Genomic DNA, 70234 nt, shown 5'->3' with positions numbered 1-70234 from the left:
CTGCGGCTGTCCTCCTGCATTTCTCGGGCGTGCCTGTTGTTGGGTTGGTTCTCCGGCGTACGACTGCTGGGGTGTTTGGACGATGATGGTGGGAGGCGGCGGTGGGATAGCGTTGGCTGGCAGCCGGAGTAATGCGTTTCCCGTTGTGTCCGTTAAACGCATTGCCGCCTCCCACCCATGGGCCTGGACGATGGCGAGGACCCTGATACGATTATAAATGATGTGCCGGCTCGTCTCAGGCAACGTCGGCCAGTCAGCCGCCAAATCTAACATCGCGTCCAAGTCATGAAGGCCGCGTTTAGTTAAACGCTGAGAGACCCGTGCTGCCTTTACCTGATGGCAGAGTTGCATCACCCCCTGATCGTCCGCCGGCGGGGCGATCCACGTGGGTGGACCCGGCTGGCGGAGGGCCGCAAAGGTAAGCTCGTCGGGGGCTGGCGTTCCGGGTCTTGCCTGACTTTGGCCTTGGGGTAACCGCCATTCTTGAGTGGCTTGTTGCAGTGGCTTGTTGCTCCTTCATACAACCAGAACCAACTAGAAGAGTTAACTGGAAACTATTTAAAGAAAACTGCTTGGCCATTAACCTTGTCCCATCTCCTGCTAGCACTCCAGAGAGCATTGGGACAGCGGCTCAAGGTTTTACAAGCACCTTAACCAAAATCATTCATCGCTCTTGCTACCCTCCTTCTCCGGCCTCCATCGCTGGTGCCACACTACCTCCGGATATTTTGCACTTAATTTCACTTAGAAACACGGCCAGAGCCCTCATGGCAACGCACTCATATCCGCCAAGATAAAATCGGCTTCTGTGCACTTCAAAAATTTGTAACATACAAAAGTAGAACATACTGGGAAAAAACATGGCAAGAGAAAATAAGTTCACTCTCACATAACCACAATTCGGTATGGACCCTAGCCCACTGTCTGCGAAGGAAAAAGGTACCCATCCCGCCAATACCACATAATGGGAGAGCACTATACAATGACTGCGACAAAGCAAATACCTCTGCCAACTCCCTCCATTGCATTTTAAAAAACCATAATACATCATCGTTGGATTCAGAAGCGTTGAAAAGGGTCTCTTGCCTGTCACTTTGCCCATTCCACATATTCCCGGAAATTAGTCCTCATGGACTTAACTCCATTTGTTGCGTGGAAATAGTAGGGTTGGGTTCGTGGAATTAAAGAGGGGCTTTCATTGCAATACATTTATTGGACTTACTACACAAGGAGTCCAGCCCGGAAGGAAAGAGGAAGCGTAGAGACAACAGCAGGTTCGGCCTCCGTAAGAGATTTCCACAACCTTTATTGTCTTCAGCCACTGCTCTGCTTTGCTTATAGAGCAGTTTCTTGCAAGGGCTCTTGCGTAGCCCTTACACTGCGCCTTTCCAGCCTCCAAGGCTACTAAGGCGGGAAGAATTCTTCAGCGTTTTCATTCGTTGGATTTATTCCCGCTCAGAGCAGCCTTGGCTTCTTCTTTGCCGGAAGGGTGTCTTGTTCGTCTTGGCATGCTATGGGGCGCTTGTAGCGGTCCCATGGCCAGACCCTTATGTCGCCAACCCGGAGAATTACTTTTACTTCCGCTTCTGCCGCTTTTATGAAGAATTTTCCAGATATTCTAGGCAGAAGGACGTCCAGGGTTTCCAGCTTTCCGTAATCGTGCATCTCGGAAACGCGGGCGTAAGCACCGCGTGCCATGATGTCACGAAGAGCAGAATTCTGCACCACCTGAATTTGAGCGAGACTCGTTCGCGACACTCCTGACCGTACCGGAACAGCGTACGTGATGACAGGCAGCACGCACGCTTGGTACAGTCTACGCTTCCTGTCCATACTCAGGACCAGCGCTTACTACAAGAAGCGCTTGGGCGTTCCTAAGGAGTTTCCGGTCCATCAGCACTCCGAGGTAGGTAACTTCGGATTCCCACGGTAGGGCGACTCCATTCACTGTTAGGTTCACTCCTGGCGGCCGACCATTTCCTGGATGGAAGATGATCGCCTTCGTCTTCTGTGCGTTAACAGCAAAGCGCCATCGGCGGTACCATTCAAGGAGATCCGCCACAGCGCCCTTCAGTCTTCGCACCGCGGTCACCTTCTGCCAGGAGCAGCACAGGAGGGCCGTATCGTCGGCATAGAGAGACAGGATCTCGAGGTTCCCACGTGGAGTTGGAATGTCGTGGGAGTAGATATTGTAAAGCATTGGTCCGAGGACTGATCCCTGGGGCACGCCGGCGGAGATCCGACGCACCCCTGAATTCGCCCCGAGCCATTGCACGGTGAATGTCCTGTCTCTCATATAGGAGTGAACCATCCGAACAATCAAAGTTGGGAAATGGAGTCGTCTCATCTTCAACAAGAGAGCCGGATGCCAGACGCGATCGAACGCCTTACTGACTTCGAAGATGGCCCCAGCAACCGCTCTATTCCTGTTGCAGCTGTCCGTGATGAATTCCGCCGCTCGCACCAGCCGATGGACTGTGGATGGCTGCGCACGGAAACCAAACTGCTCCTCCGGGAGGATGTCATTCTCCCGGACGAAATCAGTCAGCGGCCGTTACAGCAGTCGCTCGAATATCTTACCGAAGCCGTCGAGCAAGGAGATAGGCCGGAATTCTCCGGGACCCACCTCCAATTTCTGCAACTTCGGCAGGCAGACGATTCTCCCTCTTTTCCAAGTGGTCGGGAAGTAGAAAATCCTGACACAGCCATGTAGGAATTTTGTCAGGGACCTCTCCGCCGCCTTTGGAAGCTCCCGAATGACCACATTGGGAATGTTGTCGCTTCCGGGGGCCTTCCTCGTGCGTAGGTGACGTATTGATTCTTTGACGTCCTTCTCGTCGAATCTTGGAATTTCCGAGGCGTCTTTCAGATCGGCGTCTCCGGGTCTTTCAAACGCCTCGATTCCTTCTTCAATCTCGGAAGAAGCGGGATTCCCAGGATTGGGTGAAAAGCTGCAGACCAAGTGATCAGCGAGCAGTTCCGCCTTCTCCAAGGGAGATCGTGCCTCTCTGTCTCCGTCGGTAATAATCGGGTCAAGTCTTTGAGGGGCCCGCAGCCTCCGGCATATCTTCCACACCGACGGCAGGTCCTCGTTACCGTCTTCCGATAGGAGCTCATCCAGCAGGTGCGCCTCCCAGTGGCCCGATCGGACCTCCCGGAGGGCATCCTGTACCGACGCGTTGAGCTCTGAGAGCTGCCTTCTCACATCCGCTGTACGATATTTCTGCCATTGGCGCCGCACGTTGTTTTGCCGCGAAATGAGGCCTCTAACCCCCGCTGGAAGTGGAACCCGAAGATACGAGTTTCGTTGTTCCTATAGCGGTATCGAGGCCTTCATTGCGCCGTCTATTGCAGAGGTGAGGTGGCTGACCATTTGATCGGCCATCTCCGGTGAAGTCGGCTCCATGGCTCTCTTGGCAGCTCCTCAGCGATGACGTTGCGGAAACTGCTCAAGTCGGCCGACGACAGATCCAATCGCCGGGTGGAAGACAGCACTGGGATTCGGCTCCCCACTGCCAGGATGATTGGGTTGTGGTCCGACGACAGTTCCACGCATGTGTACAAACTCAGGGACGTCCTTACATTGTGAGCAATCGCAATGCCTAAAACGTCTCCTTGTTCGTGCGTGGGTATCCCCGGTCCTAAGATGGTTAGGCCTTTTGCATCTGCTAGCTGACGCAGGGATTCTCCTCTCGGGTTCGAGGACCGTGAATTCCAAGTAGGATGCTTGGCATTCAGGTCATCCAAGATGACCGATGGTCCGCTGTCCCCCGCAAGGTACTGGATGAGATCCGGATCCCAAGGTTTCCCGGGTGGGAAATACAGAGATGAGACCCGGAGCCCTCCTCCTCTTGTCCGTACGTCCACCGAAACAGACTCCGCATGCGGGTGAGAAATCTCTCTACATGCTCGGTGCTCGATGGACCTGTGGACGAGGATGGCCGCACCTCCTGATGTTTTAAGTCGTTGTCGCCTGGGATCCCTGTCCGCCCTATAGATGGTCCAGCCAGGTAACCTCCAGGCGTCCGTTGGCCGAAGGTTCGTCTCATTGACAGCGACGACTATGGCTCCCTTCTCCTGGAGGAACGCCCGTAATTCCTCGCGTCGGCGAAGAATTCCGTTGGCGTTCCATTGCGCAAGCAGGACGGGTCGTTCAGCCATGGTTGGTTAAATTTCCGATCCTGCTGCGCTCCAGCTCTTCCAGGAGTGAGAGGAGAAGTTTGCCCTGCGTCGAGGTGACGAGTTTCTTCAAGGTGCATGCAATAACGGCAAGGGTCTGCCATAATTCCTGGTCCTCTCTGTCTGGTGTCAGCGAGGACTCTGCGGAAACCGGAGACTTATCAGTTGATGTCCCCTCTCTCCGTTTTTCCTGTTTCTGGCTTGGTTTTTCGCCTTCTTCACTTGCCGTTCGGAGGGTGTTCCCAAGCGCCCTCTGGGTTGGCTTCGTAATGGCTTTTCCTTCTTTCTCGGTGGTGATCGGGGATTTCACCTTCTGCTTCTTTTTCTTCTTCTTCCTTTCGGAAGAAAAAGGAAGGGTCGCTTCCTTCGGAGGGAGGCTGTCGGGGGGTGACAAGTTCCCCTTGGTGGCCTCTACTACGGCTGGCGCTGGTGGTGGTTCTCGGACTGCCTTAGCATCCTTGGGTGGATCTGTGATATCCACCTCCATGTTCCCCTCTCCTCCGGAGAGAGCCTGAACCTTGTCCTGAGAAGGGCCCTTCAGGATTGCTCCGTAGGTTGTAGCGTGATCGACTTGTCGGAATGGTTTTTTTCCCGGTTCCGCTGCCGGTTTCTTGGGCGCCTGCTTCCCTGGTGCTGGCTTGCGTGCGTTGGCGTGTTGTCGCCGCTCAGCCTCCTGAAAGGCGGGACACCGGCGAGAGACGGCCGCATGAGGTCCTCCGCAGTTCGCACAGATGGCATCATCTCCCCTTCCTCGGGAGCATTCCTTGACTGCGTGTGCTCCTGCACAGCGCATGCAGCGTTTCGCACACCAGCAAGCTATGCCGATGTGTCCAAACCGCACGCACTTGCTGCACTGGAGTGGACCTCTGTCTCCACGGTAATGCTCCACAGTGACGTAGCGGTGGCAGAGCTGGCGGATGTCCCCGGGGGCGATGGCCGATGGAGTCTTTACCGCGTTCGCTACGTGGCGATCAATGGGGACCGTTTTTCCGTCCTCCGTGACCGTAAGGCGACGTACGCTACGAATTTCGTATCCGAGGGATCTGTCCCTCGGATACCTTTTCGACTGCTATCCATCGTAAGATACCCTTGATGAACAGCTTCATCCCTGGCACTCTTTCAATGGGCTGCGAGTGGTGTTGGATTTTCTTCCTCTGCAGCAAGGAGAGTGCCTTTTCATGCCCCTCTCTGTTGGAGGTGATGATCCGGATTCAAGCTCTTCGAACTTCCAAGCCGAAAGCATCACCTTTGTAGCCCGACAGCTGGTCAATCAGTCCCTGGACGTCGGTGACCTCATAGACGACGATAGGCGGTGGTCGCAGCGTCTTAGGTGCCGGTGCCGGTAGAGGTGTGGCTTCCGGGACGGCTGCGTCGTTCGTCAGAAGCGGTTTCCTTTTCTTCCTCTTGGAAGAAACCAAGGTAAATCCGCCGTCGCCTTCCCCCTCCTCTGTGCTCAGCGCACGCTCCGCCCTATCGTCTCCTTGAAGATTCGGCATCCGCGTAACCGCGGAATCTTCTTGCTTCTGGTTCCTTACAGATGCCTTCTTTCGCTTGACGCCGCCTGCGGTGTCCTTCACCACCTGGCCCTGTAAAGGGCCAGGTGTTGAAGGCCTGCTAAGGGCCCTGTAAAGGGCCAAGGTCTGCTGTTGCCTCTGTTGTCCCGCTTCGGGTCTTCGTCTCCTCCAAGCACTGCGACGGGCTGAGAGCCAAGGCTTCAACACCTGATGATGAATTTGCCGAAGGCTTAGATACCCCGGCAAAACAGCTGGAGGTTCGTTGCCTTGCGGACGATTATTCCCACGCTGTGTAATTCCCTTCGTGGCCATGAAATCTCCGAAGGAGTTGGCACGACGGTGAATCTTCCTCCCTACCTGGACCACCGGAAAAGCAGAGTTGCTAGATGAAATCCGAAGAAAGTAGTAGGCTCTCGTCTGATGTCTCCTATATTCTGGCAATCAAGTTGGGGGGCTCGGGGTTTATATATGAATTCCCGGGTACAAAGACCGGGCGCCGAATTCCGTGTCATTAGCGAAAGGGGAGAGAGTAGGTTAACCTCGGTAGTGGGTGACTGTGTCCAGGCACTGTTCACCAAAATTTGCTATCGCGGATTCGGCGAAAAGGACACAAGCTCGCATGAGTCCTTCTAGTTGTCCAAGCATCATGTCCCCGCGACATTGTGTATTGAGACTGCCATCTACTTGGCTTTTCCGAAACATCAGAACTAGCATCATGTCCCCGCGACATCACCCCGGCTTTGAAATCAAACTGTTAGCCCCTTAGAAGTCAACCTTGCTTTCTCCGCTGTGGTCTCTACGCTTCCTCTTTCCTTCCGGGCCGGACTCCTTGTGTAGTAAGTCCAATAAATGTATAGCAATGAAAGCCCCTCTTTGATTCCACGAACCCAACCCTACTATGTCCACGCGACATATTGGTGTCAGGTGTGGGGTGGCGGAGTCTTGGAGCGGCTTATTTAAATGCAACTTCCGTTCCGTTCATCATGCTTCATTCGTTTGATTGAATTTCGATTTAAGAAGTAGTTACGCGTAATGCCAAAAGGAAACTAACCCCATTTTTTTATTAACGATAATCGGTTATATTGCTAACATATGGCGAATGAATTTTTTCCTAGCCGTATTGTCTTTAATTCATAATGGATTTCGGTGGCAAGGGCACGTATGGGCGCTTTGGCGAATCTCTGCCTTGGGAGCGTGATTTATCACCAAACAATACGAACTTAATTGATTTTACTTCCGCTGTTTATATGATAGAAAGCGCCCCTGTTTCCCTCCAACTATGCAACAAACATTTTCAGGACATCACATTCATTTAATTCCGAGTTTTAACGGTGATGGGGACACGAGCATCGAGGATTTTTTGAACATTCTTAAGTTAGTGAGTCATCTTAGCGGGTGGAGTGAGAATCAGACATTAAGCGTAGCACGGCTGCGTCTGAGTGGTACTGCTGCCGAATTCATTAAGTCAAATCCTCACGTTATTGAGTCTTATGAACTTTTTTCTTAACTAATGAAAAAGCGCTTCATTCCCAAAATTTCACTGGTCTCTGTTGAAAAAATGTTCACACGCTGTTTCCAACGACCCTTGGAAAGCGTGAACGAGTATTCTTCCCGTCTCAGGGAATTGGGACGAAAACTAAGAGTTGCTTTTCTAGACCCAGACTCACAAGCGACAGGAATTCTGCTCGAAAACCGCCTGCTCTCACAGTTCTTGGTCGGACTTAGGGAAAAATTGGGCGATTCGTGCTAGTGCGCAATCCAAGAACCATGCAAGAGGCTGAGGAATTTGCTAACCTAGAGGATGCTCGTAATCACTCAGACGTTAGAAAAGTAAACTTCTTGCAGAACCATGACTTTGGTATGCCCGTGCGCAGTCCTAACGTGAAGACACCGACAAACTTTCCGTACAGTGACCCGACACGATATTTCACAAGGAGTCATGTTCAACCCCATCTCGAGCCAATCTTAAACCCCACTGTGAGCCCTAGTCTTGCGGATCAAGTGCACGCAATTCTGACAAATGTAAACACGAAGCCTTCACAGTCTACACTGTCGGTGGGTGGAGGGAACGTATCTAATGCGGCTCGGACTTGTAATTACTGTAAAAAGGTGGGACACATCGCGCACTATAGCCGTACAAAACCCCGCGCATGTTATAACTGTGGGGAAGGGAGCCATGTCAGTAAAGATTGCCCTCTGATGATTTTCGGCGTGTGCAAGCAAGCGGGCCATTGCCCGATAGATTGTCCAACCCCCACCCAAAAGCGAGATCAGGGAAACGCGGCCACCCCGGCCGGCAGGTCGGGGACGAATTAGTGCTCGTCGTAGCACCAGAAGTCGGCTTAACGGTCTCGGTTACAGTACTAGGTAGAGTGTATTCCTTTTTAGTGGATACCTGTGCCGCTGTGAGTATTATGCAGAGTACAAGTTTCCCTTTTGAAAGCCTAAAAATTGACGACTATTCCTCCCCTGTGAGAAGTGCCTCCGGCCATGTGCTCGCCACAGTAGGGCAATGCAACATAACTTTCATTATCGATGGAGAAGTTTATCCTCACGATACATTGAGTGCAAATCTAGGGAAAGTACCGTATGACGGTACTTTCCCTAGATTTGCCGGTTGGGAGATCTGGAGATACGTCCGCCCTGACCTCGAAATCTCGATCGACTGTCCGTTTCAGGCTTCATCCCACCTATATACCAGCCCGGACCCCGAATCCGAGGCCGAGCGGGCATAGGGAGGTAGCACGGTCCGAGACGGACGGTCGGCCGGATTCTGGTCCGAGGGGATGTACCTCCAGGTCACATTGCGTGACAAATCCTTTATTAAGAGCATAAATAATCTTACAACATCAGGGTAGGTCAACAGGACCCCCTCGACTTTGATTAAAGAATACATAACTGCCATATTATCTGTGTAAACATTTATTAGTGTATCCGGTTCCGTGACACTGATGGCGTGGTGTGCTGCCATCAAGGCCGCCAGCCCCTCCGCTTCCAATATGGGCCGCTCTTGCCCTAGCGCCCAAATCTCAGTCGTCCGGAGCATTGGGATGGTCCACGCCGTCTGCCATGGTGTGGCATCGGCGTATACATCCATGACGTAGTGGAAATTTGTAAATTCCCTTGGTGCGTGCCAGACTCCGTCATCCCATAAGCGGGCCAACCAGGTGGTGTCGCGTTGCGCCGTCTGGGTAATCAGGAACAACGGGAGTCGGAGGACATAAACACACCATGAAATGAATCCCGCTGCTTTCGGGATGTCGCGGTTTCTAATGCGCTTGATTACTTTAATAATATACGCGATTCTACGCAGGGAGTATCTGGTAAGACTGAGGGTCATGGCTATTGTATCTATTTTAACTCCCAGGTATTTGATTCTGGTTGCCGGGACCAAGCGGATTTTCTTATCGTTAATTTGAATTTGTAGTTCCTGGCGTAGGAAGTCTACCACCTCTAGGATCAAGTGTTCCGTAGAGTCGTCAAACAACAGCAACCAGTCGTCTAAATATGCAATCATAACTATTTTGAATTTCCGATGGACTTCGTTTATCACCGCCCATGCCCACCTCTGCATGATTGCAGGCGCTAGCGCGTGGCTAATTGGCAGGCGTGTCCAAGTATATGTCGTGCCCCGGTGATAAACACCGTAATTATGCCGATGCGACGGCTCGATCGGCACTTGCCAAAAGGCATCTTTTAGGTCAATCTTAATTAGAAGGGAACCTGGGGGGATTGACTCTAGGGCTTGGGCCGCGGATTTTAATGTGAACCGTGGTGTGCGGATGAACCTCGTCCAAGCCGATAGATCCTGGATTATCCTGACGCCGCCTCCCGCCTTCGGGATGGCAATTAGGGGAACGCATTGGTTGCCCGTCCTATGGTCAGGATGCCTCGATTGACTAACTTGTGTATATATTGATCGATTAATACCGTTGGACGTGTTGGGATGAATACATGTGGTGCCTGCTCCAGCATGGGCAGATTGGCGCCATACCAAATGGTGTCCCGGGTGGATTGGCATTGGTAGTAAAATTTCCTTGCCGTGGGGAAGTAATCGTCCTCCTCTGCCACGTCCTCTGGCTCCTGCGCATCCTCGGGGGCATCCGGGTCATCGCCGGGCTGCACCTCCTCCTCCGGGTCGTAAGTAATGGGGTCGACATGTTCCGGGCCGTCCGCCGTTCCCAACGGTCCGGGAATCCGCCATGCACTGGGTTCTATATCGTCGTTATTATCACTGTCACTGTCACTGCACTGTGGGTTTTCCTGTTCGGATCCTGGTTCGCTTGGGGAATCTGTGGCGTCACTCACCGATTCGGAGTCCGTTTGCCACTCGTCTGGATTGTCCGGTTCCGCGCTGTCACGAAAGAGCAGGAATTCTCCCAGCTGCTGCAGTGTCGGCTTGTGGCCGTTAGGGCTGCCCTCAACCGCAGGTGGTGTCGGCTGGGAAACTTGCATGCTTTCAATTGTTGTATCTGTCGGAGGACCCACGGCTGCCGCCTCGGCGAACACGGCCGCGAAAGGGCTGCTGCGGCTGTCCTCTTGCATTTCTCGGGCGTGCCTGTTGTTGGGTTGGTTCTCCGGCGTACCACTGCTGGGGTGTTTGGACGATGATGGTGGGAGGCGGCGGTGGGATAGCGTTGGCTGGCAGCCGGAGTAATGCGTTTCCCGTTGTGTCCGTTAAACGCATTGCCGCCTCCCACCCATGGGCCTGGACGATGGCGAGGACCCTGATACGATTATAAATGATGTGCCGGCTCGTCTCAGGCAACGTCGGCCAGTCAGCCGCCAAATCTAACATCGCGTCCAAGTCATGAAGGTCGCGTTTAGTTAAACGCTGAGAGCCCCGTGCTGCCTTTACCTGATGGCAGAGTTGCATCACCCCCTGATCGTCCGCCGGCGGGGCGATCCACGTGGGTGGACCCGGCTGGCGGAGGGCCGCAAAGGTAAGCTCGTCGGGGGCTGGCGTTCCGGGTCTTGCCTGACATTGGCTTTGGGGTAACCGCCATTCTTGAGTGGCTTGTTGCAGTGGCTTGTTGCTCCTTCATACAACCAGAACCAACTAGAAGAGTTAACTGGAAACTATTTAAAGAAAACTGCTTGGCCATTAACCTTGTCCCATCTCCTGCTAGCACTCCAGACAGCATTGGGACAGCGGCTCAAGGTTTTACAAGCACCTTAACCAAAATCATTCATCGCTCTTGCTACCCTCCTTCTCCGGCCTCCATCGCTGGTGCCACACTACCTCCGGATATTTTGCACTTAATTTCACTTAGAAACAAGGCCAGAGCCCTCATGGCAACGCATTCATATCCGCCAAGATAAAATCGGCTTCTGTGCACTTCAAAAATTTGTAACATACAAAAGTAGAACATACTGGGAAAAAACTTGACAAGAGGAAATAAGTTCACTCTCACATAACGACAATTCGGTATGGAGCCTAGCCCACTGTCTGCGAAGGAAAAAGGTACCCATCCCGCCAATACCACATGATGGGAGAGCACTATACAATGACTGCGACAAAGCAAATACCTCTGCCAACTCCCTCCATTGCATTTTAAAAAACCATAATACATCATCGTTGGATTCAGAAGCGTTGAACAGCGTCTCTTGCCTGTCACTTTGCCCATTCCACATATTCCCGGAAATTACTCCTCATGGACTTAACTCCATTTGTTGCGTGGAAATAGTAGGGTTGGGTTCGTGGAATCAAAGAGGGGCTTTCATTGCAATACATTTATTGGACTTACTACACAAGGAGTCCAGCCCGGAAGGAAAGAGGAAGCGTAGAGACAACAGCAGGTTCGGCCTCCGTAAGAGATTTCCACAACCTTTAGTGTCTTCAGTCACTGCTCTGCTTTGCTTATAGAGCAGTTTCCTGCAAGGGCTCTTGCGTAGCCCTTACACTGCGCCTTTCCAGCCTCCAAGACTACTAAGGCGGGAAGAATTCTTCAGCGTTTTAAGTCGTTGGATTTATTCCCACTCAGCGCAGCCTTGGCTTCTTTTTTGCCGGAAGGGTGTCTTGTTCGTCTTGGCATGCTATGGGGCGCTTGTAGCGGTCCCATGGCCAGACCCTTATGTCGCCAACCCGGAGATTTACTTTTACTTCCGCTTCCGCCGCTTTTATGAAGAATTTTCCAGATATTCTAGGCAGAAGGACGTCCAGGGTTTCCAGCTTTCCGTCCTCGTGCACCTCGGAAACGCGGGCGTAAGCACCGCGTGACATGATGTCACGAAGAGCAGAATTCTGCACCACCTGAATTGAGCGAGACTCGTTCGCGACACTCCTGACCCTACCGGAGCAGCGTACGTGATGACAGGCAGCACGCACGCTTGGTACAGTCTACGCTTCCTGTCCATACTCAGGACCAGCGCTTACTACACGAAGCGCTTCGGCGTTCCTAAGGAGTTTCCGATCCATCAGCACTCCGAGGTAGGTAACTTCGGATTCCCACGGTAGGGCGACTCCATTCACTGTTAGGTTCACTCCTGGCGGCCGACCATTTCCTGGATGGAAGATGATCGCCTTCGTCTTCTGTGCGTTAACAGCAAAGCGCCATCGGCGGTACCATTCAAGGAGATCCGCCACAGCGCTCTTCAGTCTTCGCACCGCGGTCACCTTCTGCCAGGAGCAGCACAGGAGGGCCGTATCGTCGGCATAGAGAGACAGGATCTCGAGGTTCCCACGTGGAGTTGGAATGTCGTGGGAGTAGATATTGTAAAGCATTGGTCCGAGGACTGATCCCTGGGGCACGCCGGCGGAGATCCGACGCACCCCTGAATTTGCCCCGAGCCATTGCACGGTGAATGTCCTGTCTCTCAAATAGGAGTGAACCATCCGAACAATCAAAGGTGGGAAATGCTAGTCGTCTCATCTTCAACAAGAGAGCCGGATGCCAGACGCGATCGAACGCCTTACTGACGTCGAAGAAGGCCCCAGCAACCATCCTATTCCTGTTGAAGCTGTCCGTGATGAAATCCGCCGCTCGCACCAGCCGATGAACTATGGAAGGCTGCGCACGGAAACCAAACTGCTCCTCCGGGAGGATGTCATTCTCCCGGACGAAATCAGTCAGCGGCCGTTGCAGCAGTCGCTCGAATATCTTACCGAAGCCGTCGAGCAAGGAGATAGGCCGGAATTCTCCGGGACCCATCTCCAATTTCTGCGACTTCGGCAGGCAGACGATTCTCGCTCTTCTCCAAGTGGTCGGGAAGTAGAAAATCCTGACACAGCCATTTAGGAATTTTGTCAGGGACCTCTCCGCCGCCTTTGGAAGCTCCCGAATGACCACATTGGGAATGTTGTCGCTTCCGGGGGCCTTCCTCGTGCGTAGGTGACGTATTGATTCTTTGACGTCCTTCTCGTCGAATCTTGGAATTTCCGAGGCGTCTTTCAGATCGGCGTCTCCGGCTCTTTCAAACGCCTCGATTTCTTCTTCAATCTCGGCAGAAGCGGGATTCCCAGGATTGGGTGAAAAGCTGCAGACTAAGTGATCAGCGAGCAGTTCCGCCTTCTCCATGGGAGATCGTGCCTCTCTGTCTCCGTCGGTAATAATCGGGTCAAGTCTTTGATGGGCCCGCAGCCTCCGGCATATCTTCCACACCGACGGCAGGTCCTCGTTGCCGTCTTCCGATAGGAGCTCATCCAGCAGGTGCGCCTCCCAGTGGCCCGATCGGACCTCCCGGAGGGCATCCTGTACCGACGCGTTGAGCTCTGAGAGCTGCCTTCTCACATCCGCTGTACGATATTTCTGCCATTGGCGCCGCACCTAATTTTGCCGCGAAATGAGGCCTCTAACCCCCGCTGGAAGTGGAACCCGAAGATACGAGTTTCGTTGTTCCTATAGCGGTATCGAGGCCTTCATTGCGCCGTCTATTGCAGAGGTGAGGTGGCTGACCATTTGATCGGCCATCTCCGGTGAAGTCGGCTCCAGTGGCTCTCTTGGCAGCTCCTCAGCGATGACGTTGCGGAAACTGCTCCAGTCGGCCGACGACAGATCCAATCGCCGGGTGGAAGACAGCACTGGGATTCGGCTCCCCACTGCCAGGATGATCGGGTTGTGGTCCGACGACAGTTCCACGCATGTGTACAAACTCAGGGACGTCCTTACATTGTGAGCAATCGCAATGCCTAAAACGTCTCCTTGTTCGTGCGTGGGTATCCCCGGTCCTAAGATGGTTAGGCCTTTTGCATCTGCTAGCTGACGCAGGGATTCTCCTCTCGGGTTCGAGGACCGTGAATTCCAAGTAGGATGCTTGGCATTCAGGTCCCCCAAGATGACCGATGGTCCGCTGTCCCCCGCAAGGTACTGGATGAGATCCGGATCCCAAGGTTTCCCGGGTGGGAAATACAGAGATGAGACCCGGAGCCCTCCTCCTCTTGTCCGTACGTCCACCGAAACAGCCTCCGCGAGCGAGTGAGAAATCTCTCTACATGCTCGGTGCTCGATGGACCTGTGGACGAGGATGGTCACACCTCCTGATGTTTTAAGTCGTTGTCGCCTGGGATCCCTGTCCGCCCTATAGATGGTCCAGCCAGGTAACCTCCAGGCGTCCGTTGGCCGAAGGTTCGTCTCATTCACAGCGACGACTATGGCTCCCTTCTCCTGGAGGAACACCCGTAATTCCTCGCGTCGGCGAAGAATTCCGTTGGCGTTCCATTGCGCAAGCAGGACGGGTCGTTCAGCCATGGTTGGTTAAATTTCCGATCCTGCTGCGCACCAGCTCTTCCAGGAGTGAGAGGAGAAGTTTGCCCTGCGTCGAGGTGACGAGTTTCTTCAAGGTGTATGCAATAACGGCAATGGTCTGCCATAATTCCTGGTCCTCTCTGTCTGGTGTCAGCGAGGACTCTGCAGAAACCGGAGACTTATCAGTTGATGTCCCCTCTCTCCGTTTTTCCTGTTTCTGGCTTGGTTTTTCGCCTTCTTCACTTGCCGTTCGGAGGGTGTTCCCAAGCGCCCTCTGGGTTGGCTTCGTAATGGCTTTTCCTTCTTTCTCGGTGGTGATCGGGGATTTCACCTTCTGCTTCTTTTTCTTCTTCTTCCTTTCGGAAGAAAAAGAAAGGGTCGCTTCCTTCGGAGGGAGGCTGTCGGGGGGTGACAAGTTCCCTTTGGTGGCCTCTACTACGGCTGGCGCTGGTGGTGGTTCTCGGACCGCCTTAGCATCCTTGGGTGGATCTGTGATATCCACCTCCATGTTCCCCTCTCCTCCGGAGAGAGCCTGAACCTTGTCCTGAGAAGGGCCCTTCAGGATTGCTCCGTAGGTTGTAGCGTGATCGACTTGTCGGAATGGTTTTTGACCCGGTTCCGCTGCCGGTGTCTTGGGCGCCTGCTTCCCTGGTGCTGGCTTGCGTGCGTTGGCGTGTTGTCGCCGCTCAGCCTCCTGAAAGGCGGGACACCGGCGAGAGACGGCCGCATGAGGTCCTCCGCAGTTCGCACAGATGGCATCATCTCCCCTTCCTCGGGAGCATTCCTTGACTGCGTGTGCTCCTGCACAGCGCATGCAGCGTTTCGCATACCAGCAAGCTATGCCGATGTGTCCAAACCGCATGCAGTTGCTGCACTGGAGTGGACCTCTGTCTCCACGGTAACGCTCCACAGTGACGTAGCGGTGGCAGAGCTGGCGGATGTCCCCGGGGGAGATGGCCGATGGAGTGTTTACCGCGTTCGCTATGTAGCGATCAATGGGGACCGGTTTTCCGTCCTCCGTGACCGTAAGGCGACGTACGCTACGAATTTCGTATCCGAGGGATCTGTCCTTCGGATACCTTTTCGACTGCTATCCATCGAGAGATACCCTTGATGAACAGCTTCATCCCTGGCACCCTTTCAATGGGCTGCGAGTGGTGTTGGATTTTCTTCCTCTGCAGCAAGGAGAGTGCCTTTTCATGCCCCTCTCTGTTGGAGGTGATGATCCGGATTCAAGCTCTTCGAACTTCCAAGCCGAAAGCATCACCTTTGTAGCCCGACAGCTGGTCAATCAGTCCCTGGACGTCGGTGACCCCATAGACGACGATAGTCGGTGGTCGCAGCGTCTTAGGTGCCGGTGCCGGTAGAGGTGTGGCTTCCGGGACGGCTGCGTCGTTCGTCAGAAGCGGTTTCCTTTTCTTCCTCTTGGAAGAAACCAAGGTAAATCCGCCGTCGCCTTCCCCCTCCTCTGTGCTCAGCGCACGCTCCGCCCTATCGTCTCCTTGAAGATTCGGCATCCGCGTAACCGCGGAATCTTCTTCCTTCTGGTTCCTTACAGATGCCTTCTTTCGCTTGACGCCGCCTGCGGTGTCCTTCACCACCTGGCCCTGAAAAGGGCCAAGGTCTGCTGTTGCCTCCGTTGTCCCGCTTCGGGTCTTCGTCTCCTCCAAGCACTGCGACGGGCTGAGAGCCAAGGCTTCAACACCTGATGATGAATTTGCCGAAGGCTTAGATACCCCCGGCAAAACAGCTGGAGGTTCGTTGCCTTGCGGACGATTATTCCCACGCTGTATAATTCCCTTCGTGGACATGAAGTCTCCGAAGGAGTTGGCACGACGGTGTATCTTCCTCCTTACCTGGACCACCGGAAAAGCAGAGTTGCTAGATGAAATCCGAATAAAGTAGTAGGCTCTCGTCTGATGTCTCCTATATTCTGGCAATCAAGTTGGGGGGCTCGGGGTTTATATATGAATTCCCGGGTACAAAGACCGGGCGCCGAATTCCGTGTCATTAGCGAAAGGGGAGAGAGCAGGTTAACCTCGGTAGTGGGTGACTGTGTCCAGCCACTGTTCACCAAATTTGCTATCGCGGATTCGGCGAAAAGGACACAAGCTCGCATGAGTCCTTCTAGTTGTCCAAGCATCATGTCCCCGCGACATTGTGTATTGAGACTGCCATCTACTTGGCTTTTCCGAAACATCAGAACTAGCATCATGTCCCCGCGACATCACCCCGACTTTGAAATCAAACGGTTAGCCCCTTAGAAGTCAACCTTGCTTTCTCCGCTGTTGTCTCTACGCTTCCTCTTTCCTTCCGGGCCGGACTCCTTGTGTAGTAAGTCCAATAAATGTATAGCAATGAAAGCCCCTCTTTGATTCCACGAACCCAACCCTACTATGTCCACGCGACATATTGGTGTCAGGTGTGGGGTGGCGGAGTCTTGGAGCGGCTTATTTAAATGCAACTTCCGTTCCGTTCATCATGCTTCATTCGTTTGATTGAATTTCGATTTAAGAAGTAGTTACGCGTAATGCCAAAAGGAAACTAACCCCATTTTTTTATTAACGATAATCGGTTATATTGCTAACATATGGCGCATGAATTTTTTCCTAGCCGTATTGTCTTTAATTCATAATGGATTTCGGTGGCAAGGGCACGTATGGGCGCTTTGGCGAATCTCTGCCTTGGGAGCGTGATTTATCACCAAACAATACGAACTTAATTGATTTTACTTCCACTGTTTATATGATAGAAAGCGCCCCTGTTTCCCTCCAACTATGCAACAAACATTTTCAGGACATCACATTCATTTAATTCCGAGTTTTAACGGTGATGGGGACACAAGCATCGAGGATTTTTTGAACAGTCTTAAGTTAGTGAGTCATCTTAGCGGGTGGAGTGAGAATCAGACCTTAAGCGTAGCACGGCTGCGTCTGAGCGGTACTGCTGCCGAATTCATTAAGTCAAATCCTCACGTTATTCAGTCTTATGAACTTTTTTCTTAACTAATGAAAAAGCGCTTCATTCCCAAAATTTCACTGGTCTCTGTTGAAAGAATGTTCACACGCTGTTTGCAACGACCCTTGGAAAGCGTGAACGAGTATTCTTCCCGTCTCAGGGAATTGGGACGAAAACTAAGAGATGCTTTTCTAGACCCAGACTCACAAGCGACAGGAATTATGCTCGAAAACCGCCTCCTCTCACAGTTCTTGGTCGGACTTAAAGAAAAATTATGCGATTCGTGCTAGTGCGCAATCCAAGAACCATGCAAGAGGCTGAGGAATTTGCTAACCTAGAGGATGCTCGTAATCACTCAGACGTTAGAAAAGTAAACTTCTTGCAGAACCATGACTTTGGTATGCCCGTGCGCAGTTCTAACGTGAAGACACCGACAAACTTTCCGTACAGTGACCCGACACGATATTTCACAAGGAGTCATGTTCAACCCCATCTCGAGCCAATCTTAAACCCCACTGTGAGCCCTAGTCTTGCGGATCAAGTGCACGCAATCCTGACAAATGTAAACACGAAGCCTTCACAGTCTACACTGTCGGTGGGTGGAGGGAACGTATCTAATGCGCCTCGGACTTGTAATTACTGTAAAAAGGTGGGACACATCGCGCACTATAGCCGTACAAAACCCCGCGCATGTTATAACTGTGGGGAAGGGAGCCATGTCAGTAAAGATTGCCCTCTGATGATTTTCGGCGTGTGCAAGCAAGCGGGCCATCGCCCGATAGATTGTCCAACCCCCACCCAAAAGCGAGATCAGGGAAACGCGGCCACCCCGGCCGGCAGGTCGGGGACGAATTAGTGCTCGTCGTAGCACCAGAAGTCGGCTTAACGGTCTCGGTTACAGTACTAGGTAGAGTGTATTCCTTTTTAGTGGATACCTGTGCCGCTGTGAGTATTATGCAGAGTACAAGTTTCCCTTTTGAAAGCCTAAAAATTGACGACTATTCCTCCCCTGTGAGAAGTGCCTCCGGCCATGCGCTCGCCACAGTAGGGCAATGCAACATAACTTTCATTATCGATGGAGAAGTTTATCCTCACGATACATTGAGTGCAAATCTAGGGAAAGTACCGTATGACGGTACTTTCCCTAGATTTGCCGGTTGGGAGATCTGGAGATACGTCCGCCCTGACCTCGAAATCTCGATCGACTGTCCGTTAAAGGCTTCATCCCACCTATATACCAGCCCGGACCCCGAATCCGAGGCCGAGCGGGCATAGGGACTAACACGGTCCGAGACGGACGGTCGACCGGATTCTGGTCCGAGGGGATGTACCTCCCGGTCACATTGCGTGACAAATCCTTTATTAAGAGCATAAATAATCTTACAACATCAGGGTAGGTCAACAGGACCCCCCTGACTTTGATTAAAGAATACATAACTGCCATATTATCTGTGTAAACATTTATTAGTGTATCCGGTTCCGTGACACTGATGGCGTGGTGTGCTGCCATCAAGGCCGCCAGCCCCTCCGCTTCCAATATGGGCCGCTCTTGCCCTAGCGCCCAAATCTCAGTCGTCCGGAGCATGGGGATGGTCCACGCCGTCTGCCATGGTGTGGCATCGGCGTATACATCCATGACGTAGTGGAAATTTGTAAATTCCCTTGGTGCGTGCCAGACTCCGTCATCCCATAAGCGGGCCAACCAGGTGGTGTAGCGTTGCGCCGTCTGGGTAATCAGGAACAACGGGAGTCGGAGGACATAAACACACCATGAAATGAATCCCGCTGCTTTCGGGATGTCGCGGTTTCTAATGCGCTTGATTACTTTAATAATATACGCGATTCTACGCATGGAGTATCTGGTAAGACTGAGGGTCATGGTTATTGTATCTATTTTAACTCCCAGGTATTTGATTCTGGTTGCCGGGACCAAGCGGCTTTTCTTATCGTTAATTTGAATTTGTAGTTCCTGGCGTAGGAAGTCTACCACTTCTAGGATCAAGTGTTCCGTAGAGTCGTCAAACAACAGCAACCAGTCGTCTAAATATGCAATCATAACTATTTTGAATTTCCGATGGACTTACTTTATCACCGCCCGCGCCCACCTCTGCATGATTGCAGGCGCTAGCGCGTGGCCCATTGGCAGGCGTGTCCAAGTATATGTCGTGCCCCTGTGATAAACTCCGTAATTATGCCGATGCGACGGCTCGATCGGCACTTGCCAAAAGGCATCTTTTAGGTCAATCTTAATTAGAAGGGAACCTGGGGGGATTGACTCTAGGGCTTGGGCCGCGGATTTTAATGTGATCCGTGGTGTGCGGATGAACCTCGTCCAAGCCGATAGATCCTGGATTACCCTGACGCCGCCTCCCGCCATCGGGATGGCAATTAGGGGAACGCATTGGTTGCCCGTCCTATGGTCAGGATGCCTCGATTGAGTAACTTGTGTATATATTGATCGATTAATACCGTTGGACGTGTTGGGATGAATACATGTGGTGCCTGCTCCGGCATGGCCAGATTGGCGCCATACCAAATGGTGTCCCGGATGGATTGGCATTGGTAGTAAAATTCCCCGCCGTGGGGAAGTAATCGTCCTCCTCTGCCACGTCCTCTGGCTCCTGCGCATCCTCGGGGGAATCCGGGTCATCGCCGGGCTGCACTTCCTCCTCCGGGTCGTAAGTAATGGGGTCGACGGGTTTAGGGGCGTCCGCCGTTCCCAACGGTCCGGGAATCCGCCATGCGCTGGGTTCTATATCGTCCTTATTATCACTGTCACTGTCACTGCACTGTGGATTTTCCTGTTCGGATCCTGGTTCGCTTGGGGAATCTGTGGCGTCACTCACCGATTCGGAGTCCGTTTGCCACTCGTCTGGATTGTCCTGTTCCGCGATGTCACGAAAGAGCAGGAATTCTCCCAGCTGCTGCAGTGTCGGCTTGTGGCCGTTAGGGCTGCCCTCAACCGCAGGTGGTGTCGGCTGGGGCACGTGCACGCTTTCAATTGTTGTATCTGGCGGAGGACCCACGGCCGCCGCCTCGGCGACCACGGCCGCGAAAGGGCTGCTGCGGCTGTCCTCCTGCATTTCTCGGGCGTGCCTGTTGTTGGGTTGGTTCTCCGGCGTACGACTGCTGGGGTGTTTGGACGATGATGGTGGGAGGCGGCGGTGGGATAGCGTTGGCTGGCAGCCGGAGTAATGCGTTTCCCGTTGTGTCCGTTAAACGCATTGCCGCCTCCCACCCATGGGCCTGGACGATGGCGAGGACCCTGATACGATTATAAATGATGTGCCGGCTCGTCTCAGGCAACGTCGGCCAGTCAGCCGCCAAATCTAACATCGCGTCCAAGTCATGAAGGTCGCGTTTAGTTAAACGCTGAGAGCCCCGTGCTGCCTTTACCTGATGGCAGAGTTGCATCACCCCCTGATCGTCCGCCGGCGGGGCGATCCACGTGGGTGGACCCGGCTGGCGGAGGGCCGCAAAGGTAAGCTCGTCGGGGGCTGGCGTTCCGGGTCTTGCCTGACTTTGATCTTGGGGTAACCGCTATTCTTGAGTGGCTTGTTGCAGTGGCTTGTTGCTCCGTCATACAACCAGAACCAACTAGAAGAGTTAACTGGAAACTATTTAAAGAAAACTGCTTGGCCATTAACCTTGTCCCATCTCCTGCTAGCACTCCAGACAGCATTGGGACAGCGGCTCAAGATTTTACAAGCACCTTAACCAAAATCATTCATCGCTCTTGCTACCCTCCTTCTCCGGCCTCCATCGCTGGTGCCACACTACCTACGGATATTTTGCACTTAATTTCACTTAGAAACAAGGCCATAGCCCCCATGGCAACGCACTCATATCCGCCAAGATAAAATCGGCTTCTGTGCACTTCAAAATTTTGTAACATACAAAAGTAGAACATACTGGGAAAAAACTTGGCAAGAGAAAATAAGTTCACTCTCACATAACGACAATTCGGTATGGAGCCTAGCCCACTGTCTGCGAAGGAAAAAGGTACCCATCCCGCCAATACCACATGATGGGAGAGCACTATACAATGACTGCGACAAAGCAAATACCTCTGCCAACTCCCTCCATTGCATTTTAAAAAACCATAATACATCATCGTTGGATTCAGAAGCGTTGAAAAGGGTCTCTTGCCTGTCACTTTGCCCATTCCACATATTCCCGGAAATTACTCCTCATGGACTTAACTCCATTTGTTGCGTGGAAATAGTAGGGTTGGGTTCGTGGAATCAAAGAGGGGCTTTCATTGCAATACATTTATTGGACTTACTACACAAGGAGTCCAGCCCGGAAGGAAAGAGGAAGCGTAGAGACAACAGCAGGTTCGGCCTCCGTAAGAGATTTCCACAACCTTTAGTGTCTTCAGTCACTGCTCTGCTTTGATTATAGAGCAGTTTCTTGCAAGGGCTCTTGCGTAGCCCTTACACTGCGCCTTTCCAGCCTCCAAGACTACTAAGGCGGGAAGAATTCTTCAGCGTTTTCAGTCGTTGGATTTATTCCCACTCAGAGCAGCCTTGGCTTCTACTTTGCCGGAAGGGTGTCTTGCTCGTCTTGGCATGCTATGGGGCGCTTGTAGCGGTCCCATGGCCAGACCCTTATGTCGCCAACCCGGAGATTTACTTTTACTTCCGCTTCTGCCGCTTTTATGAAGAATTTTCCAGATATTCTAGGCAGAAGGACGTCCAGGGTTTCCAGCTTTCCGTCCTCGTGCATCTCGGAAACGCGGGCGTAAGCACCGCGTGCCATGATGTCACGAAGAGCAGAATTCTGCACCACCTGAATTGAGCGAGACTCGTTCGCGACACTCCTGACCGTACCGGAGCAGCGTACGTGATGACAGGCAGCACGCACGCTTGGTACAGTCTACGCTTCCTGTCCATACTCAGGACCAGCGCTTACTACACGAAGCGCTTGGGCGTTCCTAAGGAGTTTCCGATCCATCAGCACTCCGAGGTAGGTAACTTCGGATTCCCACGGTAGGGCGACTCCATTCACTGTTAGGTTCACTCCTGGCGGCCGACCATTTCCTGGATGGAAGATGATCGCCTTCGTCTTCTGTGCGTTAACAGCAAAGCGCCATCGGCGGTATCATTCAAGGAGATCCGCCCCAGCGCTCTTCAGTCTTCGCACCGCGGTCACCTTCTGCCAGGAGCAGCACAGGAGGGCCGTATCGTCGGCATAGAGAGACAGGATCTCGAGGTTCCCACGTGGAGTTGGAATGTCGTGGGAGTAGATATTGTAAAGCATTGGTCCGAGGACTGATCCCTGGGGCACGCCGGCGGAGATCCGACGCACCCCTGAATTCGCCCCGAGCCATTCCACGGTGAATGTCCTGTCTCTCAAATAGGAATGAACCATCCGAACAATCAAAGGTGGGAAATGGAGTCGTCTCATCTTCAACAAGAGAGCCGGATGCCAGACGCGATCGAACGCCTTACTGACGTCGAAGATGGCCCCAGCAACCGCCCTATTCCTGTTGAAGCTGTCCGTGATGAAATCCGCCGCTCGCACCAGCCGATGGACTGTGGAAGGCTACGCACGGAAACCAAACTGCTCCTCCGGGAGGATGTCATTCTCCCGGACGAAATCAGTCAGCGGCCGTTGCAGCAGTCGCTCGAATATCTTACCGAAGCCGTCGAGCAAGGAGATAGGCCGGAATTCTCCGGGACCCACCTCCAATTTCTGCGACTTCGGCAGGCAGATGATTCTCGCTCTTTTCCAAGTGGTCGGGAAGTAGAAAATCCTGACACAGCCATTTAGGAATTTTGTCAGGGACCTCTCCGCCGCCTTTGGAAGCTCCCGAATGACCACATTGGGAATGTTGTCGCTTCCAGGGGCCTTCCTCGTGCGTAGGTGACGTATTGATTCTTTGACGTCCTTCTCGTCGAATCTTGGAATTTCCGAGGCGTCTTTCAGATCGGCGTCTCCGGCTCTTTCAAACGCCTCGATTTCTTCTTCAATCTCGGCAGAAGCGGGAATCCCAGGATTGGTTGAAAAGCTGCAGACCAAGTGATCAGCGAGCAGTTCCGCCTTCTCCATGGGAGATCGTGCCTCTCTGTCTCCGTCGGTAATAATCGGGTCAAGTCTTTGAGGGGCCCGCAGCCTCCGGCATATCTTCCACACCGACGGCAGGTCCTCGTTGCCGTCTTCCGATAGGAGCTCATCCAGCAGGTGCGCCTCCCAGTGGCCCGATCGGACCTCCCGGAGGGCATCCTGTACCGACGCGTTGAGCTCTGAGAGCTGCCTTCTCACATCCGCTGTACGATATTTCTACCATTGGCGCCGCACGTTGTTTTGCCGCGAAATGAGGCCTCTAACCCCCGCTGGAAGTGGAACCCGAAGATACGAGTTTCGTTGTTCCTATAGCGGTATCGAGGCCTTCATTGCGCCGTCTATTGCAGAGGTGAGGTGGCTGACCATTTGATCGGCCATCTCCGGTGAAGTCGGCTCCAGTGGCTCTCTTGGCAGCTCCTCAGCGATGACGTTGCGGAAACTGCTCCAGTCGGCCGACGACAGATCCAATCGCCGGGTGGAAGACAGCACTGGGATTCGGCTCCCCACTGCCAGGATGATCGGGTTGTGGTCCGACGACAGTTCCACGCATGTGTACAAACTCAGGGACGTCCTTACATTGTGAGCAATCGCAATGCCTAAAACGTCTCCTTGTTCGTGCGTGGGTATCGCCGGTCCTATGATGGTTAGGCCTTTTGCATCTGCTAGCTGACGCAGGGATTCTCCTCTCGGGTTCGAGGACGGTGAATTCCAAGTAGGATGCTTGGCATTCAGGTCATCCAAGATGACCGATGGTCCGCTGTCCCCCGCAAGGTACTGGATGAGATCCGGATCCCAAGGTTTCCCGGGTGGGAAATACAGAGATGAGACCCGGAGCCCTCCTCCTCTTGTCCGTACGTCCACCGAAACAGACTCCGCATGCGGGTGAGAAATCTCTCTACATGCTCGGTGCTCGATGGACCTGTGGACGAGGATGGCCGCACCTCCTGATGTTTTAAGTCGTTGTCGCCTGGGATCCCTGTCCGCCCTATAGATGGTCCAGCCAGGTAACCTCCAGGCGTCCGTTAGCCGAAGGTTCGTTTCATTGACAGCGACGACTATGGCTCCCTTCTCCTGGAGGAACGCCCGTAATTCCTCGCGCCGGCGAAGAATTCCGTTGGCGTTCCATTTCGCAAGCAGGACGGGTCGTTCAGCCATGGTTGGTTAAATTTCCGATCCTGCTGCGCACCAGCTCTTCCAGGAGTGAGAGGAGAAGTTAGCCCTGCGTCGAGGTGACGAGTTTCTTCAAGGTGCATGCAATAACGGCAATGGTCTGCAATAATTCCTGGTCCTCTCTGTCTGGTGTCAGCGAGGACTCTGCGGAAACTGGAGACTTATCAGTTGATGTCCCCTCTCTCCGTTTTTCCTGTTTCTGGCTTGGTTTTTCGCCTTCTTCACTTGCCGTTCGGAGGGTGTTCCCAAGCGCCCTCTGGGTTGGCTTCGTAATGGCTTTTCCTTCTTTCTCGGTGGTGATCGGGGATTTCACCTTCTGCTTCTTTTTCTTCTTCTTCCTTTCGGAAGAAAAAGGATGGGTCGCTTACTTCGGAGGGAGGCTGTCGGGGGGTGACAAGTTCCCCTTGGTGGCCTCTACTACGGCTGGCGCTGGTGGTGGTTCTCGGACCGCCTTAGCATCCTTGGGTGGATCTGTGATATCCACCTCCATGTTCCCCTCTCCTCCGGAGAGAGCCTGAACCTTGTCCTGAGAAGGGCCCTTCAGGATTGTTCCGTAGGTTGTAGCGTGATCGACTTGTCGGAATGGTTTTTGTCCCGGTTCCGCTGCCGGTTTCTTGGGCGCCTGCTTCCCTGGTTCTGGCTTGCGTGCGTTGGCGTGTTGTCGCCGCTCAGCCTCCTGAAAGGCGGGACACCGGCGAGAGACGGCCGCATGAGGTCCTCCGCAGTTCGCACAGATGGCATCATCTCCCCTTCCTCGGGAGCATTCCTTGACTGCGTGTGCTCCTGCACAGCGCATGCAGCGTTTCGCACACCAGCAAGCTATGCCGATGTGTCCAAACCGCATGCAGTTGCTGCACTGGAGTGGACCTCTGTCTCCACGGTAACGCTCCACAGTGACGTAGCGGTGGCAGAGCTGGCGGATGTCCCCGGGGGCGATGGCCGATGGAGTCTTTACCGCGTTCGCTACGTGGCGATCAATGGGAACCGTTTTTCCGTCCTCCGTGACCGTAAGGCGACGTACGCTACGAATTTCGTATCCGAGGGATCTGTCCCTCGGATACCTTTTCGACTGCTATCCACCGAGAGATACCCTTGATGAACAGCTTCATCCCTGGCACCCTTTCAATGGGCTGCGAGTGGTGTTGGATTTTCTTCCTCTGCAGCTAGGAGAGTGCCTTTTCATGCCCCTCTCTGTTGGAGGTGATGATCCGGATTCAAGCTCTTCGAACTTCCAAGCCGAAAGCATCACTTTTGTAGCCCGACAGCTGGTCAATCAGTCCCTGGACGTCGGTGACCCAATAGACGACGATAGGCGGTGGTCGCAGCGTCTTAGATGCCGGTGCCAGTAGAGGTGTGGCTTCCGGGACGGCTGCGTCGTTCGTCAGAAGCGGTTTCCTTTTCTTCCTCTTGGAAGAAACCAAGGTAAATCCGCCGTCGCCTTCCCCCTCCTCTGTGCTCAGCGCACGCTCCGCCCTATCGTCTCCTTGAAGATTCGGCATCCGCGTAACCGCGGAATCTTCTTGCTTCTGGTGTCTTACAGATGCCTTCTTTCGCTTGACGCCACCTGCGGTGTCCTTCACCACCTAGCCCTGTAAAGGGCCAAGGTCTGCTGTTGCCTCCGTTGTCCCGCTTCGGGTCTTCGTCTCCTCCAAGCACTGCGACGGGCTGAGAGCCAAGGCTTCAACACCTGATGATGAATTTGCCGAAGCCTTAGATACCCCCGGCAAAACAGCTGGAGGTTCGTTGCCTTGCGGACGATTATTCCCACGCTGTGTAATTCCCTTCGTGGACATGAAGTCTCCGAAGGAGTTGGCACGACGGTGTATCTTCCTCCTTACCTGGACCACCGGAAAAGCAGAGTTGCTAGATGAAATCCGAATAAAGTAGTAGGCTCTCGTCTGATGTCTCCTATATTCTGGCAATCAAGTTGGGGGGCTCGGGGTTTATATATGAATTCCCAGGTACAAAGACCGGGCGCCGAATTCCGTGTCATTAGCGAAAGGGGAGAGAGTAGGTTAACGTCGGTAGTGGGTGACTGTGTCCAGCCACTGTTCACCAAATTTGCTATCGTGGATTCGGCGAAAAGGACACTAGCTCGCATGAGTCCTTCTAGTTGTCCAAGCATCATGTCCCCGCGACATTGTGTATTGAGACTGCCATCTACTTGGCTTTTCCGAAACATCAGAACTAGCATCATGTCCCCGCGACATCACCCCGGCTTTGAAATCAAACTGTTAGCCCCTTAGAAGTCAACCTTGCTTTCTCCGCTGTTGTCTCTACGCTTCCTCTTTCCTTCCGGGCCGGACTCCTTGTGTAGTAAGTCCAATAAATGTATAGCAATGAAAGCCCCTCTTTGATTCCACGAACCCAACCCTACTATGTCCACGCGACATATTGGTGTCAGGTGTGGGGTGGCGGAGTCTTGGAGCGGCTTATTTAAATGCAACTTCCGTTCCGTTCATCATGCTTCATTCGTTTGATTGAATTTCGATTTAAGAAGTAGTTACGCGTAATGCCAAAAGGAAACTAACCCCATTTTTTTATTAACGATAATCGGTTATATTGCTAACATATGGCGAATGAATTTTTTCCTAGCCGTATTGTCTTTAATTCATAATGGATTTCGGTGGCAAGGGCACGTATGGGCGCTTTGGCAAATCTCTGCCTTGGGAGCGTGATTTATCACCAAACAATACGAACCTAGTTGATTTTACTTCCGCTGTTTATATGATAGAAAGCGCCCCTGTTTCCCTCCAACTATGCAACAAACATTTTCAGGACATCACATTCATTTAATTCCGAGTTTTAACGGTGATGGGGACACAAGCATCGAGGATTTTTTGAACAGTCTTAAGTTAGTGAGTCATCTTAGCGGGTGGAGTGAGAATCAGACCTTAAGCGTAGCACGGCTGCGTCTGAGCGGTACTGCTGCCGAATTCATTAAGTCAAATCCTCACGTTATTCAGTCTTATGATCTTTTTTCTTAACTAATGAAAAAGCGCTTCATTCCCAAAATTTCACTGGTCTCTGTTGAAAGAATGTTCACACGCTGTTTCCAACGACCCTTGGAAAGCGTGAACGAGTATTCTTCCCGTCTCAGGGAATTGGGACGAAAACTAAGAGATGCTTTTCTAGACCCAGACTCACAAGCGACAGGAATTATGCTCGAAAACCGCCTCCTCTCACAGTTCTTGGTCGGACTTAGGGAAAAATTGGGCGATTCGTGCTAGTGCGCAATCCAAGAACCATGCAAGAGGCTGAGGAATTTTTCTAACCTAGAGGATGCTCGTAATCACTCAGACGTTAGAAAAGTAAACTTCTTGCAGAACCATGACTTTGGTATGCCCGTGCGCAGTCCTAACGTGAAGACACCGACAAACTTTCCGTACAGTGACCCGACACGATATTTTACAAGGAGTCATGTTCAACCCCATCTCGAGCCAATCTTAAACCCCACTGTGAGCCCTAGTCTTTTCGGATCAAGTGCACGCAATCCTGACAAATGTAAACACGAAGCCTTCACAGTCTACACTGTCGGTGGGTGGAGGGAACGTATCTAATGCGCCTCGGACTTGTATTTACTGTAAAAAGGTGGGACACATCGCGCACTATAGCCGTACAAAACCCCGCGCATGTTATAACTGTGGGGAAGGGAGCCATGTCAGTAAAGATTGCCCTCTGATGATTTTCGGCGTGTGCAAGCAAGCGGGCCATCGCCCGATAGATTGTCCAACCCCCACCCAAAAGCGAGATCAGGGAAACGCGGCCACCCCGGCCGGCAGGTCGGGGACGAATTAGTGCTCGTCGTAGCACCAGAAGTCGGCTTAACGGTCTCGGTTACAGTACTAGGTAGAGTGTATTCCTTTTTAGTGGATACCTGTGCCGCTGTGAGTATTATGCAGAGTACAAGTTTCCCTTTTGAAAGCCTAAAAATTGACGACTATTCCTCCCCTGTGAGAAGTGCCTCCGGCCACGCGCTCGCCACAGTAGGGCAATGCAACATAACTTTCATTATCGATGGAGAAGTTTATCCTCACGATACATTGAGTGCAAATCTAGGGAAATTACCGTATGACGGTACTTTCCCTAGATTTGCCGGTTGGGAGATCTGGAGATACGTCCGCCCTGACCTCGAAATCTCGATCGACTGTCCGTTACAGGCTTCATCCCACCTATATACCAGCCCGGACCCCGAATCCGAGGCCGAGCGGGCATAGGGAGGTAGCACGGTCCGAGACGGACGGTCGGCCGGATTCTGGTCCGAGGGGATGTACCTCCAGGTCACATTGCGTGACAAATCCTTTATTAATAGCATAAATAATCTTACAACATCAGGGTAGGTCAACAGGACCCCCCTGACTTTGAATAAAGAATACATAACTGCCATATTATCTGTGTAAACATTTATTAGTGTATCCGGTTCCGTGACACTGATGGCGTGGTGTGCTGCCATCAAGGCCGCTAGCCCCTCCGCTTCCAATATGGGCCGCTCTTGCTCTAGCGCCCAAATCTCAGTCGTCCGGAGCATGGGGATGGTCCACGCCGTCTGCCATGGTGTGGCATCGGCGTATACATCCATGACGTAGTGGAAATTTGTAAATTCCCTTGGTGCGTGCCGGACTCCGTCATCCCATAAGCGGGCCAACCAGGTGGTGTAGCGTTGCGCCGTCTGGGTAATCAGGAACAACGGAAGTCGGAGGACATAAACACACCATGAAATGAATCCCGCTGCTTTCGGGATGTCGCGGTTTCTAATGCGCTTGATTACTTTAATAATATACGCGATTCTACACAGGGAGTATCTGGTAAGACTGAGGGTCATGGCTATTGTATCTATTTTAACTCCCAGGTATTTGATTCTGGTTGCCGGGACCAAGCGGCTTTTCTTATCGTTAATTTGAATTTGTAGTTCCTGGCTTAGGAAGTCTACCACCTCTAGGATCAAGTGTTCCGTAGAGTCGTCAAACAACAGCAACCAGTCGTCTAAATATGCAATCATAACTATTTTGAATTTCCGATGGACTTCGTTTATCACCGCCCGCGCCCACCTCTGCATGATTGCAGGCGCTAGCGCGTGGCCCATTGGCAGGCGTGTCCAAGTATATGTCGTGCCCCGGTGATAAACTTATGCCGATGCGACGGCTCGATCGGCACTTGCCAAAAGGCATCTTTTAGGTCAATCTTAATTAGAAGGGAACCTGGGGGGATTGACCCTAGGGCTTGTGCCGCGGATTTTAATGTGAACCGTGGTGTGCGGATGAACCTCGTCCAAGCCGATAGATCCTGGATTACCCTGACGCCGCCTCCCGCCTTCGGGATGGCAATTAGGGGAACGCATTGGTTGCCCGTCCTATGGTCAGGATGCCTCGATTGTCTAACTTGTGTATATATTGATCGATTAATACCGTTGGACATGTTGGGATGAATACATGTGGTGCCTGCTCCAGCATGGGCAGATTGGCGCCATACCAAATGGTGTCCCGGGTGGATTGGCATTGGTAGTAAAATTTCCCCGCCTAGGGGAAGTAATCGTCCTCCTCTGCCACGTCCTCTGGCTCTTGCGCATCCTCGGGGGCATCCGGGTCATCGCCGGATTGCACCGCCTCCTCCGGGTCGTAAGTAATGGGGTCGACGGGTTCCGGGGCGTCCGCCGTTCCCAACGGTCCGGGAATCCGCCATGCGCTGGGTTCTATATCGTCGTTATTATCACTGTCACTGTCACTGCACTGTGGGTTTTCCTGTTCGGATCCTGGTTCGCTTGGGGAATCTGTGGCGTCACTCACCGATTCGGAGTCCGTTTGCCACTCGTCTGGATTGTCCGGTTCCGCGCTGTCACGACAGAGCAGGAATTCTCCCAGCTGCTGCAGTGTCGGCTTGTGGCCGTTAGGGCTGCCCTCAACCGCAGCGGGTGTCGGCTGGGGCACGTGCACGCTTTCAATTGTTGTATCTGGCGGAGGACCCACGGCCGCCGCCTCGGCGACCACGGCCGCGAAAGGGCTGCTGCGGCTGTCCTCCTGCATTTCTCGGGCGTGCCTGTTGTTGGGTTGGTTCTCCGGCGTACCACTGCTGGGGTGTTTGGACGATGATGGTGGGAGGGGGCTGTGGGATAGCGTTGGCTGGCAGCCGGAGTAATGCGTTTCCCGTTGTGTCCGTTAAACGCATTGCCGCCTCCCACCCATGGGCCTGGACGATGGCGAGGACCCTGATACGATTATAAATGATGTGCCGGCTCGTCTCAGGCAACGTCGGCCAGTCAGCCGCCAATTCTAACATCGCGTCCAAGTCATGAAGGTCGCGTTTAGTTAAACGCTGAGAGCCCCGTGCTGCCTTTACCTGATGGCAGAGTTGCATCACCCCCTGATCGTCCGCCGGCGGGGCGATCCACGTGGGTGGACCCGGCTGGCGGAGGGCCGCAAAGGTAAGCTCGTCGGGGGCTGGCGTTCCGGGTCTTGCCTGACTTTGATCTTGGGGTAACTGCCATTCTTGAGTGGCTTGTTGCAGTGGCTTGTTGCTCCTTCATACAACCAGAACCAACTAGAAGAGTTAACTGGAAACTATTTAAAGAAAACTGCTTGGCCATTAACCTTGTCCCATCTCCTGCTAGCACTCCAGACAGCATTGGGACAGCGGCTCAAGATTTTACAAGCACCTTAACCAAAATCATTCATCGCTCTTGCTACCCTCCTTCTCCGGCCTCCATCGCTGGTGCCACACTACCTACGGATATTTTGCACTTAATTTCACTTAGAAACAAGGCCAGAGCACTCATGTCAACGCACTCATATGCGTCAAGATAAAATCGGCTTCTGTGCACTTCAAAAATTTGTAACATACAAAAGTAGAACATACTGGGAAAAGACTTGGCAAGAGAAAATAAGTTCACTCTCACATAACGACAATTCGGTATGGACCCTATCCCACTGTCTGCGAAGGAAAAAGGTACCCATCGCGCCAATACCACATGATGGGAGAGCACTATACAATGACTGCGACAAAGCAAATACCTCTGCCAACTCCCTCCATTGCATTTTAAAAAACCATAATACATCATCGTTGGATTCAGAAGCGTTGAACAGCGTCTCTTGCCTGTCACTTTGCCCATTCCACATATTCCCGGAAATTACTCCTCATGGACTTAACTCCATTTGTTGCGTGGAAATAGTAGGGTTGGGTTCGTGGAATCAAAGAGGGGCTTTCATTGCAATACATTTATTGGACTTACTACACAAGGAGTCCAGCCCGGAAGGAAAGAGGAAGCGTAGAGACAACAGCAGGTTCGGCCTCCGTAAGAGATTTCCACAACCTTTAGTGTCTTCAGTCACTGCTCTGCTTTGCTTATAGAGCAGTTTCTTGCAAGGGCTCTTGCGTAGCCCTTACACTGCGCCTTTCCAGCCTCCAAGACTACTAAGGCGGGAAGAATTCTTCAGCGCTTTCAGTCGTTGGATTTATTCCCACTCAGAGCAGCCTTGGCTTCTTCTTTGCCGGAAGGGTGTCTTGCTCGTCTTGGCATGCTATGGGGCGCTTGTAGCGGTCCCATGGCCAGACCCTTATGTCGCCAACCCGGAGATTTACTTTTACTTCCGCTTCTGCCGCTTTTATGAAGAATTTTCCAGATATTCTAGGCAGAAGGACGTCCAGGGTTTCCAGCTTTCCGTCCTCGTGCATCTCGGAAACGCGGGCGTAAGCACCGCGTGCCATGATGTCACGAAGAGCAGAATTCTGCACCACCTGAATTTGAGCGAGACTCGTTCGCGACACTCCTGACCGTACCGGAGCAGCGTACGTGATGACAGGCAGCACGCACGCTTGGTACAGTCTACGCTTCCTGTCCATACTCAGGACCAGCGCTTACTACACGAAGCGCTTGGGCGTTCCTAAGGAGTTTCCGGTCCATCAGCACTCCGAGGTAGGTAACTTCGGATTCCCACGGTAGGGCGACTCCATTCACTGTTAGGTTCACTCCTGGCGGCCGACCATTTCCTGGATGGAAGATGATCGCCTTCGTCTTCTGTGCGTTAACAGCAAAGCGCCATCGGCGGTACCATTCAAGGAGATCCGCCACAGCGCTCTTCAGTCTTCGCACCGCGGTCACCTTCTGCCAGGAGCAGCACAGGAGGGCCGTATCGTCGGCATAGAGAGACAGGATCTCGAGGTTCCCACGTGGAGTTGGAATGTCGTGGGAGTAGATATTGTAAAGCATTGGTCCGAGGACTGATCCCTGGGGCACGCCGGCGGAGATCCGACGCACCCCTGAATTCGCCCCGAGCCATTGCACGGTGAATGTCCTGTCTCTCAAATAGGAGTGAACCATCCGAACAATCAAAGGTGGGAAATGGAGTCGTCTCATCTTCAACAAGAGAGCCGGATGCCAGACGCGATCGAACGCCTTACTGACTTCGAAGATGGCCCCAGCAACCGCCCTATTCCTGTTGAAGCTGTCCGTGATGAAATCCGCCGCTCGCACCAGCCGATGGACTGTGGAAGGCTGCGCACGGAAACCAAACTGCTCCTCCGGGAGGATGTCATTCTCCCGGACGAAATCAGTCAGCGGCCGTTGCAGCAGTCGCTCGAATATCTTACCGAAGCCGTCGAGCAAGGAGATAGGCCGGAATTCTCCGGGACCCACCTCCAATTTCTGCGACTTCGGCAGGCAGATGATTCTCGCTCTTTTCCAAGTGGTCGGGAAGTAGAAAATCCTGACACAGCCATTTAGGAATTTTGTCAGGGACCTCTCCGCCGCCTTTGGAAGCTCCCGAATGACCACATTGGGAATGTTGTCGCTTCCGGGGGCCTTCCTCGTGCGTAGGTGACGTATTGATTCTTTGACGTCCTTCTCGTCGAATCTTGGAATTTCCGAGGCGTCTTTCAGATCGGCGTCTCCGGGTCTTTCAAACGCCTCGATTTCTTCTTCAATCTCGGCAGAAGCGGGATTCCCAGGATTGGGTGAAAAGCTGCAGACCAAGTGATCAGCGAGCAGTTCCGCCTTCTCCATGGGAGATCGTGCCTCTCTGTCTCCGTCGGTAATAATCGGGTCAAGTCTTTGAGGGGCCCGCAGCCTCCGGCATATCTTCCACACCGACGGCAGGTCCTCGTTGCCGTCTTGCGATAGGAGCTCATCCAGCAGGTGCGCCTCCCAGTGGCCCGATCGGACCTCCCGGAGGGCATCCTGTACCGACGCGTTGAGCTCTGAGAGCTGCCTTCTCACATCCGCTGTACGATATTTCTGCCATTGGCGCCGCACGTTGTTTTGCCGCGAAATGAGGCCTCTAACCCCCGCTGGAAGTGGAACCCGAAGATACGAGTTTCGTTGTTCCTATAGCGGTATCGAGGCCTTCATTGCACCGTCTATTGCAGAGGTGAGGTGGCTGACCATTTGATCGGCCATCTCCGGTGAAGTCGGCTCCAGTGGCTCTCTTGGCAGCTCCTCAGCGATGACGTTGCGGAAACTGCTCCAGTCGGCCGACGACAGATCCAATCGCCGGGTGGAAGACAGCACTGGGATTCGGCTCCCCACTGCCAGGATGATCGGGTTGTGGTCCGACGACAGTTCCACGCATATGTACAAACTCAGGGACGTCCTTACATTGTGAGCAATCGCAATGCCTAAAACGTCTCCTTGTTCGTGCGTGGGTATCGCCGGTCCTAAGATGGTTAGGCCTTTTGCATCTGCTAGCTGACGCAGGGATTCTCCTCTCGGGTTTGAGGACCGTGAATTCCAAGTAGGATGCTTGGCATTCAGGTCCCCCAAGATGACCGATGGTCCGCTGTCCCCCGCAAGGTACTGGATGAGATCCGGATCCCAAGGTTTCCCGGGTGGGAAATACAGAGATGAGACCCGGAGCCCTCCTCCTCTTGTCCGTACGTCCACCGAAACAGACTCCGCATGCGGGTGAGAAATCTCTCTACATGCTCGGTGCTCGATGGACCTGTGGACGAGGATGGCCGCACCTCCTGATGTTTTAAGTCGTTGTCGCCTGGGATCCCTGTCCGCCCTATAGATGGTCCAGCCAGGTAACCTCCAGGCGTCCGTTGGCCGAAGGTTCGTCTCATTGACAGCGACGACTATGGCTCCCTTCTCCTGGAGGTACGCCCGTAATTCCTCGCGTCGGCGAAGAATTCCGTTGGCGTTCCATTGCGCAAGCAGGACGGGTCGTTCAGCCATGGTTGGTTAAATTTCCGATCCTGCTGCGCTCCAGCTCTTCCAGGAGTGAGAGGAGAAGTTTGCCCTGCGTCGAGGTGACGAGTTTCTTCAAGGTGCATGCAATAACGGCAATGGTCTGCCATAATTCCTGGTCCTCTCTGTCTGGTGTCAGCGAGGACTCTGCGGAAACTGGAGACTTATCAGTTGATGTCCCCTCTCTCCGTTTTTCCTGTTTCTGGCTTGGTTTTTCGCCTTCTTCACTTGCCGTTCGGAGGGTGTTCCCAAGCGCCCTCTGGGTTGGCTTCGTAATGGCTTTTCCTTCTTTCTCGGTGGTGATCGGGGATTTCACCTTCTGCTTCTTTTTCTTCTTCTTCCCTTCGGAAGAAAAAGGAAGGGTCGCTTCCTTCGGAGGGAGGCTGTCGGGGGGTGACAAGTTCCCCTTGGTGGCCTCTACTACGGCTGGCGCTGGTGGTGGTTCTCGGACCACCTTAGCATCTTTAGGTGGATCTGTGATATCCACCTCCATGTTCCCCTCTCCTCCAGAGAGAGCCTGAACCTTGTCCTGAGAAGGGCCCTTCAGGATTGCTCCGTAGGTTGTAGCGTGATCGACTTGTCGGAATGGTTTTTGTCCCGGTTCCGCTGCCGGTTTTTTGGGCGCCTGCTTCCCTGGTGCTGGCTTGCGTGCGTTGGCGTGTTGTCGCCGCTCAGCCTCCTGAAAGGCGGGACACCGGAGAGAGACGGCCGCATGAGGTCCTCCGCAGTTCGCACAGATGGAATCATCTCCCCTTCCTCGGGAGCATTCCTTGACTGCGTGTGCTCCTGCACAGCGCATGCAGCGTTTCGCACACCAGCAAGCTATGCCGATGTGTCCAAACCGCATGCAGTTGCTGCACTGGAGTGGACCTCTGTCTCCACGGTAACGCTCCACAGTGACGTAGCGGTGGCAGAGCTGGCGGATGTCCCCGGGGGCGATGGCCGATGGAGTCTTTACCGCGTTCGCTACGTGGCGATCAATGGGGACCGTTTTTCCGTCCTCCGTGACCGTAAGGCGACGTACGCTACGAATTTCGTATCCGAGGGATCTGTCCCTCGGATACCTTTTCGACTGCTATCCACCGAGAGATACCCTTGATGAACAGCTTCATCCCTGGCACCCTTTCAATGGGCTGCGAGTGGTGTTGGATTTTCTTCTTCTGCAGCAAGGAGAGTGCCTTTTCATGCCCCTCTCTGTTGGAGGTGATGATCCGGATTCAAGCTCTTCGAACTTCCAAGCCGAAAGCATCACCTTTGTAGCCCGACAGCTGGTCAATCAGTCCCTGGACGTCGGTGACCCCATAGACGACGATAGGCGGTGGTCGCAGCGTCTTAGGTGCCGGTGCCGGTAGAGGTGTGGCTTCCGGGACGGCTGCGTCGTTCGTCAGAAGCGGTTTCCTTTTCTTCTTCTTGGAAGAAACCAAGGTAAATCCGCCGTCGTCTTCCCCCTCCTCTGTGCTCAGCGCACGCTCCGCCCTATCGTCTCCTTGAAGATTCGGCATCCGCGTAACCGCGGAATCTTCTTGCTTCTGGTTCCTTACAGATGCCTTCTTTCGCTTGACGCCGCCTGCGGTGTCCTTCACCACCTGGCCCTTTACAGGGCTCTGCTAAGGGCCCTGTAAAGGGCCCTGTAAAGGGCCAAGGTCTGCTGTTGCCTCCGTTGTCCCGCTTCGGGTCTTCGTCTCCTCCAAGCACTGCGACGGGCTGAGAGCCAAGGCTTCAACACCTGATGATGAATTTGCCGAGAGCTTAGATACCCCCGGCAAAACAGCTGGAGGTTCGTTGCCTTGCGGACGATTATTCCCACGCTGTGTAATTCCCTTCGTGGACATGAAGTCTCCGAAGGAGTTGGCACGACGGTGTATCTTCCTCCTTACCTGGACCACCGGAAAAGCAGAGTTGCTAGATGAAATCCGAATAAAGTAGTAGGCTCTCGTCTGATGTCTCCTATATTCTGGCAATCAAGTTGGGGGGCTCGGGGTTTATATATGAATTCCCGGGTACAAAGACCGGGCGCCGAATTCCGTGTCATTAGCGAAAGTGGAGAGAGTAGGTTAACCTCGGTAGTGGGTGACTGTGTCCAGCCACTGTTCACCAAATTTCCTATCGCGGATTCGGCGAAAAGGACACTAGCTCGCATGAGTCCTTCTAGTTGTCCAAGCATCATGTCCCCGCGACATTGTGTATTGAGACTGCCATCTACTTTGCTTTTCCGAAACATCAGAACTAGCATCATGTCCCCGCGACATCACCCCGGCTTTGAAATCAAACTGTTAGCCCCTTAGAAGTCAACCTTGCTTTCTCCGCTGTTGTCTCTACGCTTCCTCTTTCCTTCCGGGCCGGACTCCTTGTGTAGTAAGTCCAATAAATGTATAGCAATGAAAGCCCCTCTTTGATTCCACGAACCCAACCCTACTATGTCCACGCGACATATTGGTATCAGGTGTGGGGTGGCGGAGTCTTGGAGCGGCTTATTTAAATGCAACTTCCGTTCCGTTCATCATGCTTCATTCGTTTGATTGAATTTCGATTTAAGAAGTAGTTACGCGTAATGCCAAAAGGAAACTAACCCCATTTTTTTATTAACGATAATCGGTTATATTGCTAACATATGGCGAATGAATTTTTTCCTAGCCGTATTGTCTTTAATTCATAATGGATTTCGGTGGCAAGGGCACGTATGGGCGCTTTGGCGAATCTCTGCCTTGGGAGCGTGATTTATCACCAAACAATACGAACCTAGTTGATTTTACTTCCGCTGTTTATATGATAGAAAGCGCCCCTGTTTCCCTCCAACTATGCAACAAACATTTTCAGGACATCACATTCATTTAATTCCGAGTTTTAACGGTGATGGGGACACAAGCATCGAGGATTTTTTGAACAGTCTTAAGTTAGTGAGTCATCTTAGCGGGTGGAGTGAGAATCAGACCTTAAGCGTAGCACGGCTGCGTCTGAGCGGTACTGCTGCCGAATTCATTAAGTCAAATTTTCACGTTATTGAGTCTAATGAACTTTTTTCTCAACTAATGAAAAAGCGCTTCATTCCCAACATTTCACTGGTCTCTGTTGAAAGAATGTTCACACGCTGTTTGCAACGACCCTTGGAAAGCGTGAACGAGTATTCTTCCCGTCTCAGGGAATTGGGACGAAAACTAAGGGATGCTTTTCTAGACCCAGACTCACAAGCGACAGGAATTATGCTCGAAAACCGCCTCCTCTCACAGTTCTTGGTCGGACTTAGGGAAAAATTGGGCGATTCGTGCTAGTGCGCAATCCAAGAACCATGCAAGAGGCTGAGGAATTTGCTAACCTAGAGGATGCTCGTAATCATTCAGACGTTAGAAAAGTAAACTTCTTGCAGAACCATGACTTTGGTATGCCCGTGCGCAGTCCTAACGTGAAGACACCGACAACCTTTCCATACAGTGACCCGACACGATATTTCACAAGGAGTCATGTTCAACCCCATCTCGAGCCAATCTTAAACCCCACTGTGAGCCCTAGTCTTGCGGATCAAGTGCACGCAATCCTGACAAATGTAAACACGAAGCCTTCACAGTCTACACTGTCGGTGGGTGGAGGGAACGTATCTAATGCGCCTCGGACTTGTAATTACTGTAAAAAGGTGGGACACATCGCGCACTATAGCCGTACAAAACCCCGCGCATGTTATAACTGTGGGGAAGGGAGCCATGTCAGTAAAGATTGCCCTCTGATGATTTTCGGCGTGTGCAAGCAAGCGGGCCATCGCCCGATAGATTGTCTAACCCCCACCCAAAAGCGAGATCAGGGAAACGCGGCCACCCCGGCCGGCAGGTCGGGGACGAATTAGTGCTCGTCGTAGCACCAGAAGTCGGCTTAACGGTCTCGGTTACAGTACTAGGTAGAGTGTATTCCTTTTTAGTGGATACCTGTGCCGCTGTGAGTATTATGCAGAGTACAAGTTTCCCTTTTGAAAGCCTAAAAATTGACGACTATTCCTCCCCTGTGAGAAGTGCCTCCGGCCATGCGCTCGCCACAGTAGGGCAATGCAACATAAATTTCATTATCGATGGAGAAGTTTATCCTCACGATACATTGAGTGCAAATCGAGGGAAATTACCGTATGACGGTACTTTCCCTAGATTTGCCGGTTGGGAGATCTGGAGATACGTCCGCCCTGACCTCGAAATCTCGATCGACTGTCCGTTTCAGGCTTCATCCCACCTATATACCAGCCCGGACCCCGAATCCGAGGCCGAGCGGGCATAGGGAGGTAGCACGGTCCGAGACGGACGGTCGGCCGGATTCTGGTCCGAGGGGATGTACCTCCAGGTCACATTGCGTGACAAATCCTTTATTAAGAGCATAAATAATCTTACAACATCAGGGTAGGTAAACAGGACCCCCCTGACTTTGATTAAAGAATACATAACTGCCATATTATCTGTGTAAACATTTATTAGTGTATCCGGTTCCGTGACACTGATGGCGTGGTGTGCTGCCATCAAAGCCGCCAGCCCCTCCGCTTCCAATATGGGCCGCTCTTGCTCTAGCGCCCAAATCTCAGTCGTCCGGAGCATGGGGATGGTCCACGCCGTCTGCTATGGTGTGGCATCGGCGTATACATCCATGACGTAGTGGAAATTTGTAAATTCCCTTGGTGCGTGCCGGACTCCGTCATCCCGTAAGCGGGCCAACCAGGTGGTGTAGCGTTGCGCCGTCTGGGTAATCAGGAACAACGGGAGTCGGAGGACATAAACACACCATGAAATGAATCCCGCTGCTTTCGGGATGTCGCGGTTTCTAATGCGCTTGATTACTTTAATAATATACGCGATTCTACGCAGGGAGTATCTGGTAAGACTGAGGGTCATGACTATTGTATCTATTTTAACTCCCAGGTATTTGATTCTGGTTGCCGGGACCAAGCGGCTTTTCTTATCGTTAATTTGAATTTGTAGTTCCTGGCGTAGGAAGTCTACCACCTCTAGGATCAAGTGTTCCGTAGAGTCGTCAAACAACAGCAACCAGTCGTCTAAATATGCAATCATAACTATTTTGAATTTCCGATGGACTTCGTTTATCACCGCCCGCGCCCACCTCTGCATGATTGCAGGCGCTAGCGCGTGGCCCATTGGCAGGCGTGTCCAAGTATATGTCGTGCCCCGGTGATAAACTCCGTAATTATGCCGATGCGACGGCTCGATCGGCACTTGCCAAAAGGCATCTTTTAGGTCAATCTTAATTAGAAGGGAACCTGGGGGGATTGACTCTAGGGCTTGGGCCGCGGATTTTAATGTAAACCGTGGTGTGCGGATGAACCTCGTCCAAGCCGATAGATCCTGGATTACCCTGACGCCGCCTCCCGCCTTCGGGATGGCAATTAGGGGAACGCATTGGTTGCTCGTCCTATGGTCAGGATGCCTCGATTGACTAACTTGTGTATATATTGATCGATTAATACCGTTGGACGTGTTGGGATGAATACATATGGTGCCTGCTCCAGCATGGGCAGATTGGCGCCATACCAAATGGTGTCCCGGGTGGATTGGCATTGGTAGTAAAATTTCCCCGCCGTGGGGAAGTAATCGTCCTCCTCTGCCACGTCCTCTGGCTCCTGCGCATCCTCGGGGGCATCCGGGTCATCGCCGGGCTGCACTTCCTCCTCCGGGTCGTAAATAATGGGGTCGTCGGGTTCCGGGGCGTCCGCCGTTCCCAACGGTCCGGGAATCCGCAATGCGCTGGGTTCTATATCGTCGTTATTATCACTGTCACTGTCACCGCACTGTGGGTTTTCCTGTTCGGATCCTGGTTCGCTGGGGGAATCTGTGGCGTCACTCACCGATTCGGAGTCCGTTGGCCACTCGTCTGGATTGTCCGGTTCCGCGCTGTCACGAAAGAGCAGGAATTCTCCCAGCTGCTGCAGTGTCGGCTTGTGGCCGTTAGGGCTGCCCTCAACCGCAGGTGGTGTCGGCTGGGGCACGTGCACGCTTTCAATTGTTGTATCTGGCGGAGGACCCACGGCCGCCGCCTCGGCGACCACGGCCGCGAAAGGGCTGCTGCGGCTGTCCTCCTGCATTTCTCGGGCGTGCCTGTTGTTGGGTTGGTTCTCCGGCGTACGACTGCTGGGGTGTTTGGACGATGATGGTGGGAGGCGGCGGTGGGATAGCGTTGGCTGGCAGCCGGAGTAATGCGTTTCCCGTTGTGTCCGTTAAACGCATTGCCGCCTCCCATCCATGGGCCTGGACGATGGCGAGGACCCTGATACGATTATAAATGATGTGCCGGCTCGTCTCAGGCAACGTCGGCCAGTCAGCCGCCAAATCTAACATCGCGTCCAAGTCATGAAGGTGGCGTTTAGTTAAACGCTGAGAGCCCCGTGTCGCCTTTACCTGATGGCAGAGTTGCTTCACCCCCTGATCGTCCGCCGGCGGGGCGATCCACGTGGGTGGACCCGGCTGGCGGAGGGCCGCATAGGTAAGCTCGTCGGGGGCTGGCGTTCCGGGTCTTGCCTGACTTTGGCCTTTGGGTAACCGCCATTCTTGAGTGGCTTGTTGCAGTGGCTTGTTGCTCCTTCATACAACCAGAACCAACTAGAAGAGTTAACTGGAAACTATTTAAAAAAAACTGCTTGGCCATTAACCTTGTCCCATCTCCTGCTAGCACTCCAGACAGCATTGGGACTGCGGCTCAAGATTTTACAAGCACCTTAACCAAAATCATTCATCGCTCTTGCTACCCTCCTTCTCCGGCCTCCATCGCTGGTGCCACACTACCTCCGGATATTTTGCACTTAATTTCACTTAGAAACAAGGCCAGAGCCCTCATGGCAACGCACTCATATCCGCCAAGATAAAATCGGCTTCTGTGCACTTCAAAAATTTGTAACATACAAAAGTAGAACATACTGGGAAAAAACATGGCAAGAGAAAATAAGTTCACTCTCACATAACCACAATTCGGTATGAACCCTAGCCCACTGTCTGCGAAGGAAAAAGGTACCCATCCCGCCAATACCACATAATGGGAGAGCACTATACAATGACTGCGACAAAGCAAATACCTCTGCCAACTCCCTCCATTGCATTTTAAAAAACCATAATACATCATCGTTGGATTCAGAAGCGTTGAACAGCGTCTCTTGCCTGTCACTTTGCCCATTCCACATATTCCCGGAAATTAGTCCTCATGGACTTAACTCCATTTGTTGCGTGGACATAGTAGGGTTGGGTTCGTGGAATCAAAGAGGGGCTTTCATTGAAATACATTTATTGGACTTACTACACAAGGAGTCCAGCCCGGAAGGAAAGAGGAAGCGTAGAGACAACAGCAGGTTCGGCCTCCGTAAGAGATTTCCACAACCTTTAGTGCCTTCAGCCACTGCTCTGCTTTGCTTATAGAGCAGTTTCTTGCAAGGGCTCTTGCGTAGCCCTTACACTGCGCCTTTCCAGCCTCCAAGGCTACTAAGGCGGGAAGAATTCTTCAGCGTTTTCAGTCGTTGGATTTATTCCCGCTCAGAGCAGCCTTGGCTTCTTCTTTGCCGGAAGGGTGTCTTGTTCGTCTTGGCATGCTATGGGGCGCTTGTAGCGGTCCCATGGCCAGACCCTTATGTCGCCAACCCGGAGATTTACTTTTACTTCCGCTTCTGCCGCTTTTATGAAGAATTTTCCAGATATTCTAGGCAGAAGGACGTCCAGGGTTTCCAGCTTTCCGTCCTCGTGCATCTCGGAAACGCGGGCGTAAGCACCGCTTGCCATGTGTCACGAAGAGCAGAATTCTGCACCACCTGAATTTGAGGGAGACTCGTTCGCGACACTCCTGACCGTACCGGAGCAGCGTACGTGATGACAGGCAGCACGCACGCTTGGTACAGTCTACGCTTCCTGTCCATACTCAGGACCAGCGCTTACTACAAGAAGCGCTTGGGCGTTCCTAAGGAGTTTCCGGTCCATCAGCACTCCGAGGTAGGTAACTTAGGATTCCCACGGTAGGGCGACTCCATTCACTGTTAGGTTCACTCCTGGCGGCCGACCATTTCCTGGATGGAAGATGATTGCCTTCGTCTTCTGTGCGTTAACAGCAAAGCGATCTCGGCGGTACCATTCAAGGAGATCCGCCACAGCGCTCTTCAGTCTTCGCACCGCGGTCACCTTCTGCCAGGAGCAGCACAGGAGGGCCGTATCGTCGGCATAGAGAGACAGGATCTGGAGGTTACCACGTGGAGTTTGAATTTCGTGGGAGTAGATATTGTAAAGCATTGGTCCGAGGACTGATCCCTGGGGCACGCCGGCGGAGATCCGACGCACCCCTGAATTCACCCCGAGCCATTGCACGGTGAATGTCCTGTCTCTCAAATAGGAGTGAACCATCCGAACAATCAAAGGTGGGAAATGGAGTCGTCTCATCTTCAACAAGAGAGCCGGATGCCAGACGCGATCGAACGCCTTACTGACGTCGAAGATGGCCCCAGCAACCGCCCTATTCCTGTTGAAGCTTTCCGTGATGAAATCCGCCGCTCGCACCAGCCGATGGACTGTGGAAGGCTGCGCACGGAAACCAAACTGCTCCTCCGGGAGGATGTCATTCTCCCGGACGAAATCAGTCAGCGGCCGTTGCAGCAGTCGCTCGAATATCTTACCGAAGCCGTCGAGCAAGGAGATAGGCCGGAATTCTCCGGGACCCACCTCCAATTTCTGCGACTTCGGCAGGCAGACGATTCTCGCTCTTTTCCAAGTGGTCGGGAAGTAGAAAATCCTGACACAGCCATTTAGGAATTTTGTCAGGGACCTCTCCGCCGCCTTTGGAAGCTCCCGAATGACCACATTGGGAATGTTGTCGCTTCCGGGGGCCTTCCTCGTGCGTAGGTAACGTATTGATTCTTTGACGTCCTTCTCGTCGAATCTTGGAATTTCCGAGGCGTCTTTCAGATCGGCGTCTCCGGGTCTTTCAAACGCCTCGATTTCTTCTTCAATCTCGGCAGAAGCGGGATTCCCAGGATTGGGTGAAAAGCTGCAGACCAAGTGATCAGCGAGCAGTTCCGCCTTCTCCATGGGAGATCGTGCCTCTCTGTCTCCGTCGGTAATAATCGGGTCAAGTCTTTGAGGGGCCCGCAGCCTCCGGCATATCTTCCACACCGACGGCAGGTCCTCGTTGCCGTCTTGCGATAGGAGCTCATCCAGCAGGTGCGCCTCCCAGTGGCCCGATCGGACCTCCCGGAGGGCATCCTGTACCGACGCGTTGAGCTCTGAGAGCTGCCTTCTCACATCCGCTGTACGATATTTCTGCCATTGGCGCCGCACGTTGTTTTGCCGCGAAATGAGGCCTCTAACCCCCGCTGGAAGTGGAACCCGAAGATACGAGTTTCGTTGTTCCTATAGCGGTGTCGAGGCCTTCATTGCGCCGTCTATTGCAGAGGTGAGGTGGCTGACCATTTGATCGGCCATCTCCGGTGAAGTCGGCTCCAGTGGCTCTCTTGGCAGCTCCTCAGCGATGACGTTGCGGAAACTGCTCCAGTCGGCCGACGACGGATCCAATCGCCGGGTGGAAGACAGCACTGGGATTCGGCTCCCCACTGCCAGGATGATCGGGTTGTGGTCCGACGACAGTTCCACGCATGTGTACAAACTCAGGGACGTCCTTACATTGTGAGCAATCGCAATGCCTAAAACGTCTCCTTGTTCGTGCGTGGGTATCGCCGGTCCTAAGATGGTTAGGCCTTTTGCATCTGCTAGCTGACGCAGGGATTCTCCTCTCGGGTTCGAGGACCGTGAATTCCAAGTAGGATGCTTGGCATTCAGGTCCCCCAAGATGACCGATGGTCCGCTGTCCCCCGCAAGGTACTGGATGAGATCCGGATCCCAAGGTTTCCCGGGTGGGAAATACAGAGATGAGACCCGGAGCCCTCCTCCTCTTGTCCGTACGTCCACGGAAACAGACTCCGCATGCGGGTGGGAAATCTCTCTACATGCTCGGTGCTCGATGGACCTGTGGACGAGGATGGCCGCACCTCCTGATGTTTTAAGTCGTTGTCGCCTGGGATCCCTGTCCGCCCTATAGATGGTCCAGCCAGGTAACCTCCAGGCGTCCGTTGGCCGAAGGTTCGTCTCATTGACAGCGACGACTATGGCTCCCTTCTCCTGGAGGAACGCTCGTAATTTCTCGCGTCGGCGAAGAATTCCGTTGGCGTTCCATTGCGCAAGCAGGACGGGTCGTTCAGCCATGGTTGGTTAAATTTCCGATCCTGCTGCGCACCAGCTCTTCCAGGAGTGAAAGGAGAAGTTTGCCCTGCGTCGAGGTGACGAGTTTCTTCAAGGTGCATGCAATAACGGCAAGGGTCTGCCATAATTCCTGGTCCTCTCTGTCTGGTGTCAGCGAGGACTCTGCGGAAACCGGAGACTTATCAGTTGATGTCCCCTCTCTCCGTTTTTCCTGTTTCTGGCTTGGTTTTTCGCCTTCTTCACTTGCCGTTCGGAGGGTGTTCCCAAGCGCCCTCTGGGTTGGCTTCGTAATGGCTTTTCCTTCTTTCTCGGTGGTGATCGGGGATTTCACCTTCTGCTTCTTTTTCTTCTTCTTCCTTTCGGAAGAAAAAGGAAGGGTCGCTTCCTTCGGAGGGAAGCTGTCGGGGGGTGACAAGTTCCCCTTGGTGGCCTCTACTACGGCTGGCGCTGGTGGTGGTTCTCGGACCGCCTTAGCATCCTTGGGTGGATCTGTGATATCCACCTCCATATTCCCCTCTCCTCAGGAGAGAGCCTGAACCTTGTCCTGAGAAGGGCCCTTCAGGATTGCTCCGTAGGTTGTAGCGTGATCGACTTGTCGGAATGGTTTTTGTCCCGGTTCCGCTGCCGGTTTCTTGGGCGCCTGCTTCCCTGGTTCTGGCTTGCGTGCGTTGGCGTGTTGTCACCGCTCAGCCTCCTGAAAGGCGGGACACCGGCGAGAGACGGCCGCATGAGGTCCTCCGCAGTTCGCACAGATAGCATCATCTCCCCTTCCTCGGGAGCATTCCTTGACTGCGTGTGCTCCTGCACAGCGCATGCAGCGTTTCGCACACCAGCAAGCTATGCCGATGTGTCCAAACCGCATGCAGTTGCTGCACTGGAGTGGACCTCTGTCTCCACGGTAACGCTCCACAGTGACGTAGCGGTGGCAGAGCTGGCGGATGTCACCGGGGGCGATGGCCGATGGAGTCTTTACCGCGTTCGCTACGTGGCGATCAATGGGGACCGTTTTTCCGTCCTCCGTGACCGTAAGGCGACGTACGCTACGAATTTCGTATCCGAGGGATCTGTCCCTCGGATACCTTTTCGACTTCTATCCATCGAGAGATACCCTTGATGAACAGCTTCATCCCTGGCACCCTTTCAATGGGCTGCGAGTGGTGTTGGATTTTCTTCCTCTGCAGCAAGGAGAGTGCCTTTTCATGCCCCTCTCTGTTGGAGGTGATGATCCGGATTCAAGCTCTTCGAAATTCCAAGCCGAAAGCATCACCTTTCTAGCCCGACAGCTTGTCAATCAGTCCCTGGACGTCGGTGACCCCATAGACGACGATAGGCGGTGGTCGCAGCGTCTTAGGTGCCGGTGCCGGTAGAGGTGTGGCTTCCGGGACGGCTGCGTCGTTCGTCAGAAGCGGTTTCCTTTTCTTCCTCTTGGAAGAAACCAAGGTAAATCCGCCGTCGCCTTCCCCCTCCTCTGTGCTCAGCGCACGCTCCGCCCTATCGTCTCCTTGGAGATTCGGCATCCGCGTAACCGCGGAATCTTCTTGCTTCTGGTTCCTTACAGATGCCTTCTTTCGCTTGACGCTGCCTGCGGTGTCCTTCACCACCTGGCCCTGAAAAGGGCCAAGGTCTGCTGTTGCCTCCGTTGTCCCGCTTCGGGTCTTCGTCTCCTCCAAGCACTGCGACGGGCTGAGAGCCAAGGCTTCAACACCTGATGATGAATTTGCCGAAGCCTTAGATACCCCCGGCAAAACAGCTGGAGGTTCGTTGCCTTGCGGACGATTATTCCCACACTGTGTAATTCCCTTCGTGGACATGAAGTCTCCGAAGGAGTTGGCACGACGGTGTATCTTCCTCCTTACCTGGACCACCGGAAAAGCAGAGTTGCTAGATGAAATCCGAATAAAGTAGTAGGCTCTCGTCTGATGTCTCCTATATTCTGGCAATCAAGTTGGGGGGCTCGGGGTTTATATATGAATTCCCGGGTACAAAGACCGGGCGCCGAATTCCGTGTCATTAGCGAAAGGGGAGAGAGTAGGTTAACCTCGGTAGTGGGTGACTGTGTCCAGCCACTGTTCACCAAATTTGCTATCGCGGATTCGGCGAAAAGGACACTAGCTCGCATGAGTCCTTCTAGTTGTCCAAGCATCATGTCCCCGCGACATTGTGTATTGAGACTGCCATCTACTTGGCTTTTCCGAAACATCAGAACTAGCATCATGTCCCCGCGACGTCACCCCGGCTTTGAAATCAAACTGTTAGCCCCTTAGAAGTCAACCTTGCTTTCTCCGCTGTTGTCTCTACGCTTCCTCTTTCCTTCCGGGCCGGACTCCTTGTGTAGTAAGTCCAATAAATGTATAGCAATGAAAGCCCCTCTTTGATTCCACGAACCAAACCCTACTATGTCCACGCGACATAATGGTGTCAGGTGTGGGGTGGCGGAGTCTTGGAGCGGCTTATTTAAATGCAACTTCCGTTCCGTTCATCATGCTTCATTCGTTTGATTGAATTTCGATTTAAGAAGTAGTTACGCGTAATGCCAAAAGGAAACTAACCCCATTTTTTTATTAACGATAATCGGTTATATTGCTAACATATGGCGAATGAATTTTTTCCTAGCCGTATTGTCTTTAATTCATAATGGATTTCGGTGGCAAGGGCACGTATGGGCGGTTTGGCGAATCTCTGCCTTGGGAGCGTGATTTATCACCAAACAATACGAACTTAATTGATTTTACTTCCGCTGTTTATATGATAGAAAGCGCCCCTGTTTCCCTCCAACTATGCAACAAACATTTTCAGGACATCACATTCATTTAATTCCGAGTTTTAACGGTGATGGGGACCAAGCATGGAGGATTTTTTGAACAGTCTTAAGTTAGTGAGACATCTTAGCAGGTGGAGTGAGAATCAGACCTTAAGCGTAGCACGGCTGCGTCTGAGCGGTACTGCTGCCGAATTCATTAAGTCAAATCCTCACGTTATTGAGTCTTATGAACTTTTTTCTTAACTAATGAAAAAGCGCTTCATTCCTAAAATTTCACTGGTCTCTGTTGAAAGAATGTTCACACGCTGTTTGCAACGACCCTTGGAAAGCGTAAACGAGTATTCTTCCCGTCTCAGGGAATTGGGACGAAAACTAAGGGATGCTTTTCTAGACCCAGACTCACAAGCGACAGGAATTATGCTCGACAACCGCCTCCTCTCACAGTTCTTGGTCGGACTTAGGGAAAAATTGGGCGATTCGTGCTAGTGCGCAATCCAAGAACCATGCAAGAGGCTGAGGAATTTGCTAACCTAGAGGATGCTCGTAATCACTCAGACGTTAGAAAAGTAAACTTCTTGCAGAACCATGACTTTGGTATGCCCGTGCGCAGTCCTAACGTGAAGACACCGACAACCTTTCCGTACAGTGACCCGACACGATATTTCACAAGGAGTCATGTTCAACCCCATCTCGAGCCAATCTTAAACCCCACTGTGAGCCCTAGTCTTGCGGATCAAGTGCACGCAATCCTGACAAATGTAAACACGAAGCCTTCACAGTCTACACTGTCGGTGGGTGGAGGGAACGTATCTAATGCGCCTCGGACTTGTAATTACTGTAAAAAGGTGGGATACATCGCGCACTATAGCCGTACAAAACCCCGCGCATGTTATAACTGTGGGGAAGGGAGCCATGTCAGTAAAGATTGCCCTCTGATGATTTTCGGCGTGTGCAAGCAAGCGGGCCATCGCCCGATAGATTGTCCAACCCCCACCCAAAAGCGAGATCAGGGAAACGCGGCCACCCCGGCCGGCAGGTCGGGGACGAATTAGTGCTCGTCGTAGCACCAGAAGTCGGCTTAACGGTCTCGGTTACAGTACTAGGTAGAGTGTATTCCTTTTTAGTGGATACCTGTGCCGCTGTGAGTATTATGCAGAGTACAAGTTTCCCTTTTGAAAGCCTAAAAATTGACGACTATTCCTCCCCTGTGAGAAGTGCCTCCGGCCATGCGCTCGCCACAGTAGGGCAATGCAACATAAATTTCATTATCGATGGAGAAGTTTATCCTCACGATACATTGAGTGCAAATCTAGGGAAAGTACCGTATGACGGTACTTTCCCTAGATTTGCCGGTTGGGAGATCTGGAGATACGTCCGCCCTGACCTCGAAATCTCGATCGACTGTCCGTTTCAGGCTTCATCCCACCTATATACCAGCCCGGACCCCGAATCCGAGGCCGAGCGGGCATAGGGAGGTAGCACGGTCCGAGACGGACGGTCGGCCGGATTCTGGTCCGAGGGGATGTACCTCCAGGTCACATTGCGTGACAAATCCTTTATTAAGAGCATAAATAATCTTACAACATCAGGGTAGGTAAACAGGACCCCCCTGACTTTGATTAAAGAATACATAACTGCCATATTATCTGTGTAAACATTTATTAGTGTATCCGGTTCCGTGACCCTGATGGCGTGGTGTGCTGCCATCAAGGCCGCCAGCCCCTCCGCTTCCAATATGGGCCGCTCTTGCTCTAGCGCCCAAATCTCAGTCTCCCGGAGCATGGGGATGGTCAACGCCGTCTGCCATGGTGTGGCATCGGCGTATACATCCATGACGTAGTGGAAATTTGTAAATTCCCTTGGTGCGTGCCAGACTCCGTCATCCCATAAGCGGGCCTACCAGGTGGTGTCGCGTTGCGCCGTCTGGGTAATCAGGAACAACGGGAGTCGGAGGACATAAACACACCATGAAATGAATCCCGCTGCTTTCGGGATGTCGCGGTTTCTAATGCGCTTGATTACTTTAATTATATACGCGATTCTACGCATGGAGTATCTGGTAAGACTGAGGGTCATGGCTATTGTATCTATTTTAACTCCCAGGTATTTGATTCTGGTTGCCGGGACCAAGCGGCTTTTCTTATCGTTAATTTGAATTTGTAGTTCCTGGCCTAGGAAGTCTACCACCTCTAGGATCAAGTGTTCCGTAGAGTCGTCAAACAACAGCAAACAGTCGTCTAAATATGCAATCATAACTATTTTGAATTTCCGATGGACTTCGTTTATCACCGCCCGCGCCCACCTCTGCATGATTGCAGGCGCTAGCGCGTGGCCCCCTGGCAGGCGTGTCCAAGTATATGTCGTGCCCCGGTGATAAACTCCGTAATTATGCCGATGCGACGGCTCGATCGGCACTTGCCAAAAGGCATCTTTTAGGTCAATCTTAATTAGAAGGGAACCTGGGGGGATTGACTCTAGGGCTTTGGCCGCGGATTTTAATGTGAACCGTGGTGTGCGGATGAACCTCGTCCAAGCCGATAGATCCTGGATTACCCTGACGCCGCCTCCCGCCTTCGGGATGGCAATTAGGGGAACGCATTGGTTGCCCGTCCTATGGTAAGATTGCCTCGATTGACTAACTTGTGTATATATTAATCGATTAATACCGTTGGACGTGTTGCGATGAATACATGTGGTGCCTGCTCCAGCATGGGCAGATTGGCGCCATACCAAATGGTGTCCCGGGTGGATTGGCATTGGTAGTAAAATTTCCCCGCCGTGGGGAAGTAATCGTCCTCCTCTGCCACGTCCTCTGGCTCCTGCGCATCCTCGGGGGCATCCGGGTCATCGCCGGGCTGCACCTCCTCCTCCGGGTCGTAAGTAATGGGGTCGACGGGTTCCGGGGCGTCCGCCGTTCCCAACGGTCCGGGAATCCGCCAAGCGCTGGGTTCTATATCGTCGTTATTATCACTGTCACTGTCACTGCACTGTGGGTTTTCCTGTTCGGATCCTGGTTCGCTTGGGGAATCTGTGGCGTCACTCACCGATTCGGAGTCCGTTTGCCACTCGTCTGGATTGTCCGGTTCCGCGCTGTCACGAAAGAGCAGGAATTCTCCCAGCTGCTGCAGTGTCGGCTTGTGGCCGTTAGGGCTGCCCTCAACCGCAGGTGGTGTCGGCTGGGGCACGTGCACGCTTTCAATTGTTGTATCTGGCGGAGGACCCACGGCCGCCGCCTCGGCGACCACGGCCGCGAAAGGGCTGCTGCGGTTGGCCTCCTGCATTTCTCGGGCGTGACTGTTGTTGGGTTGGTTCTCCGGCGTACCACTGCTGGGGTTTTTGGACGATGATGGTGGGAGGCGGCGGTGGGATAGCGCTGGCTGGCAGCCGGAGTAATGCGTTTCCCGTTGTGTCCGTTAAACGCATTGCCGCCTCCCACCCATGGGCCTGGACGATGGCGAGGACCCTGATACGATTATAAATGATGTGCCGGCTCGTCTCAGGCAACGTCGGCCAGTCAGCCGCCAAATCTAACATCGCGTCCAAGTCATGAAGGTCGCGTTTAGTTAAACGCTGAGAGCCCCGTGCTGCCTTTACCTGATGGCAGAGTTGCATCACCCCCTGATCGTCCGCCGGCGGGGCGATCCACGTGGGTGGACCCGGCTGGCGGAGGGCCGCAAAGGTAAGCTCGTCGGGGGCTGGCGTTCCGGGTCTTGCCTGACTTTGATCTTGGGGTAACCGCTATTCTTGAGTGGCTTGTTGCAGTGGCTTGTTGCTCCGTCATACAACCAGAACGAACTAGAAGAGTTAAGTGGAAACTGATTAAAGAAAACTCCTTGGCCATTAACCTTGTCCCATCTCCTGCTAGCACTCCGGACAGCATTGGGACAGCGGCTCAAGTATTTACAAGCACCTTAACCAAAATCATTCATCGCTCTTGCTACCCTCCTTCTCCGGCCTCCATCGCTGGTGCCACACTACCTCCGGATATTTTGCACTTAATTTCACTTAGAAACAAGGCCAGAGCCCTCATGGCAACGCACTCATATCCGCCAAGATAAAATCGGCTTCTGTGCACTTCAAAAATTTGTAACATACAAAAGTAGAACATACTGGGAAAAAACATGGCAAGAGAAAATAAGTTCACTCTCACATAACCACAATTCGGTATGAACCCTAGCCCACTGTCTGCGAAGGAAAAAGGTACCCATCTCGCTAATACCACATAATGGGAGAGCACTATACAATGACTGCGACAAAGCAAATACCTCTGCCAACTCCCTCCATTGCATTTTAAAAAACCATAATACATCATCGTTGGATTCAGAAGCGTTGAACAGCGTCTCTTGCCTGTCACTTTGCCCATTCCACATATTCCCGGAAATTAGTCCTCATGGACTTAACTCCATTTGTTGCGTGGACATAGTAGGGTTGGGTTCGTGGAATCAAAGAGGGGCTTTCATTGCAATACATTTATTGGACTTACTACACAAGGAGTCCAGCCCGGAAGGAAAGAGGAAGCGTAGAGACAACAGCAGGTTCGGCCTCCGTAAGAGATTTCCACAACCTTTAGTGTCTTCAGCCACTGCTCTGCTTTGCTTATAGAGCAGTTTCTTGCAAGGGCTCTTGCGTAGCCCTTACACTGCGCCTTTCCAGCCTCCAAGGCTACTAAGGCGGGAAGAATTCTTCAGCGTTTTCAGTCGTTGGATTTATTCCCGCTCAGAGCAGCCTTGGCTTCTTCTTTGCCGGAAGGGTGTCTTGTTCGTTTTGGCATAATATGGGGCGCTTGTAGCGGTCCCATGGCCAGACATTATGTCGCCAACCCGGAGATTTACTTTTACCTCCGCTTCTGCCGCTTTTATGAAGAATTTTCCAGATATTCTAGGCAGAAGGACGTCCAGGGTTTCCAGCTTTCCGTCCTCGTGCATCTCGGAAACGCGGGCGTAAGCACCGCTTGCCATGTGTCACGAAGAGCAGAATTCTGCACCACCTGAATTTGAGCGAGACTCGTTCGCGACACTCCTGACCGTACCGGAGCAGCGTACGTGATGACAGGCAGCACGCACGCTTGGTACAGTCTACGCTTCCTGTCCATACTCAGGACCAGCGCTTACTACAAGAAGCGCTTGGGCGTTCCTAAGGAGTTTCCGGTCCATCAGCACTCCGAGGTAGGTAACTTAGGATTCCCACGGTAGGGCGACTCCATTCACTGTTAGGTTCACTCCTGGCGGCCGACCATTTCCTGGATGGAAGATGATTGCCTTCGTCTTCTGTGCGTTAACAGCAAAGCGATCTCGGCGGTACCATTCAAGGAGATCCGCCACAGTGCTCTTCAGTCTTCGCACCGCGGTCACCTTCTGCCAGGAGCAGCACAGGAGGGCCGTATCGTCGGCATAGAGAGACAGGATCTGGAGGTTACCACGTGGAGTTGGAATGTCGTGGGAGTAGATATTGTAAAGCATTGGTCCGAGGACTGATCCCTGGGGCACGCCGGCGGAGATCCGACGCACCCCTGAATTCACCCCGAGCCATTGCACGGTGAATGTCCTGTCTCTCAAATAGGAGTGAACCATCCGAACAATCAAAGGTGGGAAATGTAGTCGTCTCATCTTCAACAAGAGAGCCGGATGCCAGACGCGATCGAACGCCTTACTGACGTCGAAGATGGCCCCAGCAACCGCCCTATTCCTGTTGAAGCTGTCCGTGATGAAATTCGCCGCTCGCACCAGCCGATGGACTGTGGAAGGCTGCGCACGGAAACCAAACTGCTCCTCCGGGAGGATGTCATTCTCCCGGACGAAATCAGTCAGCGGCCGTTGCAGCAGTCGCTCGAATATCTTACCGAAGCCGTCGAGCAAGGAGATAGGCCGGAATTCTCCGGGACCCACCTCCAATTTCTGCGACTTCGGCAGGCAGACGATTCTCGCTCTTTTCCAAGTGGTCGGGAAGTAGAAAATCCTGACACAGCCATTTAGGAATTTTGTCAGGGACCTCTCCGCCGCCTTTGGAAGCTCCCGAATGACCACATTGGGAATGTTGTCGCTTCCGGGGGCCTTCCTCGTGCGTAGGTGACGTATTGATTCTTTGACGTCCTTCTCGTCGAATCTTGGAATTTCCGAGGCGTCTTTCAGATCGGCGTCTCCGTGTCTTTCAAACGCCTCGATTTCTTCTTCAATCTCGGCAGAAGCGGGATTCCCAGGATTGGGTGAAAAGCTGCAGACCAAGTGATCAGCGAGCAGTTCCGCCTTCTCCATGGGAGATCGTGCCTCTCTGTCTCCGTCGGTAATAATCGGGTCAAGTCTTTGAGGGGCCCGCAGCCTCCGGCATATCTTCCACACCGACGGCAGGTCCTCGTTGCCGTCTTCCGATAGGAGCTCATCCAGCAGGTGCGCCTCCCAGTGGCCCGATCGGACCTCCCGGAGGGCATCCTGTACCGACGCGTTGAGCTCTGAGAGCTGCCTTCTCACATCCGCTGTACGATATTTCTGCCATTGGCGCCGCACGTTGTTTTGCCGCGAAATGAGGCCTCTAACCCCCGCTGGAAGTGGAACCCGAAGATACGAGTTTCGTTGTTCCTATAGCGGTATCGAGGCCTTCATTGCGCCGTCTATTGCAGAGGTGAGGTGGCTGACCATTTGATCGGCCATCTCCGGTGAAGTCGGCTCCAGTGGCTCTCTTGGCAGCTCCTCAGCGATGACGTTGCGGAAACTGCTCCAGTCGGCCGACGACAGATCCAATCGCCGGGTGGAAGACAGCACTGGGATTCGGCTCCCCACTGCCAGGATGATCGGGTTGTGGTCCGACGACAGTTCCACGCATGTGTACAAACTCAGGGACGTCCTTACATTGTGAGCAATCGCAATGCCTAAAACGTCTCCTTGTTCGTGCGTGGGTATCGCCGGTCCTAAGATGGTTAGGCCTTTTGCATCTGCTAGCTAACGCAGGGATTCTCCTCTCGGGTTCGAGGACCGTGAATTCCAAGTAGGATGCTTGGCATTCAGGTCCCCCAAGATGACCGATGGTCCGCTGTCCCCCGCAAGGTACTGGATGAGATCCGGATCCCAAGGTTTCCCGGGTGGGAAATACAGAGATGAGACCCGGAGCCCTCCTCCTCTTGTCCGTACGTCCACCGAAACAGACTCCGCATGCGTGTGAGAAATCTCTCTACATGCTCGGTGCTCGATGGACCTGTGGACGAGGATGGCCGCACCTCCTGATGTTTTAAGTCGTTGTCGCCTGGGATCGCTGTCCGCCCTATAGATGGTCCAGCCAGGTAACCTCCAGGCGTCCGTTGGCCGAAGGTTCGTCTCATTGACAGCGACGACTATGGCTCCCTTCTCCTGGAGGAACGCCCGTAATTTCTCGCGTCGGCGAAGAATTCCGTTGGCGTTCCATTGCGCAAGCAGGACGGGTCGTTCAGCCATGGTTGGTTAAATTTCCGATCCTGCTGCGCACCAGCTCTTCCAGGAGTGAGAGGAGAAGTTTGCCCTGCGTCGAGGTGACGAGTTTCTTCAAGGTGCATGCAATAACGGCAAGGGTCTGCCATAATTCCTGGTCCTCTCTGTCTGGTGTCAGCGAGGACTCTGCGGAAACCGGAGACATATCAGTTGATGTCCCCTCTCTCCGTTTTTCCTGTTTCTGGCTTGGTTTTTCGCCTTCTTCACTTGCCGTTCGGAGGGTGTTCCCAAGCGCCCTCTGGGTTGGCTTCGTAATGGCTTTTCCTTCTTTCTCGGTGGTGATAGGGGATTTCACCTTCTGCTTCTTTTTCTTCTTCTTCCTTTCGGAAGAAAAAGGAAAGGTCGCTTCCTTCGGAGGGAGGCTGTCGGGGGGTGACAAGTTCCCCTTGGTGGCCTCTACTACGGCTGGCGCTGGTGGTGGTTCTCGGACCGCCTTAGCATCCTTGGGTGGATCTGTGATATCCACCTCCATGTCCGGGTTCCGGGGCGTCCGCCGTTCCCAACGGTCCGGGAATCCGCCATGCGCTGGGTTCTATATCGTCGTTATTATCACTGTCACTGTCACTGCACTGTGGGTTTTCCTGTTCGGATCCTGGTTCGCTTGGGGAATCTGTGGCGTCACTCACCGATTCGGAGTCCGTTTGCCACTCGTCTGGATTGTCCGGTTCCGCGCTGTCACGAAAGAGCAGGAATTCTCCCAGCTGCTGCTGTGTCGGCTTGTGGCCGTTAGGGCTGCCCTCAACCGCAGGTGGTGTCGGCTGGGGCACGTGCACGCTTTCAATTGTTGTATCTGGCGGAGGACCCACGGCCGCCGCCTCGGCGACCACGGCCGCGAAAGGGCTGCTGCGGTTGGCCTCCTGCATTTCTCGGGCGTGACTGTTGTTGGGTTGGTTCTCCGGCGTACCACTGCTGGGGTTTTTGGACGATGATGGTGGGAGGCGGCGGTGGGATAGCGTTGGCCGGCAGCCGGAGTAATGCGTTTCCCGTTGTGTCCGTTAAACGCATTGCCGCCTCCCACCCATGGGCCTGGACGATGGCGAGGACCCTGATACGATTATAAATGATGTGCCGGCTCGTCTCAGGCAACGTCGGCTGTCAGCCGCCAAATCTAACATCACGTCCAAGTCATGAAGGTCGCGTTTACTTAAACGCTGAGAGCCCCGTGCTGCCTTTACCTGATGGCAGAGTTGCATCACCCCCTGATCGTCCGCCGGCGGGGCGATCCACGTGGGTGGACCCGGCTGGCGGAGGGCCGCAAAGGTAAGCTCGTCGGGGGCTGGCGTTCCGGGTCTTGCCTGAATTTGATCTTGGGGTAACCGCCATTCTTGAGTGGCTTGTTGCAGTGGCTTGTTGCTCCTTCATACAACCAGAACCAACTAGAAGAGTTAACTGGAAACTATTTAAAGAAAACTGCTTGGCCATTAACCTTGTCCCATCTCCTGCTAGCACTCCAGACAGCATTGGGACAGCGGCTCAAGATTTTACAAGCACCTTAACCAAAATCATTCATCGCTCTTGCTACCCTCCTTCTCCGGCCTCCATCGCTGGTGCCACACTACCTCCGGATATTTTGCACTGAATTTCACTTAGAAACAAGGCCAGAGCCCTCATGGCAACGCACTCATATCCGCCAAGATAAAATCGGCTTCTGTGCACTTCAAAAATTTGTAACATACAAAAGTAGAACATACTGGGAAAAAACATGGCAAGAGAAAATAAGTTCACTCTCACATAACCACAATTCGGTATGAACCCTAGCCCACTGTCTGCGAAGGAAAAAGGTACCCATCCCGCCAATACCACATGATGGGAGAGCACTATACAATGACTGCGACAAAGCAAATACCTCTGCCAACTCCCTCCATTGCATTTTAAAAAACCATAATACATCATCGTTGGATTCAGAAGCGTTGAACAGCGTCTCTTGCCTGTCACTTTGCCCATTCCACATATTCCCGGAAATTAGTCCTCATGGACTTAACTCCATTTGTTGCGTGGACATAGTAGGGTTGGGTTCGTGGAATCAAAGAGGGGCTTTCATTGCAATACATTTATTGGACTTACTACACAAGGAGTCCAGCCCGGAAGGAAAGAGGAAGCGAAGAGACAACAGCAGGTTCGGCCTCCGTAAGAGATTTCCACAACCTTTAGTGTCTTCAGCCACTGCTCTGCTTTGCTTATAGAGCAGTTTCTTGCAAGGGCTCTTGCGTAGCCCTTACACTGCGCCTTTCCAGCCTCCAAGGCTACTAAGGCGGGAAGAATTCTTCAGCGTTTTCAGTCGTTGGATTTATTCCCGCTCAGAGCAGCCTTGGCTTCTTCTTTGCCGGAAGGGTGTCTTGTTCGTCTTGGCATAATATGGGGCGCTTGTAGCGGTCCCATGGCCAGACATTATGTCGCCAACCCGGAGATTTACTTTTACCTCCGCTTCTGCCGCTTTTATGAAGAATTTTCCAGATATTCTAGGCAGAAGGACGTCCAGGGTTTCCAGCTTTCCGTCCTCGTGCATCTCGGAAACGCGGGCGTAAGCACCGCTTGCCATGTGTCACGAAGAGCAGAATTCTGCACCACCTGAATTTGAGCGAGACTCGTTCGCGACACTCCTGACCGTACCGGAGCAGCGTACGTGATGACAGGCAGCACGCACGCTTGGTACAGTCTACGCTTCCTGTCCATACTCAGGACCAGCGCTTACTACAAGAAGCGCTTGGGCGTTCCTAAGGAGTTTCCGGTCCATCAGCACTCCGAGGTAGGTAACTTCGGATTCCCACGGTAGGGCGACTCCATTCACTGTTAGGTTCACTCCTGGCGGCCGACCATTTCCTGGATGGAAGATGATTGCCTTCGTCTTCTGTGCGTTAACAGCAAAGCGATCTCGGCGGTACCATTCAAGGAGATCCGCCACAGCGCTCTTCAGTCTTCGCACCGCGGTCACCTTCTGCCAGGAGCAGCATAGGAGGGCCGTATCGTCGGCATAGAGAGACAGGATCTGGAGGTTACCACGTGGAGTTGGAATGTCGTGGGAGTAGATATTGTAAAGCATTGGTCCGAGGACTGATCCCTGGGGCACGCCGGCGGAGATCCGACGCACCCCTGAATTCACCCCGAGCCATTGCACGGTGAATGTCCTGTCTCTCAAATAGGAGTGAACCATCCGAACAATCAAAGGTGGGAAATGGAATCGTCTCATCTTCAACAAGAGAGCCGGATGCCAGACGCGATCGAACGCCTTACTGACTTCGAAGATGGCCCCAGCAACCGCCCTATTCCTGTTGAAGCTGTCCGTGATGAAATCCGCCGCTCGCACCAGCCGATGGACTGTGGAAGGCTGCGCACGGAAACCAAACTGCTCCTCCGGGAGGATGTCATTCTCCCGGACGAAATCAGTCAGCGGCCGTTGCAGCAGTCGCTCGAATATCTTACCGAAGCCGTCGAGCAAGGAGATAGGCCGGAATTCTCCGGGACCCACCTCCAATTTCTGCGACTTCGGCAGGCAGACGATTCTCGCTCTTTTCCAAGTGGTCGGGAAGTAGAAAATCCTGACACAGCCATTTAGGAATTTTGTCAGGGACCTCTCCGCCGCCTTTGGAAGCTCCCGAATGACCACATTGGGAATGTTGTCGCTTCCGGGGGCCTTCCTCGTGCGTAGGTGACGTATTGATTCTTTGACGTCCTTCTCGTCGAATCTTGGAATTTCCGAGGCGTCTTTCAGATCGGCGTCTCCGGGTCTTTCAAACGCCTCGATTTCTTCTTCAATCTCGGCAGAAGCGGGATTCCCAGGATTGGGTGAAAAGCTGCAGACCAAGTGATCAGCGAGCAGTTCCGCCTTCTCCATGGGAGATCGTGCCTCTCTGTCTCCGTCGGTAATAATCGGGTCAAGTCTTTGAGGGGCCCGCAGCCTCCGGCATATCTTCCACACCGACGGCAGGTCCTCGTTGCCGTCTTCCGATAGGAGCTCATCCAGCAGGTGCGCCTCCCAGTGGCCCGATCGGACCTCCCGGAGGGCATCCTGTACCGACGCGTTGAGCTCTGAGAGCTGCCTTCTCACATCCGCTGTACGATATTTCTGCCATTGGCGCCGCACGTTGTTTTGCCGCGAAATGAGGCCTCTAACCCCCGCTGGAAGTGGAACCCGAAGATACGAGTTTCGTTGTTCCTATAGCGGTATCGAGGCCTTCATTGCGCCGTCTATTGCAGAGGTGAGGTGGCTGACCATTTGATCGGCCATCTCCGGTGAAGTCGGCTCCAGTGGCTCTCTTGGCAGCTCCTCAGCGATGACGTTGCGGAAACTGCTCCAGTCGGCCGACGACAGATCCAATCGCCGGGTGGAAGACAGCACTGGGATTCGGCTCCCCACTGCCAGGATGATCGGGTTGTGGTCCGACGACAGTTCCACGCATGTGTACAAACTCAGGGACGTCCTTACATTGTGAGCAATCGCAATGCCTAAAACGTCTCCTTGTTCGTGCGTGGGTATCGCCGGTCCTAAGATGGTTAGGCCTTTTGCATCTGCTAGCTAACGCAGGGATTCTCCTCTCGGGTTCGAGGACCGTGAATTCCAAGTAGGATGCTTGGCATTCAGGTCCCCCAAGATGACCGATGGTCCGCTGTCCCCCGCAAGGTACTGGATGAGATCCGGATCCCAAGATTTCCCGGGTGGGAAATACAGAGATGAGACCCGGAGCCCTCCTCCTCTTGTCCGTACGTCCACCGAAACAGACTCCGCATGCGGGTGAGAAATCTCTCTACATGCTCGGTGCTCGATGGACCTGTGGACGAGGATGGCCGCACCTCCTGATGTTTTAAGTCGTTGTCGCCTGGGATCGCTGTCCGCCCTATAGATGGTCCAGCCAGGTAACCTCCAGGCGTCCGTTGGCCGAAGGTTCGTCTCATTGACAGCGACGACTATGGCTCCCTTCTCCTGGAGGAACGCTCGTAATTTCTCGCGTCGGCGAAGAATTCCGTTGGCGTTCCATTGCGCAAGCAGGACGGGTCGTTCAGCCATGGTTGGTTAAATTTCCGATCCTGCTGCGCACCAGCTCTTCCAGGAGTGAGAGGAGAAGTTTGCCCTGCGTCGAGGTGACGAGTTTCTTCAAGGTGCATGCAATAAAGGCAAGGGTCTGCCATAATTCCTGGTCCTCTCTGTCTGGTGTCAGCGAGGACTCTGCGGAAACCGGAGACATATCAGTTGATGTCCCCTCTCTCCGTTTTTCCTGTTTCTGGCTTGGTTTTTCGCCTTCTTCACTTGCCGTTCGGAGGGTGTTCCCAAGCGCCCTCTGGGTTGGCTTCGTAATGGCTTTTCCTTCTTTCTCGGTGGTGATAGGGGATTTCACCTTCTGCTTCTTTTTCTTCTTCTTCCTTTCGGAAGAAAAAGGAAGGGTCGCTTCCTTCGGAGGGAGGCTGTCGGGGGGTGACAAGTTCCCCTTGGTGGCCTCTACTACGGCTGGCGCTGGTGGTGGTTCTCGGACCGCCTTAGCATCCTTGGGTGGATCTGTGATATCCACCTCCATGTTCCCCTCTCCTCCGGAGAGAGCCTGAACCTTGTCCTGAGAAGGGCCCTTCAGGATTGCTCCGTAGGTTGTAGCGTGATCTACTTGTCGGAATGGTTTTTGTCCCGGTTCCGCTACCGGTTTCTCGGGTGCCTGCTTCCCTGGTGCTGGCTTGCGTGCGTTGGCGTGTTGTCGCCGCTCAGCCTCCTGAAAGGCGGGACACCGGCGAGAGACGGCCGCATGAGGTCCTCCGCAGTTCGCACAGATGGCTTCATCTCCCCTTCCTCGGGAGCATTCCTTGACTGCGTGTGCTCCTGCACAGCGCATGCAGCGTTTCGCACACCAGCAAGCTATGCCGATGTGTCCAAACCGCATGCAGTTGCTGCACTGGAGTGGACCTCTGTCTCCACGGTAACGCTCCACAGTGACGTAGCGGTGGCAGAGCTGGCGGATGTCACCGGGGGCGATGGCCGATGGAGTCTTTACCGCGTTCGCTACGTGGCGATCAATGGGGACCGTTTTTCCGTCCTCCGTGACCGTAAGGCGACGTACGCTACGAATTTCGTATCCGAGGGATTTTTCCCTCGGATACCTTTTCGACTGCTATCCATCGAGAGATACCTTTGATGAACAGCTTCATCCCTGGCACCCTTTCAATGGGCTGCGAGTGGTGTTGGATTTTCTTCCTCTGCAGCAAGAAGAGTGCCTTTTCATGCCCCTCTCTGTTGGAGGTGATGATCCGGATTCAAGCTCTTCGAACTTCCAAGCCGAAAGCATCACCTTTGTAGCCCGACAGCTGGTCAATCAGTCCCTGGACGTCGGTGACCCCATAGACGACGATAGGCGGTGGTCGCAGCGTCTTAGGTGCCGGTGCCGGTAGAGGTGTGGCTTCCGGGACGGCTGCGTCGTTCGTCAGAAGCGGTTTCCTTTTCTTCCTTTCGGAAGAAACCAAGGTAAATCCGCCGTCGCCTTCCCCCTCCTCTTTGCTCAGCGCACGCTCCGCCCTATCGTCTCCTTGAAGATTCGGCATCCGCGTAACCGCGGAATCTTCTTGCTTTTGGTTCCTTACAGATGCCTTCTTTCGCTTGACGTCGCCTGCGGTGTCCTTCACCACCTGGCCCTGTAAAGGGCCAAGGTCTGCTCTTGCCTCCGTTGTCCCGCTTCGGGTCTTCGTCTCCTCCAAGCACTGCGACGGGCTGAGAGCCAAGGCTTCAACACCTGATGATGAATTTGCCGAAGGCTTAGATACCCCCGGCAAAACAGCTGGAGGTTCGTCGCCTTGCGGACGATTATTCCCACGCTGTGTAATTCCCTTCGTGGACATGAAGTCTCCGAAGGAGTTGGCACGACGGTGTATCTTCCTCCTTACCTGGCCCACCGGAAAAGCAGAGTTGCTAGATGAAACCCGAATAAAGTAGTAGGCTCTCGTCTGATTTCTCCTATATTCTGGCAATCAAGTTGGGGGGCTCGGGGTTTATATATGAATTCCCGGGTACAAAGACCGGGCGCCGAATTCCGTGTCATTAGCGAAAGGGGAGAGAGTAGGTTAACCTCGGTAGTGGGTGACTGTGTCCAGCCACTGTTCACCAAATTTGCTATCGCGGATTCGGCGAAAAGGACACTAGCTCGCATGAGTCCTTCTAGTTGTCCAAGCATCATGTCCCCGCGACATTGTGTATTGAGACTGCCATCTACTTGGCTTTTCCGAAACATCAGAACTAGCATCATGTCCCCGCGACATCACCCCGGCTTTGAAATCAAACTGTTAGCCCCTTAGAAGTCAACCTTGCTTTCTCCGCTGTTGTCTCTACGCTTCCTCTTTCCTTCCGGGCCGGACTCCTTGTGTAGTAAGTCCAATAAATGTATAGCAATGAAAGCCCCTCTTTGATTCCACGAACCCAACCCTACTATGTCCACGCGACATATTGGTGTCAGGTGTGGGGTGGCGGAGTCTTGTAGCGGCTTATTTAAATGCAACTTCCGTTCCGTTCATCATGCTTCATTCGTTTGATTGAATTTCGATTTAAGAAGTAGTTACGCGTAATGCCAAAAGGAAACTAACCCCATTTTTTTATTAACGATAATCGGTTATATTGCTAACATATGGCGAATGAATTTTTTCCTAGCCGTATTGTCTTTAATTCATAATGGATTTCGGTGGCAAGGGCACGTATGGGCGGTTTGGCGAATCTCTGCCTTGGGAGCGTGATTTATCACCAAACAATACGAACTTAATTGATTTTACTTCCGCTGTTTATATGATAGAAAGCGCCCCTGTTTCCCTCCAACTATGCAACAAACATTTTCAGGACATCACATTCATTTAATTCCGAGTTTTAACGGTGATGGGGACACAAGCATCGAGGATTTTTTGAACAGTCTAAAGTTAGTGAGTCATCTTAGCGGGTGGAGTGAGAATCAGACCTTAAGCGTAGCACGGCTGCGTCTGAGCTGTACTGCTGCCGAATTCATTAAGTCAAATCCTCACGTTATTGAGTCTTATGAACTTTTTTCTTAACTAATGAAAAAGCGCTTCATTCCCAAAATTTCACTGGTCTCTGTTGAAAGAATGTTCACATGATGTTTTTAACGACCCTTGGAAAGCGTGAACGAGTATTCTTCCCGTCTCAGGGAATTGGGACGAAAACTAAGAGTTGCTTTTCTAGACCCAGACTCACAAGCGACAGGAATTCTGCTCGAAAACCGCCTCCTCTCACAGTTCTTGGTCGGACTTAGGGAAAAATTGGGCGATTCGTGCTAGTGCGCAATCCAAGAACCATGCAAGAGGCTGAGGAATTTGCTAACCTAGAGGATGCTCGTAATCACTCAGACGTTAGAAAAGTAAACTTCTTGCAGAACCATGACTTTGGTATGCCCGTGCGCAGTCCTAACGCGAAGACACCGACAAACTTTCCGTACAGTGACCCGACACGATATTTCACAAGGAGTCATGTTCAACCCCATCTCGAGCCAATCTTAAACCCCACTGTGAGCCCTAGTCTTGCGGATCAAGTGCACGCAATCCTGACAAATGTAAACACGAAGCCTTCACAGTCTACACTGTCGGTGGGTGGAGGGAACGTATCTAATGCGCCTCGGACTTGTAATTACTGTAAAAAGGTGGGACACATCGCGCACTATAGCCGTACAACACCCCGCGCATGTTATAACTGTGGGGAAGGGAGCCATGTCAGTAAAGATTGCCCTCTGATGATTTTCGGCGTGTGCAAGCAAGCGGGCCATCGCCCGATAGATTGTCTAACCCCCACCCAAAAGCGAGATCAGGGAAACGCGGCCACCCCGGCCGGCAGGTCGGGGACGAATTAGTGCTCGTCGTAGCACCAGAAGTCGGCTTAACGGTCTCGGTTACAGTACTAGGTAGAGTGTATTCCTTTTTAGTGGATACCTGTGCCGCTGTGAGTATTATGCAGAGTACAAGTTTCCCTTTTGAAAGCCTAAAAATTGACGACTATTCCTCCCCTGTGAGAAGTGCCTCCGGCCATGCGCTCGCCACAGTAGAGCAATGCAACATAACTTTAATTATCGATGGAGAAGTTTATCCTCACGATACATTGAGTGCAAATCTAGGGAAAGTACCGTATGGCGGTACTTTCCCTAGATTTGCCGGTTGGGAGATCTGGAGATACGCCCGCCCTGACCTCGAATTCTCGATCGACTGTCCGTTTCAGGCTTCATCCCACCTATATACTAGCCCGGACCCCGAATCCGATTCCGAGCGGGCATAGGGAGGTAGCACGGTCCAAGACGGACGGTCGTCCGGATTCTGGTCCGAGGGGATGTACCTCCAGGTCACATTGCGCGACAAATCCTTTATTAAGAGCATAAATAATCTTACAACATCAGGGTAGGTCAACAGGACCCCCCTGCCTTTGATTAAAGAATACATAACTGCCATATTATCTGTGTAAACATTTATTAGTGTATCCGGTTCCGTGACACTGATGGCGTGGTGTGCTGCCATCAAGGCCGCCAGCCCCTCCGCTTCCAAGATGGGCCGCTCTTGCTCTAGCGCCCAAATCTCAGTCGTCCGGAGCATGGGGATGGTCCACGCCGTCTGCCATGGTGTATACATCCATGACGTAGTGGAAATTTGTAAATTCCCTTGGTGCGTGCCAGACTCCGTCAATTCATAAGCGGGCCAACCAGGTGGTGTCGCGTTGCGCCGTCTGGGTAATCAGGAACAACGGGAGTCGGAGGACATAAACACACCATGAAATGAATCCCGCTGCTTTCGGGATGTCGCGGTTTCTAATGCGCTTGATTACTTTAATAATATACGCGATTCTACGCAGGGAGTATCTGGTAAGACTGAGGGTCATGGCTATTGTATCTTTTTTAACTCCCAGGTATTTGATTCTGGTTGCCGGGACCAAGCGGCTTTTCTTATCGTTAATTTGAATTTGTAGTTCCTTGCGTAGGAAGTCTACCACCTCTAGGATCAAGTGTTCCGTAGAGTCGTCAAACAACAGCAACCAGTCGTCGAAATATGAATCATAACTATTTTGAATTTCCGATGGACTTCGTTTATCACCGCCCGCGCCCACCTCTGCATGATTACAGGCGCTAGCGCGTGGCCCATTGGCAGGCGTGTCCAAGTATATGTCGTGCCCCGGTGATAAACTCCGTAATTATGCCGATGCGACGGCTCGATCGGCACTTGCCAAAAGGCATCTTTTAGGTCAATCTTAATTAGAAGGGAACCTGGGGGGATTGACTCTAGGGCTTTGGCCGTGGATTTTAATGTGAACCGTGGTGTGCGGATGAACCTCGTCCAAGCCGATAGATCCTGGATTACCCTGACGCCGCCTCCCGCCTTCGGAATGGCAATTAGGGGGAACGCATTGGTTGCCCGTCCTATGGTCAGGATGCCTCGATGGACTAACTTGTGTATATATTGATCGATTAATACCGTTGGACGTTTTGGGATGAATACATGTGGTGCCTGCTCCGGCATGGGCAGATTGGCGCCATACCAAATGGTGTCCCGGGTGGATTGGCATTGGTTGTAATATTTCCCTGCCGTGGGGAAGTTATCGTCCTCCTCTGCCACGTCCTCTGGCTCCTGCGCATCCTCGGGGGCATCCGGGTCATCGCCGGGCTGCACCTCCTCCTCCGGGTCGTAGGTAATAGGGTCGTCGGGATCCGGGGCGTCCTCCGTTCCCAACGGTCCGGGAATCCGCCATGCGCTGGGTTCTATATCGTCGTTATTATCACTGTCACTGTCACTGCACTGTGGGTTTTCCTGTTCGGATCCTGGTTCGCTTGGGGAATCTGTGGCGTCACTCACTGCTGAGGGCTGCCCTCAACCGCAGGTGGTTTCGGCTGGGGCACGTGCACGCTTTCAATTGTTGTTCTGGCGGAGGACCCACGGCCGCCGCCTCGGCGACCACGGCCGCGAAAGGGCTGCTGCGGCTGGCCTCCTGATTTTCTCGGGCGTTCCTGTTGTTGGGTTGGTTCTCCGGCGTACCACTGCTGGGGTGTTTGGACGATGATGGTGGGAGGCGGCGGTGGGATAGCTTTGGGGTTGGGTTGGGTTGGGTTGGGTTGGGTTGGGTTGGTTTGGGTTGGGTTGGGTTGGGTTGGGTTGGGTTGGGTTGGGTTGGGTTGGGTTGGGTTGGGTTGGGTTGGGTTGGGTTGGGTTGGGTTGGGTTGGGTTGGGTTGGGTTGGGTTGGGTTGGGTTGGGTTGGGTTGGGTTGGGTTGGGTTGGGTTGGGTTGGGTTGGGTTGGGTTGGGTTGGGTTGGGTTGGGTTGGGTTGGGTTGGGTTGGGTTGGGTTGGGTTGGGTTGGGTTGGGTTGGGTTGGGTTGGGTTGGGTTGGGTTGGGTTGGGTTGGGTTGGGTTGGGTTGGGTTGGGTTGGGTTGGGTTGGGTTGGGTTGGGTTGGGTTGGGTTGGGTTGGGTTGGGTTGGGTTGGGTTGGGTTGGGTTGGGTTGGGTTGGGTTGGGTTGGGTTGGGTTGGGTTGGGTTGGGTTGGGTTGGGTTGGGTTGGGTTGGGTTGGGTTGGGTTGGGTTGGGTTGGGTTGGGTTGGGTTGGGTTGGGTTGGGTTGGGTTGGGTTGGGTTGGGTTGGGTTGGGTTGGGTTGGGTTGGGTTGGGTTGGGTTGGGTTGGGTTGGGTTGGGTTGGGTTGGGTTGGGTTGGGTTGGGTTGGGTTGGGTTGGGTTGGGTTGGGTTGGGTTGGGTTGGGTTGGGTTGGGTTGGGTTGGGTTGGGTTGGGTTGGGTTGGGTTGGGTTGGGTTGGGTTGGGTTGGGTTGGGTTGGGTTGGGTTGGGTTGGGTTGGGTTGGGTTGGGTTGGGTTGGGTTGGGTTGGGTTGGGTTGGGTTGGGTTGGGTTGGGTTGGGTTGGGTTGGGTTGGGTTGGGTTGGGTTGGGTTGGGTTGGGTTGGGTTGGGTTGGGTTGGGTTGGGTTGGGTTGGGTTGGGTTGGGTTGGGTTGGGTTGGGTTGGGTTGGGTTGGGTTGGGTTGGGTTGGGTTGGGTTGGGTTGGGTTGGGTTGGGTTGGGTTGGGTTGGGTTGGGTTGGGTTGGGTTGGGTTGGGTTGGGTTGGGTTGGGTTGGGTTGGGTTGGGTTGGGTTGGGTTGGGTTGGGTTGGGTTGGGTTGGGTTGGGTTGGGTTGGGTTGGGTTGGGTTGGGTTGGGTTGGGTTGGGTTGGGTTGGGTTGGGTTGGGTTGGGTTGGGTTGGGTTGGGTTGGGTTGGGTTGGGTTGGGTTGGGTTGGGTTGGGTTGGGTTGGGTTGGGTTGGGTTGGGTTGGGTTGGGTTGGGTTGGGTTGGGTTGGGTTGGGTTGGGTTGGGTTGGGTTGGGTTGGGTTGGGTTGGGTTGGGTTGGGTTGGGTTGGGTTGGGTTGGGTTGGGTTGGGTTGGGTTGGGTTGGGTTGGGTTGGGTTGGGTTGGGTTGGGTTGGGTTGGGTTGGGTTGGGTTGGGTTGGGTTGGGTTGGGTTGGGTTGGGTTGGGTTGGGTTGGGTTGGGTTGGGTTGGGTTGGGTTGGGTTGGGTTGGGTTGGGTTGGGTTGGGTTGGGTTGGGTTGGGTTGGGTTGGGTTGGGTTGGGTTGGGTTGGGTTGGGTTGGGTTGGGTTGGGTTGGGTTGGGTTGGGTTGGGTTGGGTTGGGTTGGGTTGGGTTGGGTTGGGTTGGGTTGGGTTGGGTTGGGTTGGGTTGGGTTGGGTTGGGTTGGGTTGGGTTGGGTTGGGTTGGGTTGGGTTGGGTTGGGTTGGGTTGGGTTGGGTTGGGTTGGGTTGGGTTGGGTTGGGTTGGGTTGGGTTGGGTTGGGTTGGGTTGGGTTGGGTTGGGTTGGGTTGGGTTGGGTTGGGTTGGGTTGGGTTGGGTTGGGTTGGGTTGGGTTGGGTTGGGTTGGGTTGGGTTGGGTTGGGTTGGGTTGGGTTGGGTTGGGTTGGGTTGGGTTGGGTTGGGTTGGGTTGGGTTGGGTTGGGTTGGGTTGGGTTGGGTTGGGTTGGGTTGGGTTGGGTTGGGTTGGGTTGGGTTGGGTTGGGTTGGGTTGGGTTGGGTTGGGTTGGGTTGGGTTGGGTTGGGTTGGGTTGGGTTGGGTTGGGTTGGGTTGGGTTGGGTTGGGTTGGGTTGGGTTGGGTTGGGTTGGGTTGGGTTGGGTTGGGTTGGGTTGGGTTGGGTTGGGTTGGGTTGGGCTGGGCTGGGCTGGGCTGGGCTGGGCTGGGCTGGGCTGGTTGGGCTGGGTTGGGCTGGGTTGGGTTGGGTTGGGTTGGGTTGGGTTGGGTTGGGTTGGGTTGGGTTGGGTTGGGTTGGGTTGGGTTGGGTTGGGTTGGGTTGGGTTGGGTTGGGTTGGGTTGGGTTGGGTTGGGTTGGGTTGGGTTGGGTTGGGTTGGGTTGGGTTGGGTTGGGTTGGGTTGGGTTGGGTTGGGTTGGGTTGGGTTGGGTTGGGTTGGGTTGGGTTGGGTTGGGTTGGGTTGGGTTGGGTTGGGTTGGGTTGGGTTGGGTTGGGTTGGGTTGGGTTGGGTTGGGTTGGGTTGGGTTGGGTTGGGTTGGGTTGGGTTGGGTTGGGTTGGGTTGGGTTGGGTTGGGTTGGGTTGGGTTGGGTTGGGTTGGGTTGGGTTGGGTTGGGTTGGGTTGGGTTGGGTTGGGTTGGGTTGGGTTGGGTTGGGTTGGGTTGGGTTGGGTTGGGTTGGGTTGGGTTGGGTTGGGTTGGGTTGGGTTGGGTTGGGTTGGGTTGGGTTGGGTTGGGTTGGGTTGGGTTGGGTTGGGTTGGGTTGGGTTGGGTTGGGTTGGGTTGGGTTGGGTTGGGTTGGGTTGGGTTGGGTTGGGTTGGGTTGGGTTGGGTTGGGTTGGGTTGGGTTGGGTTGGGTTGGGTTGGGTTGGGTTGGGTTGGGTTGGGTTGGGTTGGGTTGGGTTGGGTTGGGTTGGGTTGGGTTGGGTTGGGTTGGGTTGGGTTGGGTTGGGTTGGGTTGGGTTGGGTTGGGTTGGGTTGGGTTGGGTTGGGTTGGGTTGGGTTGGGTTGGGTTGGGTTGGGTTGGGTTGGGTTGGGTTGGGTTGGGTTGGGTTGGGTTGGGTTGGGTTGGGTTGGGTTGGGTTGGGTTGGGTTGGGTTGGGTTGGGTTGGGTTGGGTTGGGTTGGGTTGGGTTGGGTTGGGTTGGGTTGGGTTGGGTTGGGTTGGGTTGGGTTGGTTTGGGTTGGGTTGGGTTGGGTTGGGTTGGGTTGGGTTGGGTTGGGTTGGGTTGGGTTGGGTTGGGTTGGGTTGGGTTGGGTTGGGTTGGGTTGGGTTGGGTTGGGTTGGGTTGGGTTGGGTTGGGTTGGGTTGGGTTGGGTTGGGTTGGGTTGGGTTGGGTTGGGTTGGGTTGGGTTGGGTTGGGTTGGGTTGGGTTGGGTTGGGTTGGGTTGGGTTGGGTTGGGTTGGGTTGGGTTGGGTTGGGTTGGGTTGGGTTGGGTTGGGTTGGGTTGGGTTGGGTTGGGTTGGGTTGGGTTGGGTTGGGTTGGGTTGGGTTGGGTTGGGTTGGGTTGGGTTGGGTTGGGTTGGGTTGGGTTGGGTTGGGTTGGGTTGGGTTGGGTTGGGTTGGGTTGGGTTGGGTTGGGTTGGGTTGGGTTGGGTTGGGTTGGGTTGGGTTGGGTTGGGTTGGGTTGGGTTGGGTTGGTTGGGTTGGGTTGGGTTGGGTTGGGTTGGGTTGGGTTGGGTTGGGTTGGGTTGGGTTGGGTTGGGTTGGGTTGGGTTGGGTTGGGTTGGGTTGGGTTGGGTTGGGTGGGTTGGGTTGGGTTGGGTTGGGTTGGGTTGGGTTGGGTTGGGTTGGGTTGGGTTGGGTTGGGTTGGGTTGGGTTGGGGTTGGGTTGGGTTGGGTTGGGTTGGGTTGGGTTGGGTTGGGTTGGGTTGGGTTGGGTTGGGTTGGGTTGGGTTGGGGTTGGGTTGGGTTGGGTTGGGTTGGGTTGGGTTGGGTTGGGTTGGGTTGGGTTGGGTTGGGGTTGGGTTGGGTTGGTTGGGTTGGGTTGGGTTGGGTTGGGTTGGGTTGGGTTGGGTTGGGTTGGGGTTGGGTTGGGTTGGTTGGGTTGGGTTGGGTTGGGTTGGGTTGGGTTGGGTTGGGTTGGGTTGGGTTGGGTTGGGTTGGGTGGG

General features: G+C 53.4%; 2 protein-coding genes across 2 annotated transcripts in view; both read right to left on the bottom strand.

Annotated features, from left to right (window-relative positions):
• Positions 1-20418, bottom strand: part of LOC139689599 (cell surface glycoprotein 1-like) — a gene marked incomplete at its 3' end in the record, with an annotated part of 21013 nt that extends 595 nt beyond the window's left edge. The window contains exons 1-5 of the mRNA XM_071586761.1: positions 19805-20418; positions 10552-10732; positions 9688-10334; positions 334-514; positions 1-116 (exon numbers count right to left, since the gene is read on the bottom strand). The exon at positions 1-116 is cut by the window's left edge and continues 595 nt beyond it. Of these exons, the coding sequence (XP_071442862.1) occupies positions 1-116; positions 334-514; positions 9688-10334; positions 10552-10732; positions 19805-20418 (1739 nt within the window). The remainder of the gene's footprint in view (positions 117-333; positions 515-9687; positions 10335-10551; positions 10733-19804) is intronic.
• Positions 20419-30090: 9672 nt separating this feature from the next.
• Positions 30091-50992, bottom strand: LOC139689598 (cell surface glycoprotein 1-like). The gene is made up of 5 exons (XM_071586760.1): positions 50442-50992; positions 41126-41306; positions 40262-40908; positions 30908-31088; positions 30091-30690 (listed from the first exon to the last, which is right to left on the bottom strand). The coding sequence occupies exons 1-5, from the start codon at positions 50990-50992 to the stop codon at positions 30091-30093; spliced, it is 2160 nt and encodes a 719-aa protein (XP_071442861.1).
• Positions 50993-70234: the final 19242 nt, after the last annotated feature.

Source organism: Hetaerina americana, unplaced genomic scaffold, assembly GCF_022747635.1.
Source record: "Hetaerina americana unplaced genomic scaffold, ioHetAmer1.1.p SCAF_256, whole genome shotgun sequence".
NCBI lineage: Eukaryota > Metazoa > Arthropoda > Insecta > Odonata > Calopterygidae > Hetaerina > Hetaerina americana.
The sequence above is the reverse complement of the archived record's forward strand: the minus strand, read 5'-3'. Positions and strand labels throughout refer to the sequence as shown.

Coding starts and splice junctions, on each gene's coding strand:
- LOC139689598 (XM_071586760.1), bottom strand. CDS start 50,992: ATGCAGGAGGCCAACCGCAGCAGCCCTTTCGCGGCCGTGGTCGCCGAG. Junction 31,089..40,261: donor TCCACCCGGGACACCATTTG/GTATGGCGCCAA, acceptor GGTTGTATGAAG/GAGCAACAAGCCACTGCAAC. Junction 30,691..30,907: donor TGATGCAACTCTGCCATCAG/GTAAAGGCAGCA, acceptor TCCGGCTGCCAG/CCAACGCTATCCCACAGCCC.